This window comes from Myotis lucifugus, unplaced genomic scaffold (assembly GCF_000147115.1).
Source record: "Myotis lucifugus unplaced genomic scaffold, Myoluc2.0 scaffold_0, whole genome shotgun sequence".
Taxonomy (NCBI): Eukaryota; Metazoa; Chordata; class Mammalia; order Chiroptera; family Vespertilionidae; genus Myotis; species Myotis lucifugus.
This window is the reverse complement of record NW_005871048.1, coordinates 4657709-4729797: the sequence shown is the minus strand read 5'-3', so window position 1 is coordinate 4729797 and position 72089 is coordinate 4657709. Positions and strand designations below refer to the sequence as shown.

Genomic DNA, 72089 nt, shown 5'->3' with positions numbered 1-72089 from the left:
CCCAGTATCTCCGTACTGCACACAATACCCACCCACCAGACCCTGTCTCTGTGTCGCAGTGCTTATGTTCAAGAAACTCTTATTTCACTTGATAATGGCCTCAAAGCTCAAGAGTAGTGATGGTGACATGCCAAAGAGAAGCCATAAAATGCTTCCTTTAAGTGAAGAGGCGAGTACAGTACCAAAGTGAGAGAGAGCACATTCACATGACTTTTATTACAGTATATTGTGATAATTGTTCTATTTTACTAGTTCTTGGTCTTAATCTATTACTGAGCCAAATTTATAAATTCAACTTTACCATAGGTATGTCTATATAGGAAAAACAACAGATCCACAATTTCAGGTGTTCACTGGGGTCTTGGAAGGCATCCCCCCCCCCCAGCCCCAACCCCTGTGGGTAATAGGGGACTACTGTGTATAAACTACATTATATCTGTATGATAGAGTGGTATACAGCCATTAAAATAAAAATGGGCGATAAGCCTTTAATGTCAAGAGACAATGCTTATATTAAATGCAAATACAAACAATTGCATATGTTATATTACCTAAATATATAAAAATCCATTAAAAATGTGTAGAAGAAAATTTGCCCCAAATATAAACTTTGACTTGGTTATCTTGGGTTGGGTTATTTCGTTTTCTTCTGTTTACTTTCAAATCTTACAAAATAAACATTCTTAGAGTCATCTCAAATGATGATTGCTAAAAGCTTTCTTTGTGCTTAGAGAAGGGGTTGAGTTCCGTGCTTCTGTGTGCCCCCTGCACTTCCTCAGAGCGTGCCTCTCTCTTAGCATTGGCTGCATGGTGCTCAAGTTTTTCCGTATCTGCCAGGCGGTCCTGGCACTCACTACCCAGAGTTGGGTCAGACAGCACAGGTTGTGGGCACAGAGCTCCACAACGCTTCCCTCATTTCAGGCCCAGTTGTAAACACCAGGGTTCCCAGGCCCTGGTACTTCTGACCAACTGCCACAAATTTGGGGTTTCTCACCACCTCCTTAGGTTCTATAGCTTGCTCGTATGACTCACTGAATTCACAAAGCATATATTTAGGATAATTTTATTATTACAGATACAGATTGGGACTAGAAAAATGAAGACGCGCACAGGGTGAGGTCTGAGAGGGTCTCAAACAAAAACGTTACTATCCTCAGGTTGTATCATCTTCTTGGCATCACAAACGGGGAAGCTCACTTGAGCTTCCCATGTCCAGTTGTTGTTTTATAATGTGAATCCTCATCCAAGGATATGTTTTACTGATTTGACAGAGAGAGAGAGAGAGAGAGAGAGAGAGACCGATTGGAGACCGATTGGTTGCCTCCCATACATATCCCCACCAGGGATCAAACCCGCAACCTAGGTATGTGCCCTGACAGGGAATTGAACGGGACAATGCTCCAACCAACTGAGCCACACCGGCCAGGGCTGTCCAGAGTTTTTATTTGGGCTTCGTTACATGGGGTGGATTGATTGAATCATTGGCCATGTGATTAAACCCAGTCTCTAGCCCTGCCTCCCCTTCTCAGAGGGCTTAAAACTGGGCTTATAACTCATGGTTCAAAGCCTCAATCCTCTCATTACATTGTTGGACTTTCCAGCATGACAGCCCTCCTCCTGAAATTACCTAGGGCAGGGGTGAGCAAACTTTTTGTGAGTGCGTGCCAAAACCAGCAAAATCTCTGACTCAAAATTCTTCTGCGTGCCAACCCTAATTTTTTGAGAACATGTTACGCCTACTTGATATCTCTTAAGGTGTGTGTATGTGAAGAACCTTGAAGAAATAATAAAATTCATTTGAGCGACAAAAACACAGTATATGATGATGAAAAATACATTTATTTTTTAATGTATACGTGTACACTGATAGTCAGACAGAAAACTTTATGACTCTGTTTGATATTATCAGTGGGACTTTTGCTGCTGCATCACTGATGACAGAGATTTTACATCAGGTTTATATTTCGTGACCTTCAGAGATATGCATGAGCTACTACTTTCATCCCTCAGGCTACTCCTATTACAAGACTTAACAAAATTCATCACTGAGAACAAAGATTCACAAGTGTATGTGGATGAAACCAAAACACTGGTCGGATCTAGGAAGGCAGGGAAAGTTAAGGCAGAGGCATAGAAATTGCTCTTCCCCTCTCTCGTCAATACATGTCTATGGTCTTTAAGATAACTTATTATGTAAAATTATTTATTTATCTAAGATGCACCTACACTGAATTTATCTGAAAAATAAAAAAGTCGATATTAAGAAAAAAATTGTAAATGGAAGATTATAAGAGAGGGTTTCCCGTGCCAGCAAAAGTTATTGGCGTGCCATGTTTGACACGCGTGCCAGAGGTTGCCCACCCCTGACCTAAGGGCTCACCAGGAGTCACCTCATTGGTATAAATTCAGGCATGGGCCTATGCGCCTACCATGAGTAACAGACACTCCTTTCTCAAGGGATTAGAGGCTTCCTCCCAGGAATCAGGGACAAAAGCCAGCCACATTCTTTATTATACAATAGTATCTGTCTCACCCATTGGCAATAGCCTCTTATAAGGAGGGATGGTGCCTGGCATGCCTATGACTGGGACTGGCCCCAGCAGATATGTTTATTTCAGTAAATCCAGCAGTTTAGGACATTTGCCCAAGGTGCATTAGTGAGTTAGAGCAGCCTCTCATTGTCTGTGAATTCCAACTTGGCAATTTTTTTGTTACTTTGCCTTTCTACAGCAGTCACTCTTCCAGGAATTAATAATGCACTGACATTTTGTGGCTTTTATAATTTAATCCATCACAGAGAAGAGCAGTAACATGATAGCAACAATCATAACACAGTTGTTGTTTTTAATCATCTTTTTATAATCTTTTTTTTTGCTTTGATGATATCTATCTATAGAAACACATTTGAATTAAGTAGGAAATTAATAGAAAATTAGCTTTGTATATGGAAAGACAAATAGAGGTGCCAGGTAGGCAATTTCATGGCTGTGTTTATGAGTGACCACGACTGTCAATATTAAGTAGGTTATAGAAGTAAGTGCAGGTGTTTTTATTTTTGTTCTCAATCTGAGGATGGCCTAGGGATTGGATTTTAAAACATTGATATGGTAGTTGGTGAATCTGACAAATTAGTTGATTATATGTATGCTTACTTTTTTATTCCCAAAGCTATTTTCCTCTAGAAAATGATATAGTCAATGCTGAGGATTGAATATTTAACCTAGTTCTCCAAGTCTTGGATAATTTATTTTCCATGATATACCAGATTAAAACTAGAACTATTGCCTAAAGATTTCAAAATTAAGCCAACTATTTCTGGAGACAGAATATCTTTATGCATGTATGTATATACACCCCCATTTGAAATGTTTGATCCAAAGATTCACTGGGTTTTACTTCTGGGCACACAGAGATGTCTCCCTGGCAGTCTCAGGGCAGTTTCCCCGGGCCTCGGCCTCATTTTCTCCAGGGCCTACCCTGGTCTAAATCCCACTTTTTCTCTTCCTCGCTGTGCAGGCTTGATCCCTGGCTTGATCCCCGGCTTGCAGGACTTTTTGTAATTAGGATGAACAGAGAGCCTCCTGTGTTTATTGCATTTGCGTGGTCTCCTGTTCTTGCCTGAGGCCCAGGGTCTCCTGTGAGTCTATTCACAGTAATTCCTATGTATCATCAAATACCCAGTAAGCATTTAGAATTTCTCATTAAAAATAAGGCTTTATTTTTATTTAAAACTGGGGAGAATTCGCATGTTTGTATGTAACAGGTGATGCGGTACTGAGTGGAGACTTTTGCAGGAGTGAGGTCCTCAGCAGGGCCCCGTGCCACACTCACCTCCAAGGGGATCACCTCACGTTGGCTGTGTGAATGGTGCCCTATGAGTGTGCATCGTGTTAAGGGGAAGGGACTGAAGACATTAGCAGCCCACCAAAGAGGTCTGAAGATTATTTTAAACTGAAAACATCTGAATAGACAACAGCTATGAAAGAAATATTATCTAAACAAGCAGAACCTCCCAAAAATACAGCTGTCATTGACCCCCCACTCTGAGGGAATTTCCCGTTTGAAAGACTGACCCCTATTAGCACCAGGAAGAATGTAGCGGCCATACCCCTCCTCCTCCAGAATGGGGAAATAGCCAGGAAGGAGAAAGGCTGCCCATTTTCATTAGCAACAAAAAGTCCAACAGATGCTTCTATACCTTCCCGTTGATACCCTAACCTGATTTCTGTTATTATGTTGACCTAAACCTTTAGCTCTTCAGTGAGTTACTCATCACTAAGCAACTCCCATTACACGTGTGAAATAAACCTTGTCCTTTCTCCAGTTGCTCTATTATCACTTACTTTTCAAGCCCCTCACTATTTGGACCTAAGTTGGTAAAGGAAAACCTTTTTCTCTCAACAAGACCCTGGGTACATGTAGAGAGCTGGCCTTAGGAGCATGGACCCTTCATCCATAGTAACAGGAGGGAAGACAGAGGGATGTGTGTATATGCAGCCCCTCTCTTGTTCTCAGACTTACTGGAAGTGTCATCTACTCACAGTGATTGGTCCTTATTCCCATTCACTACTCTACCTATTCCAGTATATGCCAGGCTCCACACACTCATTCAACCACTCCTGCACTGAATGCTTCTCTAGTCCTACTACATGGTCTAGGCCCTGGGGAAATAACACTGAGCAAAATCTAAAAATTCCTGCCTCCTTGGAGCTAGCTTTCTAGTGGGGAAAACAGATATAAAACAAATAATTAACTGCACAGCACATTTAATAGTGATAAGTATGATGGACAAAAAACCAAATACACACTGAACAAGCAGGAAAAGCAGTCAGAGAGAGTTGACTACCTCACTGAAAAGGAGACATCTGAATAAAGATATGAGGGAGTAAGGAGCAAACCTTGGGAAGTCTGTTCTAGGAAGTAGAAATAGATATGTAGAGAGAGTTGACTGGTATCTTCAAGGAGCAGCTAAGAGAGGAGTAGGGAGTGAGCAAAGGGAGAATCATAGTAGAAAATAAAACCAAAGTAGGTTATATGGGGCCATACTGTGTGGGAGCTTATAATCATTGCAAGTATTTTGGTTTTAATTAGAGAGAAATGAGAACCCATTGGAGGAATCTGAGCTGTAAGTTAATCACAGAGTTATCACACGGCCTAGCAAATACACTCCTAGTATATAACCAAGAGAAATAAAAACATAACTTCAAATTAAACATGAGTGTCTATAGCATCATTGTTCATAAAATCCAGCAGAGGAAAAAATCCAAATGTTCATCAACTGATAGATAAGTGAAGAAATTGTGGTATATCTATACAGTGGAATAGTTTGTTTCTAAATATTTTTCCTTATTTTACTATGTATTCTCTCATTAAGAGATCTTATCCATACTCATAATTTCAACTATTTTCTATATATGAACTCACAAGTGAGCTTCAGATCTTTTATGTAACTACTACATACAAAGCATCTCAAATTCAACCTGTAGAACACTGAAATTATGATTCCCTCATCCCAGTCCCCCCAAACTCTCCCCAGGATATCACCAAATTCTGAGGATTTTATCCCCTAAAATGTCCTCTAATTTCTCTACTTCTATTTTAACTGGTGAACCATAAAATACATTTCCATTGGTTCTCCTAGAATTGGGTAGGTTTTTGATGTGTAAAATATAAACACAGTTTTAAGTGCTACAATATTCAGTGGACAGAGTTGATAGACGAAACTACTCTGCACTTAGCATTGATCAAGACTATCTCACTGGGCGACATAATTATGAGGATGAAATAGATGTACATAAAAGATTTTTTTTGCTTTTATTTTAAAAGGCTACCTGCATCATTTACTGTGGAGATGTCACTGTCTGAATAGGCCTATCCCAAGATTAGAAATTATGTGACATACCTCCGTGCATGGATTCTTGGGCTACATATGAATTGCTGATAGAAGACAAATGATGCTGCTTGCAGTTGTGACTTGCAAAGCAAGTAAACCATGAATCATCCTCCTGTATAAGCTTGTAATCAGAACAATGGAGAACTGATATGTGAATAGTTGTCATTTACTCCGGCTGTGCAGGTAGCTTAAATGTTGTCACATAAACACAATTCATGTTATCTGAAACAGTGGACACTTCTGTTTCTAATTTAGTTAAAAATTTTTAAACATATGTTTAGAAATAAAGAGATATCCTAAATTAGCTGAAGGACAGTAGTGTATTATGCTTCTCTGTAAAAAAAATCCCCACCGTATTAACAATGATAGGACTAAGTATGTGTAGTATTATACAATACTTTAAAATGTACAAAGTACGTTCTCCATATTTTAAAAATATTTAAAACACTTGTGTGAGCTAAATATTATCATTGTTCCTGCATTCACAAACAAGGTAATGTCCTTGATGAGATGAAAGGGTTTGCTTGTGGATGTGTCCAAGTACCATGTGGTAGGAGCCAGGGCACAAACCCAAGTCTTCGCCTTCAAACTTTAAACTCTATGTGTTGCCCTAACTGGTTTGGCTCAATGGATAGAGCATCGGCTTTCGGACTGAAGGGTCCCAGGTTTGATTCCAGTCAAGGGCACATGCCTGGGTTGTGGGCTTGATCCCCAGTAAGGGGCGTGCAGGAGGCAGCCAATCAATGATCTCTGTCATCATTGATGTTTCTATCTCTCTCTCCCTCTCCCTTCCTCTCTGAAATCAATAAAAATGTATTTTTTTAAAAAATAAATAAATAAACTCTGTGTTCACAATTCAAATGGTAAGCACGGCACAAATGAGCAACGTTGCTCTATTTAACAGTGGCGATAATGATGTAATAAAAACAATAACAATAGAAAATCTATTGATTTATTTGTCTCTATTAAAATGGAAGCTCTATGAGGAGAGATACAGGTATACCTTGTTTTATTGCATGTCACTTTATAGTGCTTCATAGATGTTGCGTTTTTTACAAGTTGAAGGCAAGACTCTCCACCAGCAAAGATTATGGGACTCTTTATTGCGGTCTAGAATCAAACCTACCATATCTCGGAGGTATGCCTGTATTTTTGTTGTTGTTGTTGTTGTTGTTCACTGCTGTGTTCCCAGTGCCTATAACAGTGCCAGGCATAAAGTAGGCCCTCAATGAAAACTTTTTTATAAATCCAAGAATAATACATCACATTTTCAAAGACATTTCACAAATATTATTTCATTGATTGTCATGGCAATTTCCAAGTTTTCTGACTCTGTCTGACTCCAATATTCTTATTACTCCTGGTTGTATATAAATAACGTTAAAAGACTACTTTAAAACAATCAGTGCTAAGAGATTAAAAATAGGATATAGTAGTTCATCCAAACCAGCCCCATAATAGGATCCCAGCCAATCTTACCTTAAGGATGACAAGAACTGACTTGAATAGATTGGCTTCTCTATGGATGGAAGGTGGTGAAAGTCATGTAGAGAAATTCGCTATTGAGAAATGCACGCGCCTGTCAAGATTGAAAAACAAAAACTTAGCGTTCTGAAAGGTGGGAAAAGTTTGGCTCCCCTTCATAAGGGTATTCAAGGTCACCTCCTGTTAGAGCTGCTAAAATGTTTTTCTTTACTATTATCCTGGTGTTTTGGAGGATCAAAAAGTGATTAATTGAGTTTAAAAATTAGCAAGCATTCTGTTTGGGGATAGAAAAGTAACAAGGCCCTAGGCTCTGAGGAGCCTCCTCTCAAAGGACCCAATGTGTAAGGAAAGAAGATGCTGAGTGAGTGGAATAGAGCACTGCTTCGGTGTCATTAACAAGGAACTGGGGGAAGAAATTCTGCTGTCAAAAGAGGTTTGAATACACTTCTATTTAAAGTGTAATGCCATCAACTTTAGATGGTCCTACTTATTTCTTACTCTCCACCCTGAAGCAATATCCAATCAAAGGTGTGCTAACAGTCTGAATGAGGTTGTCACAGGTGATGTGAAATAAAGGTATTTTTACATTTCTACCAGAACAAGAAATGGTATTGTCTGTTATTTTGAAGAGGAATATATTGAAAAAATGACAGTGCCTCTAAAAACGAAACAAACAGTCCTTAGGCTTTCAGTCACCTATTATATTAAAGTATTTTATTATTATTAATATTACTTGTGATCCCAACTCACTAGAGAAATAACTAATACAAAACCAGAGGGAATAGAATTGATCAGGTATGTGTGTGTGTGTGTGTGTGTGTGTGTGTGCGCGCACACACACACACACACACACACCTTATGACACCACCCAATATCCATAGCAAGTAAGATGTCAGCCCAGAAATACAACAGCTATTGAGAAACAAAATTAGAAAAGTGTTGTTTTGAAGAAATATTTCCTTTGGTCCTTTTCTTTTCATTTTTTTTTAAATCACCAATTTTGTGTGAAAAATGAAATCTAGTGAGGTATCCTTGAAAAACTGAGGCTTCTGTACTCTACATGTAGGAACTAAATCAGAAAACTCGAAAGAGGGTGGATGTGCTGTGACATAGTGCAATTGGGAAAGGAATTACTTTCTTCTTTGCTTTTTTTATGGAGAATTCCATGAAAGAGTGTGCTGGCAAGAACAAGTTCCTCTCAGTGACATTTCATTTCTTAGCAGCAAGATAGATTAATGCCTGCTTCTTGCAGCTCATGTATTACCAGCCCTGGTACTCCAGAAATGAAAAATCATGTACTCAATTCATTCTTTATTGCATAAATGTTATACAGAGAGAATGGCAATTTGCATTTGGGACCTTCATTCCTGTTAAAATATTGTGATCTTGATAACAGGTTAAGAAACACGGTAGTACCACTGCCCTTTCATATTTAGCCTCTACAAAATAGCCTAATGGAGTTTATATATAAGGTGAGGGGAAATGAAAGTAGGGTTATGTGAAATTGTGTAGCCTCTAAATAGAATACAAAAACGTTATCACCTCTATATGGCAGGAATAATGAGACCCATCTGTAAGTCTTAATTGCCAAAGCACAGGGAACTAGAGATGTCTTCAAATGATCAGCAACACAACTCAACCAAAAGGCAGTTGAGCTACAAAATTTTTTTAAAAAAATAAAAGGCAAAGTCTAAAGGAACACACAGTGAAGGACTGAGAGACTCTTGAACAAATTGCTTGACAGCAGGTCTGGGAGTCACATCTGATCTCCTTTCTCCTGGAGAAGAGAAAGCAATTTTCAGCCAAGCACTTCCAAGGAGCAAGCTTGACTTTTCATCTGTGGCACCCACAGTATTCTGTTTTTTAAAATGTCTCTGTCCCACCAGGTTTAGTACTTTGGTTAGACTGAAGCTTTTGTTCTTCAGATATATAGATTTTTTAAACAATGTTTTTATTGATTTTAGAGAGAGGGGAAGGGAAAGGGATAGAGAGATAGACACATCAATGGGAGAGAAACATCACTGATTGGCTGCCTCCCGAATGCCCCTACTGGGGACTGAGGCCACAACCCGAGCATGTGCCCTGACCCAGAATCGCACTGGTGACCTCTTGGTTCATGGGTTGACACTCAACCACTGAGCCACACGGGCTGAGCTATATTTTTTATCCTAATCAGAGCCCACGTGTTTGAGTCGGGCTGGGCTGTGGGGGAGGAGGACTGGGCTGGAGAGAAGGTGAGAAAAAGCTGCTGTTTCCCTCTGATGGTGGAGGTTCCTTTTGTGAGATTACCCCGCGTAATCCCCAGTGCTCTGTAGAAACACTGTTTGACAAAATTAAGTAGAATTAGAATAATTATAGCTGGTAGACTTGTATACTTATGCCAGACTATAAAATTTTTCTGTTATAAATATATTTAGAGGGTGAGATAAACTGGAAAAATGCAAATGTTCTGAACTTATTGAACCAGCGTGGTAGTCTTGAATGATGAGTCATTTCATTAGAATATTTGATCTGAGCAAGGTTTTATCCTTAGAAAAATTTTGGGGTAATAATTTTACACACGTGCCTAAAATTCCTGACCAGCCCCATGGCCAAACTTTGGAAAACAGGATCTCTTTGTCCCCAGGATCTCCCGGAGGCACCCCCAGCCCCTTCTCTCTCCACAAGGGCTGTGTCCCCACCCAGCTGAACACGGGGATTGAGGGTGGGACAGTGTTCAACATATAAAACTCCAAGTCCCAACAGCATCTTTCACGGCTGAAAGTGTGAATGTCTGTCTTTGGTAGCCTCGTGGGCTGCTTCTGGAAACTTGCTGAGTTAAACTGAATCTAACACTCAGAGGAAAGAATTGCTTACGGCCCCAAGAAAGAGAAAGGGAAACACTTGAGGGTTTGATTTAAAGTCATTATGGCCTTGGACTCCTGCCAATGGAAATTTTTCAGAAAGCCCATCTTTTGCAAGAAAGTAAACTCCCAAATAGTTTCAGGAGGAAAACCATTTTTGGGGGGAGGAAAAACACTCAAAACCAAGTAATGGTTTTAAGCAGTCCCCCCCCCCCATGGGTAAAATCTTTGTATTCTCCAGAACTTTCCTAAAACAAGACGCAGATGAATAATAAAATACAAAGAAATCAATAAAACTAAATGTAAGTCTTTTTCTTGGAAAAGTCATGGCCATTTCCATAGTTCCATGGGCCTTGGACCTGAAGAAAATCACAGCAATGCGGCAAAACCTGAGGGAAATGAAACGCAGTCTGTTTCTCTTCGGTTCAGTTTCTGTTGACTTCCCCAGGAACTCAGGTAGGCAGAGAAACCAAACCTGCTCCTCATAAATATACGTATTCATATGTTCTGAATCAGCCGGGGAGCAGTGAAACACCGTTGGGATGTGTAGAATCACTGTGTTGGTCAAAGGAGTGAGGGGAAGCTTAGAACGAATTTAGAAACTAGTTGTCTTAAATAAGCAAACGAGTGAAAGGCTCTTTTGCATGTCTGGAATATAAAGTTGCCCAAAGGCAAAATAATTTCTGATCACTCTTCCTAAATACATTAGTAGAAATAATTTTAATGTTTAGAGACCACTGGACAGACAAGGTTGACACAGTGTATTTATTATCATTGAAACTGTTACTTGTGATCCTGATGCTGTTTTTGAATGCCTTTAAGCAGGTTATGTATTTCCCAGTTGATTGGCCCCATTGTCTTATATATAATATTTGTCATCTATCTGTTCTCATAAGCCTTTAAATGAGCAATTTTAGAAGCCTGTTGTTTTTAGATAATAATAATAAAAGCCATATTTTTGATAAATGCCTACAATATGTTAGGCAGTTAGTATTTACCATTACTAATCTTTATAATAGTCACAAAAGGTAGCTATTATTTTCCCATTTTAAAAGACCGGAAGCCTAGCCCAGCTGGCATGGCTCAGTGGTTGAGTATCGACCTATGAACCAGGGTTCATGGTTCAATTCCTGGTCAGAGCACATGCCCAGGTTTCAGGCTCAGTCCCCAGTAAGGGGCATGCAGGAGGCAGCCGATCAATGGTTCTCTCTCATCATTGATGTTTATGCCTCTTTCTTCCTCTCCCTTCCTCTCTGAAATCAATAAAATTTTTTAAAAAAAAATACAAAGAAATTTAAAAATAAAATAAAAGAATAGGAGCCTAATAAGTGGTTATGCTGAAATTTGAACACAGGTGAGTCAGGCTCCTATTTTTTCTTCCTCTTTCCATTAAACCTCAACTTTGCTGTGATTCACAATGTTATGTACTAGGTTTAAGTAAACGCCCCTTCAAATAATACACAGGACAAAAGACAAGTCTACCCTGTTAAGTTCCAATATAAAAGAGTTCAAGAACCTCGGACCTCAGCTAAGATTCGTAACAGAAAGAGTGATGCATTTGTTCTGCCTAAGATCAGTCACTAGAAAGACCAGATTTTTGTCTTTTTCTTTTCGGTAATACTGCCCCAGGGCCCAATGTGGTCAACCGATGTCATAATTTATTCGGCAGTCCTGTCAAAGACAGCTCAGTCATTTCGTCTAACAAAATATTTTTTAACTGTCAGGGTGCATATTTGATTTGGATCCAGGGACAAATGGCTCTCCAAAGGCTTCCTGCCAGGTTGATGACGGGATGCATCAACTGGCTAAATCAGGACTTAATAGTACTGAACCATGGAGTACATTTAAAACGCTCACATACATTCTCAAATACTATAATATATAGCAAATTCCATTGCCTTCGACTCAAGGATATTTAGAATATGTGATACATCAGTCTTTCTGCTCTGGGATTGTGTCCTGGTCCAAGGTTGTTGTCTTCTTTTCAAATATAGGAAGCTTAACTTGAAATATAGGTGATTTATCTTGGACTCAATTGAAATGGCGCATATTCCATCATGTCGGAATACATAATAGCTTATAATTTAACCAAGGAGGAAGTTAGAGTCACACATCATTTAGCCAGGGTCACTAAGAATGAAGATGTTATGCATAAGTACATTTTCCTGAATGCTTTAAGAGTGCTTTCAAAATTATGAAACCTATACTTATTTTTATCCCTCAGACTTGATTTAAACAGGGTCATCATCACAATTTGACATCTTGTGAGTTAAAGTTTTTCTATTATTAGTTTGTGAAATAAAAAATAAAAAGAGCACTAGAGAAAGTCTCATGGATTTGTGTCTGGTCCCACATTCAGCACTGCAGAAACAGAAGGCTTGTTTTTGCTTTGCCTTCGTGCCAGTTATAATGTTTTCTTTTTCTTCTTTCTTCAACTTTCTCTCCTCCACCTTGTCCTCTCCTTCAGCCCATTTATTAATCAGGTTGTTTATTTTCTTGTTGAGTTTTAAAAGTTCTTCTTATATTTCGGATACTTCTTTTGCAAATATTTCCTCCCAATCAGTGGCTTGTCTTCTCATTCTATAGACATCTTCTTTTGCGGAGCAGAAATTTTAAATTGTTATTAGTCTTGATGTCATATAATGTCAGTCCTCCAACTTTGTTCTCCTTCAATTTGTGTTGGATATTATGGGTCTTTTGTCTCTCCATAAAACCTTACTTTTTACATTTTTATTTATTGATTTTAGAGAGAGAAAGAGAGGAAGGAAGAGAGAGAAAGAAACATGGATTCTTGTTGTTCACTTACTATGCATTCATTGGTTGATTCTTCTATGTGCCCTGACTGAGGATTGAACCTGTAATACAGAGGAAACATTCCAACCAACTGAGCTACCCTGCCAGAGCTCCCCATAAAGCTTTAGAATCACTTTGTTGATATTCATAAAATAGTTTGCTAGGATTTTGTTGGGGATTGCACTGAATCTACAGGTCAAATTAGAAATTAGATATCTTAACAATATTGAGCTTTCCCATCCATGAACATGGAAAATCTCTTCATTTATTTAGTTCCTTCATTTTGTTAATCAGAATTTTGTAGATTTCCCCATAAAGACCATATACATATTTAGTTAGATTATTACCTAATTATTTTATATTGGGGATTACAGTTATACCTAAATATTTCATTTTGCAAGGTGAGTGGTATTGCATTTTTTATGTGAAATTTTACTTTTTTATTACTAGTATACAGGAAAGTGACTGATTTTTATATATTAACCTTGTGCCTACAACTTTGCTATAATTGCTTATTTGTTGCAGGAGTGTTTTGTGAATCCTTCTGGATTTTCTACAAAGCTTATTATGTCTTCCGTGACATTGAGAATTTTATTCTATATTTTTTTACTTCATGAAAAAGTATTATTTTATTTTAAAATTCTATCCTATACAGCTGGTTATTTGTGAAACTTTTAAAAAATCATTTATTATTTTTCAATTATAGTTGACATTCAATATTATATTAGTTTCAAACATACAACCCAGAGATTAGACATTATATAAATTATTAAGTGATCAAGTTAAATCTTGTACCCATCTGATACCATACATAGTTTTTAGAATATTATGACTACATTCCATATGCTTTACTTTACGTCTCCATGACTATTCTGTTACTACCAATTTGTAATTCTTAATCCCTTCACTCTTCTCACTCAGCCACTCAATCCCACTCCCATCAAGCAGCCATCAAAATGTTCTTTGTATCTATGAGTGTTTCTATTCTGCTTGTTCACCTACTTTGGTTTTTTAGATTCAATTGTTGATAGATTTATTGCCATTTTATTGTTCATATCTTAGTTTTTTCTTTTCTTTTTCTTATAAAAGAACACCCTTTAACACTTCATGTAATACTGGTTTGGTGGTGGTGAACTTTAAAATTTTCTTATCTGGGAAGTTCTTTATATGTCCTTTGATTCTAAGGCAAACTACGGCCCGCGGGCTGGATCCGGCCCGTTTGAAATGAATAAAATGAATAAAACTAAAAAAAAAAAAAGACTGTACCCTTTTATGTAATGATGTTTACTTTGAATTTATATTAGTTCACACAAACACTCCATCCATGCTTTTGTTCCGGCCCTCCGGTCCAGTTTAAGAACCCATTGTGGCCCTCGAGTCAAAAAGTTTGCCCACCCCTGTTCTAAATGATAGTTTTGCTGAGTAGAGTAATCTTGGAAGTTGGTCCTTGCTTTTCACCACTTTGAATATTTCTTGCCAATCCCTTTTGGCAAAGTTTCTGTTGAGAAATCACCTGGCAGTCTTATGGGAGGTCCCTTGTAGGTAACTAACTGTTTTTCTCTTGCTGCTTTTAGTATTCTCTCTTTCTCTTTTATCTTTTGTATTTTAATTCTGATGTGTCTTGGTTTGGTCCTCTTTGGGTTCCTCTTGGCTTGGGACTTTCTGTGCTTTCTGGACTTATATGTCTATTTCCTTCACCAGGTTAGAAAAGTTTTCTTTCATTATTTTTTTCAAATAGGTTTTCAATTTCTTGCTCTCTTCTTCCAACACCCCCATGATGTGACTATTTGTACGCTTGATATACCAATATATATCTGAGGCCCCTTACACTATCCTCATTTTTTGGGGATTCTTTTTCTTTTTGCTGTTCCAATAGGGTTTGTTTTTTTTACTTCCTTATATTTCAAATGGCTGATTTGATTATCAGCTTCCTCTACTGTTGATTCCATGTAAATTATTCTTTATTTTATTTAGTACATCCTTTATTTCTGACTGGTTCTTTTTTATGATTTCAATGTCCTTTTTCATGATATTGAAGTGCTCTACTCTTCCCCTAAGTTTATTGAGCATCCTTATAATCAGTGTTTTGAACACTGTGTCTAGTAGATTTCTTGTCTCCATTTTAAGTTTAATTCTTTTTTTGGAATTTTGTTCTGTTCTTTCATTTTGGATATGTTTCTTTGTCTCCTCATTTTGGCCACCTCCCTGTGTTTTTTTCTATGTATTCAGTAGAGCTACTACATCTCCTGGGCTTGGTAGAGTGGCCTAATGAAGTAGGTGTCCTGAAGGGTCCAGTGGCACACACTTCCCATTCACCTGAGCTGGGCACTCCAGGTATGGTTTCCCATGTATTGGCTGTGTACACCCTCCAGTTGTAGTTGAGCCTTGATTGCTGTTGGCACATCAATGGAAGGGATTTACCCCTTGGCTGATTGGTTCAAGGACTTGCTTGGACCACTGTGGAGGATCAGCTGTGCAGGATCCCAACCCATGAAGCAGGACTTACTTCATTGTGGTTCTGTTGCCCACTGAGTTCACCACTTGAGTTTGTCATTTGTAGAGGTGGCCGCGTGGTGCTTTGACAGGTTCTGAAGCTGTCTACCAGGTGGGATGGCCCTGGAGCCTCCCTGGAGGTACATTCCAAGGCCTGTGTTCTGCCCAGGGCCACCCAGCATGAACTACAAAGTGATATGCTGATGGCTGCTACTTGTGCTGGGCTTCGAGGTGCCCAGGAGAGGCCAAACTGCAAACCAAGGCTAGTTCCCATTAGTGTTGGGTGTGGGACCACTTAGAAAGAGATACAGGGTTCACTGAGGCCATATTATGCTTATTTGAGAGATATTAGGAAAGTCTGAAGCATGAGCTAAGACTAGAATTATCATATCACCATTTGTATGGAAAAGCCACTGGAAAACAGCTTGGGTGGGCCTGAAAGTTGATGAGGCAGAGACTCAGGGAATCATAAGGGTAGGGCTAACAGCCTTAGCAAAGTTGATAGAGACTTGGCTATGGCGCTCACATGCTGGCACTATGGGAGAAACACTCAGCAAAGGAACAATAACCTCTGCTACCACTTCTGTCTGAGAGCAGGCTGCCTTTCTAGCTCTTGCTACCAATGCCAGATACTTTAGTTCCTTCCTGGATGTCCCCTGGTGCTTTTTGAACTACTTCCCCCTCCCCCATGCTGGAATGCAGAGGGAGTGAGTCTGAGTAAGTCTGTGCATGGGACTTTTAAGAGGAACTGCCTGGGACTCCAGAAGCCTTCTCTCTCACTAATAGGCACAACTATAGTTTAAGATAGATTTAATAAACATTTAAATAATTAAATTTTTATGGGCCTCATATAAATCCTGTCTGGATCATATATATAAATATTAAATATAGATATATAGATATAGATATATATAGAGATATAGATATAGATATAGATATAGATATAGATATAGATATAGATGATATAGATATAGATAGGTAGATATTGATTTCAGAGAGGAAGGAGAGGAAGAGAGAGAAACATCAACGATGAAAGAGAATCACTGGTCAGCTGCTTCCTGCATGCCCCCTACTGGGGATCGAGCACACAACCTGGGCATGTGTCCTGACTGCTAATCGAACTGTGATCTCCTAGTTCAAAGATCAATGCTCAACCACTGAACCATGCTGGCCGGGACTGTCTGGATCTCTTAAAATAATTAACATTATTTTTAGTATCTAATATTATTATTACTTTTGCAAAACAAAATATTTCTTATCTTTTAGAGAAACACTCTGATATATTTATCAACATAATGATATGAGTCTGAGATTTGTTTTACAATAATCCAGTAGTTGAGGTAGGGTTTAGATAAATCAAAATTGATAATTGTTGTAAGTAGATAATAGGTACATGGGATTCATTATATTATTCTTTCTGATTTTGTATATGTTTGAAATTCTCATAATAAAATGTTAATAACAACAAAGCAACAAAACAAAGCCCAGATACTTTAAATTACTTGCCCAACACCACCTATGTAATTAGGGACAGTTCAAACCTGAAATTGGACTCTTGACTTCCAATCAAATACTCTTTCCCTTATAATAAGCTGTTTTGCTGAGATGCCAAACTTCTTGGGTACCAAATTATCTGCCCAAAGCTTGACAAGCCAATGGGTGAACTAGGAAATACACTGTGGGGCTATCAAACACTCGTACAAGCAGCTCATCAGTAAGCAGCCAAGTGGCAAATTGAGATTGACTGGGAGTGCAGAGCAGCTGTTGACTTTTGAAGTATTGCCCAAAGCTCTTGGCTTTTCCCCATTTGGCCTTTAAGGGAGCCATTTCAAAAGCAGACTGGCCTTCAAAGTGCCCAAACAAACATAGTTGAAAGGCTGTTTAGTCTGTGCTTAGATTTTTCTTAATGGATGGCATCACACGAATTCATTTTTGCTGTGAGCTATATAATCAGACCAACATGGAGTCTTGTGACAATAGCTAAAGTTAGAGCACCTGGGCACCAAGATTTTAGAAAATGGTTAGATTGGGATGTCATTTCCACATTAATGAAGACTGCTGCTTCACTAGACACTAAAACTCAGTCATCATTGCTGTATTTCTGGCATTGTTGAGACACTGGGGCTGGGGAATAGATCCGTGGGGAGATGAAGAATTAATGAAGATCATACTGAAAACCAGAAAGGTGATAAAGTGGCAGTGACAGCAGTACAAAACCAGGAAAGGGCATATACATCCTCCACAGGAAGCACATACTGACCCAATATTTAAATGCAGCCAGCTAGGCAGACATTTCTTGCTATTATTTCTTTTTATTTTTCCCTTTTATTTTTCCTTTTCTTTTCTCTCCTCCTTCTCCTCCTCCTCCTCCTCCTCCTCCTCCTCCTCTTCCTCCTCCTCCTCCTTCTCTCCTCCTTCCTTTTCTACTATGTATTTGACCTCCAAAGAGAATCTCTTTGGAGGTCATTTATGGGGGGAAAAAGGTGGAGTGAAATTCTTGTATTGTCAATGCTAATATTCATACTCTCACCTTTCCATAGTCAATATTCAACATAGGTATATTGCAGACATTTGCTCCTAATGGACATCTGTTGCTTTTTCCTGTCCAGCATTCATTTCCATTTTTCTCACAGTACTCCGTACCTTCCTTGAAAACCTATCACTTTCTCACCATGTGTGGTCTTAGTGGAATTGTTAATCAAATGGCACCTGGCCCAAGTTTTGCTGACCTGATTCATTTTAGTTGAAATTTGGATGCTCAGGTTGTGATTTATCCCAATAGTAGCATTTTAAAGAGAGACTATTGGGTAATGCTCCCTAGAACTCTAAAACTTTGCTACTCTGCATCCTGTCCTTTCAAAGGCCAGAAACTTGTCCTCAACTCTGTGACAGTTTTCTTTTCATCTAACATATCCTTTTTGTTTAAGTCAGAATTGGTTTATATCCCCTATAACCCAACATAAATGATAAATTATTGTCCACATATGAGAGCTAGTTACTTACTAAAAGAGAACAAATCAAGGATATTGAATATTCATTTAGTATGTGGAAGGTAAGTACTTTGAGCCACATCAACTCAGTTTATTGGCATACACTAAAGTCATGCTCCTCAACTTATTGGAGAAAAATTGAGTATTTAAATTTTGATGTCTTTTTGTAAAAAATTATGCTACAAATTTTAAGCCCATCATGCAAAACACCAATACCACATTCATATTTTTATTTCTGTGTCTTCTGAATAATTAGATGCAATAGGGAAAAAAGCATGAATCTGAGATAGAGCACAACTTCTCAAAGTCAAAGAAAATTCATTGGTTCATTGATTAGAATTCATATACTGTCTCACATTTTTTTAAAAACAATGTATAAGTGATGAATACTTCTTTTGCTTAAATACCCACTAAACTATAGAGTGAATCAAGACCATTTCTTGGAAACTCAGAGGGGTAACAAGCTTTTTAATTGAGGAAAGAAGCCTTTGTTATTTACAGGTCACACACAAATCCTTGAAGATGGATGATTATCTTTAGCTGTCAGGTAGGGACAAGATAGAACTCTTTAGCTTTTCCATTTCTTAGGTTCATTCATAAGATCGATCCTGGCTCCTTGTTATGGACTACATTCTTATTCCCGAGAATTCATATGTTGAAGTCTTAACCCCCTGTGTGACTATATTTGGAGATAGGGTTCTTAAGAAGGTAATTAAGGTTAAATGAGGTCATAAGGGTGGGACTCCCCAGGAAAATTAGTCTTTATCCTAGTGTTGTGGGTTGTGCCTCCAGCCCCTAATTCATATGTTGAAGTCTGAACTCAGTACTTGACTATATTTGGAGGTAGATATTTAAAGGGATAATTAAGTTAAAGTGAAATCACAAGAGAGGGCCTTAATCCAATAAGACTGGTATCCTTGTAAGAAGTTGAAGAGACACTAGAGCTCTTGAATGCAGAAGAAAGGCCATGTGAGGACATTAAGAAGGCAGCCATCTCAAGCCAGGAAGAGACTCCTTATCAGACATCACTGATGGAACCTTGATCTTGAACTTCTGGCCTCCAGAACTGTGAGACAAAAAATTTCTGTTGTTTAAGCCTCTCAGTCTGTGGCATTTTGTTTTGGAAACCTTAGCAGACTAATACACCCTGTTTTCTAATAATACACCATATCTACACTGATAAAAATGAGACATACAAATTGGTGTCACTCCACTACGCCCACCAGCCAATCAGGATGAGCATGCAAATTAATCCAACAAAGATGGAGGTTAATTTGCATATGCAGGCACGGAGCGAAGACTGAAGACGACTGAAGACTGAAGAGGCTTGGCTTCTCCGCTGCAGCCGGAATGAAGGCCTGGGTCCCGGGTGCCGGAGGAAAACCGGTGCTGGCAGCCAGGGGAAGGAAGGCCTATTGCATGAATCTCTTCATGCAACAGGCCTCTAGTGTCCATATAAAAGACTACTTTGATTCTTAGATAATGCCAATTTAATGTTTATATCAATCCCTCCAACTTGACTAAAACTCAACACCTTCCTTTTCTTTATAGCACTAGCTGCACCCTGTTTCTATGCTCAGTGGCTGCCCTGATTGACACCTGTGGTCTTCTGGCACTGTCCCAGCATATTACCGCTGCTGTGTTCAGGCCACTTGAATGGTGGTCCTTACCTGCTTTTAACCTCCAAAACTTTAGAAACTCTAGTCTCGGTGCTTGACCCTGAATTCCCTGACATTCTTGCATACTTTTGGATCTATGGGTCTTTATTTAGTCTGCACATCTTCCACTAGTCATTTTCTTATCCCACAACCACATAACACTTCATTTTTCTCAGCACAAATAGGATATCTCTTAGGGTTAGATCAGGATGGATTTAAGTCCCCTTTCACATTGTACTTGGCCACACTGTGACCCTTTCTTTGGACTTGTTTTTTTTTCCATCTGGTCCACTATGCAGAACTTCTTTCTCATTATGATTTTTCGAAGGGATTGTTTCTTCTGCAATCTGGCCTCTATTGCTCTTACTTATACCCCATCAACATATGTCTGAACCCAGACCACAAACAGAGTTCAAAATCTTTTCCTTGAGTCTGCTGAAACCCAAGCACATTATAGCTAGACAGGTGGTGAAGGGTTGCCTAACTTTACAAGCTATCATGTCTAAGCCTCATCCAGCCAACTAGTTTGTAGAATTCCTGCGGGAGTTTTACCAGTTGAACTTTTTATGTTTCATTTCATTTTAGCATAGCTCTTAGGATAGAATCTGATATAGAGATGAGTAATATATTCAGACGAGTTAGGAAGACAGCAGTGTCACAGCCTTAAGAATCCTAGACAGGGTCTCCTCTTCCCTCTTGCTTTTTTAGTGCCTGCTATCTAGCCTATATGCCTTTTCTTGATACTACCTGAACTTCTTTAGCACCCCAGTACCACCTGAACTTCCTGCTATTGTTGTACTTTTTGACAATATCAAGTGGATATCTATAAGTGATCTCTTACTCTCATCCCCTATTCCCTCTCCTTAATTTTCAGAACATCCTTGAAAGCTGCTGGCAACAGTGACAGCCTATGTCCTTGTCTTCCTTGTTTCCCATCACCTGACCAATTAACATTGCAGAGCAGAATCTCCATCCCTCTTCAGTTTGCCCAGACACCAGATCCAGGCCAGAGGGCACTGCTTCTACTCCACCTTCTTATAAGGAACCCGCTGGCTTTCCAGAGGGAAAAATGTGTGTGCAATTGCCTGTCTTACACAGGTGTCTTGCTTTTCTTAGGTTAAACATAAAGGATATAGTTACTTAACAACCATCATTTATTATCTGACATTTCTTATCTTCTCAGAGAACAGATATAATCACTAAGAAGAGCTGACAAATAAACCAGGAGTTACCTAATGTGACTCCCCCAGTTTATGTTGGCTAAGTCTTTAGAATCAGATACAGAGGTTATCAACCAAGAAAGTGAATAGTCAATCAATAACTTGTAAAGAAGTTTAAACAAGAAAAAAGAACAGTCATAGTGTTCCCTAAATAAACAGGGGACTCCCATTTCGTTAATTTGTTACAAATTCTCTAAAGTGAGAAATTTCCATGTACAAAACAAATGTAAGTGTCTTCCCCTCAGCACCTCATTATGCCTGTCACTACAGGCAATGGCACATCTCATTGTTAATTTGTTGATGTTAAATTAGCCCTTATATGTCTTGTTCTTTGTAACTGCAACAGAAATGATTATCACACGGAATTTTAGGTCATCGTTATTTGAACTGTATGTTTAAATTCAGGAATATTTTGTCTTAAACTCTGGTCCTACAAGGTGTCCTACTCTTGCCCATGGATTTCTCCTAATTTGGTATTGCTTGGCTATTATGCTTTGACCATGTAGGAGAACTTGTATAAATTAAAACATTTGTATAATCAAAAGAGTACTTTCCAAAGTCAATTCTAGATTTTTCCATAATGATATTTATATTATTTTTGAAATTTCACTCTGCAAAGTATTAATTCATAAGAGAATCCCAGGAATTTCTTGTGAGAGATGTGCCCCATTAAAATTTATCTCCTCATCAAGTTACCCACATACCCATGACCCTACATATGTCCACAATAACATGCTGTTTAAAACCATCAGGATTATTTTTACTCCAGGTCTTCAAGATAAATTTATATTTTGTGGATATGAGGAGAGTTAATTCCCTATCTATCTGTTCCCCAATTTTAACATGCCCCCCCACTCCTAGTATATCTATGCTTCATTTTTAAGCATCATTACTACAAATGGTTAACTTTTGTGAGGAAATTGATTTTCATAGCTATGGATGGCACAAAAAATAATGCATTACCATAAAGCAGTCCTCCTTAATTCTGGTCAGGTTAACAACTGATTAGTCTTGTCAAAGAGGTTAACCCCACTTGCACCTCTCAACCTAGAAGGTGGGCCACATCAACACTGGGGGGGGGGGTAAAACGTAAGTACTGTACACATCAGCATATTTCAAAATACAAGTTTGTTTAGTATGTCTGCAAAGGATATTTCTTTCTCAGAAACTGGAGCAATAATAAAACACACACACACACACACACAAAATAGGAGTGGGTTTTCTCATTTTGATAAGGTGAACACATATTCCTCTCATAATAGTGACCATTAAGAAAAATCTTTAATAATAAAATATATTTATGAACAACAGCAACAACTTCTTGGAATGGCTGTAATTCAGTCCTCAATGCTCCCTCTACTTCCAATTCTCTTTTCTTATGATTTTTGAAAGTTGTTAGGAATAGTATTAAATATGCCTCCCTGAAAATTTGCATTTTATTTTTGTTTTTCAAATAAATAAATAGCAAACAAAATCATCCTCCAAAAGAAAAGACAACCTATGGATCAGGAGAAGATTTTGCCAGTGATATATCCAACAAGGGGTTACTATTTAAAATTTATAAAGAACTCATACAACTTAACACCAAAACACCACCAAACAGATTAAAAAATGGGCAGAGGACCTGAATAGAAACTTCTTCAAAGAGGACATACAGATGGCCAATAGACATATGAAATGATGCTCAAAGTCACTAATCATCCGAGAAATGCAAATTAAATCTACAATGAGCTATCGCCTCAAACCTGTCAGAATGGCTGTCATCAATAAATCAACAAATAACAAGTGTTGCCTAGGATGTGGAGAACAGAAAACTTCATGCATTGTTAGTGGGGATGCAGATTGGTGTAGCCACTATGGAACACAGTATGAAGGTTCCTCAAAAAATGAAAAATAGAAGTACCTTATGACCCAGCAATTTAACGTCTGGGTATTTATTTGCAGAAATCCAAAACACCAATTCTAAAAGTTATATCCATCCCTGTGTTTATTGCAGCACCATTGACAATAGTCAAGATATAAAAGCAACCCAAATGCCCATCAACAGATGGGTAATGAAGTGGTACATATATACAATGGGATATTACTCGACAATAAAAAAGAATGAAATCTTGCCATTTGCGACAACATGAATAAACCAAGGGGGTGTTAAGCTAAGTGAAATAAGTCAGACAAAGAAACACAAATACCAAATGATTTCACCTGTATGTGAAATTTAAAGAACAAAATAAATGAACAAACAAAACAGAAACAGACCCATAGAGACAGAGAATGAACTGAGAGTTGCCAGATGGGACAAGGTCTGGGAGCTGGTGAAAGGGTAAAGGGATTAAGAAGTGCAAAATATGGGGCTATAAAGTGCAGCATAGGAAATATAGTCAATATTATTATCATAACTATGTATGGTACCAGGTGGGTACCAGACTTATTTGGGGATCATTTCATAAATTATATAAATGTTTCACCACGTTGCAGTATACCTAAAACTAATATAAATAATATTGAATGTCAACTGTAATTGAAAAACGAAAACCAAGTAGGATGGGATGGAGAAAGTGATCCCAGAACCATCTCTCCTACTGTTGTGCAGGACAGGCTGGGCCAAGTGAATCAGGTGAGAGTGCAGTCCCAAAGCACAGCATCAAGGAGAGGTGGGGTGAGGAGAAAGATTGAAGGAGAACTCTCAGAGTGGCTGGAATGTTTGTTTTCAAAAGCAGCAGGGATTATCTGATAAACTGGGTACACTGCTTGTTATTTTTATAATGTAAATGCAACCAGTATTAAAGTGAAAAGCTGAAATCCTCTCACAGGACAGATAAAGCCAAATGATTATATTTAGATTCATTTACAGAAGAAAGCAAACATTTTCATTCCTAGTCTCCAACACTTACCAACACATCATAGCCTCTTGGAATGTTTATTGGGGTTGAGTGAATGGAAAGTGAAGGGAGGAGGGCCGGGGGAGGAAAGAGTGTATCAATCCCTAAGTTTTGCCTTTAGACTTCCCGTGAAGTGTACCAAGCATTTGGAATCGGCATACAATGAACATTACACAGATGTAAGAAGTGGTTGGTTTTTTCTTCCTTCTGCACCTCAAAATTATTATTCCAAAATGATTTTGCCTACCATTTACCCACAAGGACCTGACCCAAAAGATAATTATTTTTAAAATAGGCATACAAATAATTCCAAACAGAACAAGTTCTTAACAAAAAAGCCTCACAACTTACTTGAAATCCCTGGAAAGCTCCTGGTGAGAGCGGCATGTGACTGACGTGGTAAATCGGGCCTGTTGGAGAAAAATCAAGACAAAATATGGATTCATTGTTTTTTTGAAAGGCAGCCATATTTCCAAGAAAATGTGCACGCCACGTTTTATTAAGAAATTATATCTTTCCCCATGCTTTCCATCTTTCACGCGCTGGCAGTGGCAAGCAGGTTAAACAGATGTGTTGAGAGAATTAATACCAGTCTTGGGAACATGTAAACAAAATATTTCTTTAGAAACACCTACCTTGAAATTTCATTAGTTCTATCAGATACTGGAAGGACCTGGATTAGGGAAATGATTTAAACAGGGCAGGCTGTTCATACAGACTTAGAACCCTTTTGTGAGATGAAAAATGAGAAGATGAATTTAATATTTCTCCAATGAATTGGCATGGGGTTTAAAAACTTGCTTTGACTGAGATAACTGTGTTTGTTTTAGTGCTAATAAATTCGGCTTGGTAAGAATTTTTCCTTTTCTTTTTTAAGATTCATTAGTAGGGGTGGAAAAAATTCCCTTCTAGGTTTCTTGGCTGATCTAGTAATGAAACTAAGATAAGACAGACTAACAGGAGAAAACCACGTTTAATTACCTACATATGGGAGCTTCATAAAGAGATGAAGATAGAAACCGCAGCCAGGTAATTGAGGCTCATATAACTTCTTGAGCTAATGAAAGACATAGGGGTTTGAGGACCCCAGGGGAGGAAGCCATTCACAGGAAGGCAGAGGAGATATTAAGAAAAGAAAGGTTGCCCTGTTATGCAGATAAACTTCTTAGGTTCAAAGGTATCTCTGGTAATAGCTCTCTTCACGGGACAGGCTTCCTTTCCAATGTAAATGTCGGCATTTGAGGATGGAGGCAAAGAGCTTTTCCTGAGTCTGTTGGGTTTTGATTGCCATTAGCTCAAAATAATCCTCCTGCCAAAGTGACATGTTTGGGGGTGTTACATTCTGCTCTCCTTCCCATTCTCAGCGGCTATACATTTGCCTCCGTGTAGAACCAACTCTCCCCTCTGAAAAGGCAGCAATACCCGTCAGAGAACAAGTATATAGGATTAGCACATTAGGAAGAATAAAGAGAAGCTTTCAGCTCTCTGTCACGGGTGATATTTATCACATTTTTCACGACCGGCTCTAATAACAGTGCAGAGATAAAATAGGCTTGATGCATCTCTCCTGTACAGAGCATTTTACAGCAGCAACTATGAGAAATCCAGGAGATGAAACGTGTGCTCCTTGCCTCTTGTGGTTTTTATTAGTCTAAAATGGGAGGTGTGTGTGGGGGGGGAGACTACTTCTACAAAAGTGGGCTTGAATTTTCTGTCTGTTATGCTAATGTATGCATAGAAAAAGCTGGTGCTGAGGGCGGTTCTCCAATTAAGACAAATGAGGCACATTGAATTTCTCCCCCAGGGCACAGCAGGGGTGCTGGCAAAATCTACTTTATTCTTTTTCTGTCAGGGCTGAACTGGAAACAAAAGCATGAAAATTCAACACATCCACTTACAGAATAATAAAGGCTGTTGTTTAAAGCGTGAAGAGTTTTGGCACCCTTCTGGGGCCTTATGCAAATCACTCTTCCTCTCCACTGCTACCACACCATCGGTCTTGGAAATTAAAGATGTACTTGGTAGGTTAACAGTTGAAAGGAGAAGAACAGGCTGAAACTCAATTAGATTTGTATTAAGCAAATAAATCAGGACTGACTGATATTGGCTAAACTAAAATGCATTACGGGCTGACAGTAATTCTAATTTGATTGACAAATATATGTGGTATGTTATTAACCTAAATGAAAGATAAAAATCTTTTTTTTTTTAACAAAAAGGATTTCAGTCGGTAAACAATACTCTCCCCCTCTAAAGTTACACAAAACAATAAACAGAGACCACCGACACGGTGCTGTTTACAATCCTTGCTCAACAACACCGGAAATCTATTTCCTGGTACATGGTTAAGAGTTTAAGACCAAATTATTCTGCAGAAAGACATTTGTTTTCATTGATTTATTTGGTGTAATGTAGGAGCAGAACACATTATTTATTTGGTGGCATGAAGCACACCAAACACACTATATTTATTATGGTGAGTAACACAAAAGCATAGACCTGTACGTGCCTGGTTATTTATACATGGTGCTTTTTTACACTAGGGGTATATACCAAGGAGCTTTAAATGAGGTTCAAGTTATGAATGACTATTTCAATCAAATGCTGCCAAGTTTTGAGGCGAAACAAAACCCTCTTAAATAGAACAAATTTGTTGTGTGTGGTTAGAGGAACGAAAGATGTTTCTCATGTGAGAAGATTTTGGAAGTTTCTTTTTAACTCGTCTCCTTATCTTTGCTGTTTACACTTTTAGAATTTACAGAAATTTAAGCCATTATGAAGGTGAAAATGAGACATTTGGGGGGCTAGCTATCTGAATCTGTGCTAGTAACCTGCCTTCTGACATACACCCTCGCTTGCTGATAAACATACACTCTTGTTTGCCGATAAACTCCATTCTTATCAAACTTCATTCTTATCTATGATGCCTGTCCTACCCTGCAGAACCTGTTTCCCAGAATACTCCCATTTTACAGAGACCATAAACCATGAACCATATACAACCCCAGGAGGGGCTGGTGCCAGTGCTGGCAGGCCTCTGGGTGTGGTCTCACTTCCCCCATCCCAACTCAGGGGGGAAGCCTGATCCATATTTGGGGGACAAAGGAACTAAGGGGTATAAAGGGAAAGCTTCGTCCATGTTCATCACTCAGGATTTGGAGACTGACCCCCCTGAGTCACGGCACTAGTGCAATCTGCAATAAAGGCAACTTTTCTGAATTTTCTCTGAGTGCCCGCACCGCCTGGCAGCTTATCTGCAACAATTACATTTAATATGTTGCTAGATTAATCATTAAACACCAATTTAATACTTCTGCTTTTGTTATAGCCATCTTCTATTTTCCCCATCTCTTTTGTTCATCTGCATGACCACCTTTTTCTTCTGGCTACCAGATTAGACTCATTCGTATCTTTCAATGATCTTTCCTTCCATCTTTTCCTACCCAGTTGTTCTTGCCAAATCCTGTTGCGTTTTGCTCTGCATCAGTGCCAGCAATGGTCTCTTTCTCCCCTTCAAAACCTGTCCAAACCTTTGCCTCATGTGGGCTGCTTCCTGCCGCAGCTCTTGCCAGCCCCTGTTCTTACTCTACCTGTTCTCATCTCTCCTCTGCTGAGCACATTAAAGATCCTCAGCCAAAATACCTTTCTTTGGGATTCAGTCCCACATTTTCTTCCTCATCACCATCAATAATACCCTTCACTGATAGTGAGAGTGAAGTTAGAACATCAGAGAATGAGACATCGACAATCACCTTCAGGTTTCACACACATTTTCTTTCATCCCAGATTACATTCTCTATTTTTAGCTTTTCAAACCTTTCAACCTCTACTCTCTTCTTATTCCCCTGCATAGCTGGCCATCAGATGGGCTTCTTTCTGTCTCTCTTTCCCTTTTGTGTGTGACTCTTCCCTCTTTTCTGCCACCTCCTGTGAAATTTACCTGAGAAATCAGTTTTCAAAACTTCAATATATCTCAACACTCATATTCAATCTGCTAATGACAACCCCTACTACTTATTGTGGGTTTAGAAGAACTTTGAAAATATATATTTTTATTGTTGAAAGTATCATAGAGCTCCTCTTTTTTAGAACTTTGTTCCATCATATTTATTTAATGCTTTTTCAGGTTTTATACTCTTTTAATTATATTCATTATTATGTAATAATTGTTAAAAGTGAGATTAAATATAATTTTCTTGAAGGATTTTGTTTATGCCCGTTGAATTAACCATTTTGTGTTGTGTTTTTTATTTTTGGCTTCCATTTAAGAACAATAACAGCCCTAACTGGTTTGACTTGGTGGATAGAGCATTGGCCTGCGGACTGAAGGGTCCCAGGTTCGATTCTGGTCAAGGGCATGTACCTTGATTGTGGGTACATCCCTAGTAGGAGGTGTGCAGGAGGCAGCTGATAGATGTTTCTCTCTCATCGATGTTTCTAACTCTCTATCCCTCTCCCTGTAAAAAAAAATAAATCAATAATATATATATATTTTTAAAAAGAACAATAACATAAATCTTTGACATGCAGAAGGAATCCATTCTATGGACCATCATAAATCTGAAGATATTTTGTTTCTTTTTTTGTTGTGGTAATATGTATATAACATAAAATTTTCTACTTTAACCATCTTTCAGTGTGCAATTCAGTGGCATTAAATATATTAAACTTATTAGGGTAACATATTTTTATTCTTAACCCCTTTCATGTCTTCTTCCTTGCCATAATCCTCACAGCAGTTTATTTGCTTTTTTAGGTCATTTTCGGCCAAGAAATACAACTTTATATCCACTCACAAGGCAAAGTTAAGGTGACTTTGATGCTCCCTTCAAATGTGCAATGAGTCTGGAAATAGAAAAATTGTCTAACTGCCCAGTATAAACTAAGTTATATTCCACTTCAAATTAATATTCAACTTTTTTTCTGCTTCTAGTAGTACAAGGGAAGTGGTGATAGCAACACAGGAAGGCAGACTTGAGAGGAGAGATTGACACCTGAGAATCAGAAGGCTTTGTTCCCTTAAGCCCCGTTAAATATCATTGAGCCATCACTCAGTACTAAGAGAAACAGTTTCCTCTTGCATTGCTCTAAAACCAACTACTAAATAATGTCAGGATATCTTTGAGGCAATAATGAGTAATCATTCACAGTTCTTTTGAAGGGAATGCTGTTAAGATTTAAAAAAAAAAAAAGGCCCAAAGGCAGAGAGCTTTTAACTACTAGCCATTTGGCAATATTACTTTCATTCTCCCTCCTCCTCTTCTCCCCTCCTCCATAACCCTTAGTATAAATCTTCTTTCTGAATTTAGTATTGGAGAGAGAGATTCTGTAATTGCTTGAAGAAATTTTCTTCTTGTTGTTTTAAGTTTTTTCTGTTGACTTCACTATATTTTAACATGTAAGTGTTATTGAGAGCATACTAACTCTGAATTACTAGGTTGCATATTTACTTGCTGTGGAAGAGGATTTCAATCCATCAAAGAGCTCAGTTTTCCTCCACAGCAGGCAGTCTTGACTCCTAAGGCAGGTAAGGATTAGGAGAGAAGAGAAATCGAAATAGAGACAGAGATGAGAGAGAGAGAGAGAGAGAGAGAGAGAGAGAGAGAGAGAGAGAAGAAAAGAGGGAGAAAGGAGAGACAGCTATGTGATATATGGGATTTCTCTGAGGAGTAATGCTATTCATATCTCTTCTGTTTATCTTGAAAAGTTTCCAAAGGACATATGGGGAGCAGCAGTGTTGCCTCACTGAACTTGGTGAAGTATAGCCCTGATCTGAGATATATTCATAGCCAGGAAATTGATCTAAAGGTCAAGGTGTAGGTACTAAGTCTTCTTCTCAGTTGGGGTCCTGTCTGTCTCCACACAGCTTTTATGGCAGCTCTCCCAGCTTTTCTGTGCTCCAAGGCCCTTGAATTGTTCTTTCTTTGTTCTCAGCATCATTCTCCTTTATTTTACTTCCCAAGGTATGACTCAAATATAGACATTTTAAATAGCTTATGCCCTATCTGTGCATCTTTAAAGGCTGACTCAGTGAGCACCAGAGACCTGCTGAAGTAAGGACTGCTCTGTGGTGTGGGCTCCTGCACAGATGATCCTCCACAGTGGTCCCAGTCAGTCTTTGTAGTTGATTGACCTGGAGGTATATCCTTCCCATTGGCATGCCAACAGCAATCAAAGCTCAACTACAACTGGAAGGTGTACATAGGGTTGTTTGTGTGTGTGTGTGTGGGGGGGGTGCACAGCTAGAGTGCCCAGCTTAGGTACATAGGGAGGCTGTGCCACTAGATCCTACAGGGCACCTACTACATTAGACCACTCTACTGATTCCGGGAGACATAACAGCTCTGCATAATACATAGCAACAGTCACAGGGTAGCAGTCAAAATGAGGACACAAACAGGAACCAACTGAAAAAATAAGAAAAAGAAGTTAATGAAATGAAGGCAAGTAAAATAATAGATACAAAATTCAAAACAAATGTTATAGGATGCTCAAGAAACATAGTGAGAACTTCAACAGCATAAAAAAGAACATGAAAAACATAAAAAAGGACTAGTCGGAAATGAAGGAAACATTAACTGAAATGAAGAATAATTTACAGGGAATCAATATTAGAGTAGATGAAGTTGAGAATCAAATCAGCAATTTGGAATATAAAGAAGCAATAAACACCCAATCAGAGTAGCAAAAAGAAAAAAAAATTTTAAATGTGGATAGTTTAAGGGACCGTTGGGACAACGTGAAGCACAACAGCATGTGCATCATATGTATACCAGAAGAAGAAGAGAGAGAGCAAAGAATTGAGAACATGTTTGAAAATATAATGGCTGAAAACTTCCCTATTCTGTGAAATAAAATAAACATGTATATTGAGGAGGCACAGAGAGTCCCAAACAAAATGAACCCAAAGGGTCCATACCAAGACACAAATCATAATTAAATGGCAAAGCTTAAAGACAAAAAGAGAATCTTAATAGCAGCAAGAGAAAGACAGGTAATTACCTACTAGGCAGCTCCCATCAGAATGTCAGCTGATTTCTCAACAGAGACTTTGCAGGCCAGAAGGGATTGGGAAGAAATATTCAAAATGATGAAAAGCAAGGATTTACAACCAAGATTACTCTAACCAGCAAAACTATCATTTAGAATTGAGGGACATATAAAATTCTTCCCAGACAAGAAAAATTTAAAGCAGTTCACCACATGTCAGTAATACATGACATGTTAAAGGGTCTTATGAAAGCAGAAGGAGAAGAAGAAGAAGAAAAGGAGGAGGAGGAAGAGGAGGAGGAAGAGGAGGAGGAGGAGGAGGAGGAGGAGGAGGAGGAGGAGGAGAAGGAAGAAGAAGAAAAAGAAAAAGAAGAAGAAGAAGAGATAAAAAATATGAATAATAAAATTTATCAACAATTAAATCCTAAAATCAAAGTAAATGAATAAGCACTGCAGAAACAAACTCATAGATACAGAGTACATTTTGATAATTGCCAGATGGGAGAGGGGTTGAGGATATGGATGAAAAAGGTGAGGAGATTAAGAAGTACAAATTGGCAGTTACATAATAGTCACGGGGATGTAAAGTACAACATAGGGAATCTATATAATAAAAACCTAAGTGACCATTACAGCGGAATGACCAGAATGACCAGTTGCTATGATGCGCATTGACCAATAGGGGGCAGACACTCAATGCAGGAGCGTCCCCCTGGTAGTCAATGCACTCCCATAGGGGGAGCGCTGCTCAGCCAGAAGCTGGGCTCATGGCTGGCGAGTGCAGCGGCAGTGGTGGGACCCTCTCCCACCTTCATGACAGTGCTAAAAAGCAGCGAGCTGAGCGGTAAGGAGCAACGAGCAGGCGGGCAGTAAGGAGTGAGGGGTCCCAGACTGCAAGAGGGCGCAGGCCGGGCTGAGGGACCCTCCCCCCAGTGCATGAATTTCGTGCACTGGGTTTCTAGTATAGTCAATAATCTATACGAATAAAAGGGTAATATACTAATTAGACAGGACATCTTCCAGACGTCCTTCCGGACAAAGCCATGGTGGCGGGGGCCAAGGCAGAGGCAGTTAGGGGCGATCAGGCCAGCAGGGGAGAGCAGTTAGGGAGCAATAAAGCGGCAGGCAGGGGAGCAGTTAGGCGCGATGCCGGCAGGCAGAGGTGGTTAGGGGCAATCAGGCATGCAGGCAGGCAGGCAAGCGGTTAGGAGCCAGGGGTCCCAGATTGGAGAGGGTGCAGGCCGGGCTGAAGGACCCCCAACCCCCACCCCCACCCCATGCACGAATTTCATGCACCGGGCCTCTAGTATCCTAATAACTACTTATGGTGTCAGATGAATATGAGATTTAGTGGGATGATCATTTACTATTTTATGTCTAATCACTGGGGTGTTCACCTGAAAATAATATATTATTGTATGTTAACTATAATTGAAAAAAAAAACCAAAAACACCTTTCCCTCCACAATTTAGCAAGTTAACTTCTCAGTGCCTCTATAATTTTCTATAAATTAGGCATGATCACAAATACATCACAGCGTTCTCCTGAATAGAAAAGATGATAATATACAGTAATTCTAAAGTGTTTTAATCATTATCTTTCATGGTAGGTAGGGGAGGAATTGGGAGAAACCCACAAGTAAATATTAGAGGAAACTTCATTGAGGTTTTGTTGGGAAGCATGAGACTTGATGGAAAGTTTGTAAGAAGAACATTCTGAGAAAAGGGAATTGTGTGGAAGGCCACCTGCCCTGTTTATCAGAATTCCGACTTAAGGGAGACTTAGGGGAGTGTTGAAGGTGGCACTCCTAATTATTCCTTGACCTTTCCAAATAAGTCTGTGCATGAGCAGACCCCCAGGTGTTAACTGGAATCCTTATGCTTAATCCCTGGATGCTCTTGCCTAGAGGACAATGTAAACACATGTGTCCTCCCAAGATTACTCACCTACTGATTGTATCTAAAGATAAAAATTCCAATAAAAGCCTAATGAGGCAGACAATTGAGGCAGCCTGACTTCTTCAGCCAGGCCGTCCCTTAGCTTCTCTTTCACAGTGAAACTGTGTCAGAGTAATCTGTTCATCCGTCATTCAGGGGCTGCTGGTCAGCCCTGGCAAGGTTTCCACTTTAATGTCTAAAAAACAATGCATATTTTGCCTTTTTATCTATATTAGATTCATGTGCTTAAATATAAAAATATTTCACAAAATTTGACAATAACCATGTTTATCTTTTGATTTGTTATGAAGAACTTTGAGAAACTTAGGAAAATGCTTTGTAAACAGTATCACATTCAATTTTCTTATTACTAACTTTTGTTTTATTTTGCCAAACATGTGAGACATTCATTAGCATATCCACTGACTTTAATGTCTCATTTACAGCTTTCTTATGCTGATGTTGGGTTTTAAATTATCAGATAAATGATAATTTTTTTCAGATGTTTTCTACTATCTTACAATTTTACTTTTAAACTGAGTTTTAGAGATGTATCAAGATCAAAGTCATTTTAAGAGTTCATTAACCCATTAATTTATTTCTCTCTTAAACTAGAGGCCCGGTTCATGAAAATTTGTGCACTCAGGGGTCTCTCAGCCCAGCCTGCACCCTCTCACAATCCAGGACCCCTCAGGTAGGGTCCAGTTTGATCGCAGCATGGGTCTGGTTCCCCAGAGCCTGCGGGTAGGGGGAGGAACCCAGAGGCCAGTATGATGGCAGCATGGCTCTGGTTCCCCAGAGCCTTCGGGAGCGGGAAGGGACCAAAAGGCCAGTCCAATTGCAGTATGGCTCCAGTTCCTGGAGCTTGTGGGCTGGGGGTAGGGACCAAGATTCCCAGATCTCAGTCTGCTTCCCGGGAGCCTGTGGGCGGTGGCGGGGGGGGGGGGGGGGGGAGGGGGAGGAAACCCGGAGGCCGGCCCATGGGAGCATGGCTTCATTCCCACTGCTCTCTCCCACCACTGCGATGCGGGTGGCCGGAGCCCACAGCTCCCTCCCGCCCCCACGCCGCAGGCAGCTGGGATCCCGACTGACTCCCACTGTGCTGGCCGGGACCCAGACTCACTCCTGCCATGCCAGCCAGGACCCAGACTCACTCCCACTGCGCTGGCCAGGACCCTAGCCTGCTGTTCTGTCGTCCATCCAGTCATTTAGGTCATGACGGCCCCTGGCTTTTTATATATTAGGATAATGTAATAAATTAGGGAACAGTAAATGTATATAACAGCTAATGATTTCTGTGTTATATCATTAAATGCTCTCTAACATAATAAAAAATTTTAAATCTGTATCCTGTATTTAGATGAAAGTATTCTTTTAATGTCATTTCTAACTAAAAATATATTTCAACCAATGTACAATTTATTTAATCTTTATTCCTAGAACACTTCCAATGCTAACACTGAGCTAGTCTTTCTATGAGAGATGTCGAGATAAATAAGAAACAATCCTTGATTCTTGAGAAGCTCAAGAATTTTCACCCTAGCAGTTTACCGGAGAGCTGCTGGACTTCCTCCATTTACAGATAACAATCTACTTACACCAAATAATCTTTAACCACATGGCTAAAATAACTATCTTGTCATGTGTGGGGTCAGACAGAGGTTTGTGTGAATCCCTGTTCAGACACTTCATAGGTACATGATGGTGGGCCAGTTACTTAAATTTTTCTTCTTGTCAGTTTTTCAATCTGTAAAATAGGGATAATGATATTTACTATTCAGGGTTTTGTGAGGAGTGGAAATAATATATTTAAAGCATGAAAAACAGTGACCAGAACTTTGATCTTCCATCTCTGCTTCTTTCTACTTGCTTATCTACTAGCTTGAGGTTATGAGTCGGACACCCAGACTAGTGGACATGTAAAGATGGCTGCTTTGGTTCAGGCCCAGATCATGGTTCTGGGAGCTGTGATCATGAGGGCTGGGCCACAGTAAGTTGTGAATGAAAAAGTGCCTGTGGCTCTTCTTGTCAGAAAAGTACAATCAATTACCATGTCCCCCCGTTTAGGGGACCATGTACTGCCCTGACCACCAGTGAAAACTGAAAAGGGAAGAAACAGTTCATCTGTAATTGAATGGAACTCTACAGGTTAACTTCATGGTTCAGGTGGGGGCATACCATTATTTTACATTGGGAATGGAAATCCAAAGTAAGTATTTATTTTTCTCACAAAATTTTAACTTTGGATATTAGAAATGTTTCTCTATAAGAGAAACAAAAAGGGATTAAGCTGAACTCTCTTTTGCTTTTAGTTTTTAAAAACTACAAAAGTTGATGGGTAATGGATGTGTGTTTAGCTAGAACTCATGTATAACTTTTGAGGAAACAAAAGTCAACCCAAAGTACTAACACTATATTTAAAGTTAATATAAAGTTTATAATTTATGCATTAATCTATAAAGATAACATTCTTAATGGCAAGTCCTCAGAATTACATAGTCAAACCAAAGGTTCATGGATATTTCAACTATATATGTTATAATGTTGCAGAAAGATAAGAGCTCACCATATACTTTGATTGCATTCATAGTTTTTTTTAAAAAAACTCTTCAGACAGATTAGAAGCTTTAGGTGTACCTGTATGTGTTTTTGTGACACACACACACACACACACACACACACACACACACACACACACAGATGACATTCAGAACACACTACCCCAAAATATGCCATCTTGGCATATTAAATATTTTAAGCTGAAATAATGTGAGAAATAGCAGGTATAGGAAGGACTTTCTCACCTCCCCTTTCTTCCTTGAAGCAAGTCATAAGACTCTCCTGTGAGAGGGAGGTGCCCTTCCTATAGCTGGAGGAAAGGAACATCCTTATCTCTGAAGATAAAGGGACACCATGAGGAATCTAAATGAACTAAGTTTCTCCCAGCTCATTATCCCTCTCCCCCCCCCTTTTTTTTAAGTGAGGCTTTTTATTGTTGTTTTCTTCCTTTTTTTTCTTTTCTTTTTTTTTAAATTAAGGGTCCCTTACTGGTCCTACTTCCATGAGTGGCTGAGACCAGGTGGAAAAGGGGCGGGGAACCAGGCAGCATGGGGAGGGGCAATCTTCACAACATTCTATTTATACACAGAACTAAATAGACAAGCAGAGTCACTATTGTGCTTAGAAGTTGGCAGTGTGGGAAAGAGGAGGAACAGGTTGCAAGTAGGGGTGTCATTAAAAAAATACAGGCCTTCTCCAAAACTAGGGTGCCTGGGTTGGGGAGGACTTGGTCTGTTTCAACCCAAGAGGAATCAGAAGATCAAAAGCAGTTTGGGAAGGTCAGAACCATCAGGGGTGGAGGGAGAAGGAAGGTCCAGGGGGTGGGGGGCTGTTTGGCAACTGGGTGAAGGGATTGCCCTTCCCCTGCTAAGATCCCCCAGTCCATCTGGTTTGGCAGGAGGGGGGCAGCCTGCAACCCCCCCCCCCCCACAGGGAGGTCTGGGGCTGCCAGATGCTCCAGGCAGGGGGCTGGAGGGGGCTCACAAAGGCTTGCCCTCCAGGGAGATGACAGCACTGCCCCCCAGCTTCTCTGCCGGAGTGTAGCGGTCCTGACCTCGTAGCAGTTTGCTTGTAATTCATGCTTGATCCCTATAAGCTTCTTCTTGATGGCATCCTTGGAGCTGGCATTGATCATTTTGCTCTTAAGGGGTGCAGACTCAGGGGCTCAGAAGATAAACACCAGGCCTTCCTTCTTGCTCTCCTTGGTCTCATAGGTTGCATCATACAGTGCATAGTGGCATAGCCCGGCAGCATCTTGATGAAGGTGGCGTAGGGGTCGTCTACTGTCTGGCCCACATCACCTACCAGGATCTCCTTGCCCTCTTCCAGAATGATGTTCTTCTGGTCTTCACTCAGGCAGAAGAGCACCTCCTTCTTGTGCTTCTTCACTTCCTCTGGTGTCGAGGACTTAGGTACTTTCATGTCACTGAACACTTTGATGACTCCATCAGAGACAGCCACACCAGAGGCCATGCTTCTGGAAGCTAACGGAGATAGCAAGAAGAGCCTGGAAAGACAAGCACACTGCATCTGTTGCTGGGGTCCTACTGCCATACCCTTTTGTTCTAGTCACATTTTTCCATGACTTTTGACTCTTCATCGACACTTAGGCTTAACTGTTTCTTTAAGTCTTCATTTCTTTACTAGAGGCCCGATGCACAAAATTTGTGCAAGAGTAGGCCTTCCTTCCCCCGGCTGCTGGCACCATCTTCCCTCTGGCACCCGGGATCCAGGACCCAGGGCCCAGGGCCTGGGCTTCAATCGCAGGCCCGGCTTCGGCTGGAAGGTCATCCGGAAGGATGTCCAGCCTAATTAGCATATTATGCTTTTATTATTATAGATGATGACTCCCATGTCACATAAAACTTAAATAAATTTGTATGCTTAAATAAAGCCTGGTGTGCATCATTCATATATTGCTTTCAATTCATCTCTATATTTTGAAAGCATAATATGCATAATAGCAATAGATTTTGACTTAACAGCAATTCATACCAAAATCCTTTGCTAAGAGTACCCCATGTTATTATTCATAGACCTAAAAACAGACAAGTCACAAGTTACATTTTTTAGTTGGCTTCCCCAGTTGTACCCTGGCATATAAAATCCTTCCTTCTTCCTTGTCCCTCCTCTCTACTTGCCTGGCCTTAGTCTTTTTGGAGCCTTTGGACTGTTGGATGCAGACACAATTCCTGTTTTAAGATCTCTTTAATAAAATATATTGAATTGGCTATTCCATGAACCTGATTATACTATGCAGAATATAGACATGTTGTTTATTATGAAATAAATATGCACATTATGCCCCTCTCCTTTTTTTCTAACATGTTTTTCATCAAGGTCTTGATGGGCATATAATGTTATATTACCCCCATAAAAAATCAGATTTGACTTATAGAAACTTTTCTCTAAGAGCATATCGTAACAATCTACTATTATTTAAGATTTGCCTGTGTTGGCCAATGCAAAACTCACTCAATCCTCCCCAAAATAAAACACCAAAATAGCTGGTTCTCTAATCTTTCTTATGTAGGAAAACAAAAGAAACTGCATACTCACAAGAAACGCACACAAAAATGGCTTATCATAGATTTCATGATAAGAAATGACTGAATCCCAAAAACTGTTTTTCAGGTTTGGATATAGGCCCCCACAAATAAAAGTGGTCCAAGTTCTTCAAATAGAATATTTATTCTGAATTATTGATGCCTGCCTCAATTCAGTTTAAATTGCTTCCATGCCATCAGAAAATGAAGTGTTTACACAAAAATGGAAATTCCTATTTTTTTTTTAATATGGAGCTGAAATTGTTCACAGGTCACAGCTACAGAGAGGGAAATGCCCAGATTAACTACCCTTTTTTATTTTCTCAGCTGGGCATTGCGCATGTTAATGGAATGTATCTGTACAAACAGCATACTTTCACATTCAGGAAGTGATATTTCAGAACAAGCTTTTGTAAAAGAATACTCTATTTTCTATGGTTTGGGGTAAAGCCAAAGTGAAACTTAGATTTCTTCTATTTCATAAATGAACTCTATAATAAACAAAACTAAGTCTACAACGTGGAATTATAATACGGCCATTGTATGGAATTCAACATGACTGCAAAATATCCCATTTGACAAAATTAATGCTGCTGAAAATACTTGCTGCCAGCAGCTCTTATAATTACATGGAAAGGCGATTGGTAATGAATTCCTTTAACTTGGGGATTTCAAATCTCGAGACTGAATGTTGCCCATTATTGGAGTTCAAAGGCAACTATCTCTAGAATTGTTCTTTTGATGCTTGTTAGATGGTTTTAGTTGTTCTTTTCTTGTAGGCACACAATTGTTGTCTTGATCTTTATGATAAAAAGAGCATTGCTGGATCTTTGTAGTGAACCCAGTTGGCTTGGTAACATGCCTGTAGTCAGAATTCCAAAGTGGGAAAACAAAGGCTTAGAAATTATAGGCTGAGAACTGTTTGTTCAAGACTGTGGGAATCTTACCCTGGCCTGTAGAACCAATGGGCTCTCTTCATTAGATCCACATTCATCCATAAATTCCCCAATTCCTTGCCCTTTAGTCTTTTCCCAAACTAGAGCTTTAACCACAATAAAAACAAATGTGGCCACTTCTTTTGTAAATCAATTCCTACCAAAATTTCTAGCGTGTTATATTTCTTCCCCTTCATGTCATAATTCCAAAAGAATGACATTAACTTATTCAATGTTACATTTATTTTCATAATGAGGATTGTCAAGGGGCAAGCCTTTACTTAAAGGCAAAAACCAAACCAAAACAAAAATGTTTGCATGTAGGCCTATTTGAATGGGGATGAGTTAGCTTTCTCCCAGTCTAGATATGGTTCTTTTCCCCCCCAAGTTAATTAAACAAGCAAATATAGCCTAGCAGGACTATTTTAGAGTGCTTAGTTTAGAAAATTCAGTTCAAATTGAAGTATAATCCAGTGAAATTAGTTTAACTGAAGAATATCATCTAACAAAAAAAAGAAAACAAAGCAATTTTACTTTTATTTTTTACTGGGTGTAAAGGTATTCTTAAATTAAGTAACACTATGTCATCGGATTACACAATTGTGACTTGGAAATGCCAGGAATGTTCCTTTGTGTGTCTAAATAATGCAAGTTGAATTCCGCAGTGTTCATATAAATACTTTAATTATACTGAAGCTTTATCAGCGGGGAGTCATGGGAACTATGTGAAACACTGGATAAACATTTTTAAAAGCAGGAACCATTCAAGGTACACAAAAGACAGGATAGTCATAACAACAGTAGCAATCACAACCACCACAAACTAGGGAAACTGGTAGCTCTCTACTTTTTATGAACGTAGGATTGAATTGTTTTCTTTTCTTTTAAGTTCTCACCATTGTTTTGGGCAAAATACCTAAAAAATAGGAAAGAAGAAGCCTGAGAAATGAAGGAACGGAAGAATTCTTAGTCTCCTGTGAGAAAAAGTAAAAAGAATCCTGAATAATAGTGAATCAGAAAAATCACAAATCAGAGTATTTAGGCTTGGCTATTAGATCTGAAAACTGAGGATAAATATAAACACAAATTCCTTTTAAGAAAGCTATAATAAGCTGTTCAAATTTGATAGAATGCCTTACCAATGTGAAATCACATACAGCTACAGAGCACTTTGCTTTCTAAATAGACTTAGTTCCCTTCTGAATTTTCTTCTAAAATTTGTAGGCCCCTAGCATTCCGGAATGAAAGTTTAATGTGGTGCTACAGCTCACAGCCATTAATTATTGACTGAGTAATTAATGGCTTCATACAAGAAGGAAAATAAATAATGAGAAAAAAAATCATGTCACTTACCATTAGTAAAGCTTATAGTTTAGTTTTCTCTTTTTGCCCTGAATGTCACGGAATTCAGAAGCCAATCTAAACTTTGACCCTGCAAAGGTGATGAGTATTCATTGTCATATCTATCTATTCCTTTCCTTGGTCCTGCTTTCTACTTTCTTTCTTTCTTCACACTGACCATCCTTACTGGCCCTACATACACTAACCCTGTTGCTGTCTTAGAATTTTGCACTTGCTCTTCTCTCTGCCTACATAGCTCTTCCCCTAGAGATTTGTGTAACTGACCCTCATTGCCCTCAGGTTTCTGCTAAAATAACTCCCTACCAGTGAAATCTTTCCTAAACATCCTCTTTAAAATAGTATCTTCTCCATACATGCTACCTTGTTTTGCTTTATGTTCTTCATAACACTAAATACCACATGACATATAAAGGGCGGGACAAAAGTAGGTTTACAGTTGTTTATATGGACAATAATACAATAATTAATAATAATACAAGGATAAACTGTGTTGCACATACACACACTGTAAACCTATCTTTTACCCAGCCTGTATTTACAATTTGCTTGTTTACTCACTCATTTTTTACTTTTCCCCATTAGACTATAAGACAAAGGTGTTTCTGTTCTGTTAATTGCAGAATCTTTACACACAGAATGTAGTCAGGAATATAGGTGTGGTAGGTAAGAAATAATATTTATTGAATGAATGAATAATCCTAAGTATAGACAAGTCTAATCAAGAGTATTCATTCATTCATTTGTTATATCAAGGAGGAGATTCAACAAATCTGTAAAGAAAAATGTGAAACTTCAGAATAAGCAAAATAAATGACTGGATATCCTTTCCATGGAATGCTAGAGCCCCAGGGATTACTTCAGCCTTGACAGGTTATGCACATTTTTACTACTCTGTAAAGTAGAAAGTAGAAAACTGATGGTCATGCAAAAAATTCTTATCTGCAAACATGCAAATCAAGTGTGCCCCAAGGAGTTTCAACTTGGCTCCTCCATTGTAGAAGAAGGCAGTCTTGCATACATTTGCAAATCCATTTCAATATTCCTAATCTATGTGTCTATTCTTTGGATTCTCCTTTGAACCAATTATAATATTTTAGCAGTTCCCTCCTTTAATTAATGACTTAAAAATAATCTTTGATATTGTAACCACAGAACTAACTCAAAATGGCACATTGAATTGCTTATCCTGTTTAATGACACATTGAATTGCTTTTCAGATACAACAGACCAAAACTGCAAGTTCTGCAGCCAATGCAGGCACAGAGGAGAGAACTTTGACCTCTAGCTGCACTGGAAACCAAAGTTTCCCACCCCAGCAAATGGAACCAAAGGACAAGGACATAATCAGAACTTGAACACTGGAACCCTTTCAGATGCAAAGGGTCTGCTGTTCAGGAAGATCCATTTTTGATGCTCCTTTACCATAAATGGCCAAGTTCCTCCAATTAAAACCTGCCTCACCAGCACTTCCACATACTTGTTCTTCTTAACCCCTTAAAAACTATTAACTTAGATTGGATTAAAAATGGCAGCAAAGTAAGTGGATGCTGCACGGACTTGCTCCCAGGAACAAACTGGTATTACAACTAAAATACAGAAAAACTTCCTGAATAATCAACGGAAAACTTGCATGAGAGAACCCTGATACCCGAGGACCAAAAGTGGAGACCACATAGAGATTGGTAAGAGGGGCAGAGGCGCAAAAGGGCTGGCTGGGCTCCCACAGATAACAACTGAAGTCCCGGAGAGATATCTCAGCTATGGGGGGCTGCCACTGAGAATTCTGGGATCTAATCCCCAAGCTGGGCCTCCCAGCAGAGAGCACCAAAACTAAGGAGGGTACCCACATAACATCTGGTTGTGAAAAGCAGAGAGGTGCTTGAAAGGGCGAGGGCTACGCCCTCCATCTTGCCCCAGGGTAAGGGCTATGCCCTCCATCTTACCTTGGCCATGTGCTCGGCAAGGCTTCTTCCCGGAAGCCCAAGCCTCTGCTAGCCACACCCAGGATTTCTTTAAACTAACCAATGACAATCAAGGGAAGTGCACACCAGAGATGACCACATCCTGTGTAACGAGACACCGACTTGCGCCTGGCCAATCGGCAGGGCCCACAGTCCCCTCTCCTACCCTGACTCCACCCCCCTATAAAACTCCTCTTCACGCCGGGCTAGGCCTCTCTCTCTGCTTCCTGCTGCTGTGTCAGCGAGGTGGGGGAGCCGAGCTAGCTCGAATAAAGACTCTTATGCTTTTGCATCGGACCTGGCTGGCTCCCTGGTGTGGTTTCTTGGGGATCCTGAAATCTGTGCATAACAGTGCTATCTGCCAGAGAGTAACAGCTGAAAATTCAGGCACCCTCTTAAAGGGCCAATGCACAAAATTCCCTGTGGAGCCACCCACCTTGTGCTCTGGCAGAGGGAGGGTGAGTTGGACTGGAGCTGTGAGGGCAGAAGCCAAGACTGGGGACTCAGGGGATAGAGCTCAGAAGGCAGACACCCCAAGTTTCCTGGGCTGAGTCATTCCCTCAAGCAGCGGAGGACATCTTTCCCACGCAGACATTTGCCTTGCTGGGAGGAAGACAGTTGACACACTCTATTGGAAAACACCTTACCCTGAGGCCACTTAAGAGATTAAAAATAACAATTAGCCTCCAGGCAGAAGCAACTGCCCCACCCTGTTGAAAAAAACTCTCACCACATGAGGACGATTGCCTTGGGGGCAAATCAAGTCGGAATCCTATCTAATTAGTCGGAAACAGCCTTTAACACTGTCCTGCACTAGAGATTGAGAGGTGTAGAGTATCTACCTCAGCGGTTCTCAACCTCAGTGGGTCGCAACCCCTTTGGTGGTCGAACAACCCTTTCACAGGGGTCGCCTAAGACCATCCTGCATATCAGATATTTACATTACGATTCATAACAGTAGCAACATTACAGTTATGAAGTAGCAACGAAAATAATTTTATGGTTGGGTCACAACATGAGGAACTGTATTTAAAGGGCCAGAAGGTTGAGAATCACTGATCTACCTAATACACAGTCACAAACCCAATCAGAAAGCCAAAATGAGAAGACAAAGAAACAACCCCCAAATGAAACTAGAGAATTCTCCAGAAGAAGAGATAAATGAAGCAGAGATAAGAAATTTATCTGAAACAGAGTTCACAGTAATGATGATAAAGATGCTCAACAGCATGAAAAAAGATATAGTAACTATGAAAAAAGAACAGTCTATGATAAAGAATGACATAACACAAATAAAGAACACAAAACTGCCTGGTACTGGCACAAGAACAGACATTTAGACCAATGGAATAGAACAGAGAACCCAGAAGTTGACCCAAGCCATTAACTCAATTAATATTAGACAAAGGAGACAAGAGCATACAATGGAGTCAAGACAGTCTCTTCAATAAATGGTGTTGGGAAAGTTGGACAGATACATGCAAACAAATGAAACTAGACCACCAACTTACACCATACACAAAAATAAACTCAAAATGGATAAAGGACTTAAACAAAAGATGGGAAACAATAAAAATCTTAGAAGAAGCCATAGGCAGCAAAATATCAGACATATGTCATAGCAATATCTTTACCATACTGCTCCTAGGACAATAAAACAAATGGGACTACATCACAAAAAAAGCTTCTGCACAGTAAAAGAAACCATCAACAAAACAACAAGAAAGCCCACTGCATGGGAGAACATATTTGTCAATGTTATCTCTGATAAGAGTTTAATCTCCAAAATTTATAGAGAACTCATACAACTTAACAAAAGGAAGATAAAAAATCCAATAAAAAATGGGCAAAGGACCACAATAGACAATTTTTGAAAGAGGACCTACAGAAGGCTAAGAGACATATGAAAACATGCTCAAAGTCACTAATCATTCAAGAGATGCAAATCAAAATGACAATGAGGTACCATCTCACACCTGTCAGAATAGCTGTCATCAACAAATCTACAAACAATAAGTGCTGGCAAGGATGCGGAGAAATAGGAACCCCCGTGCACTGCTGGTGAGAATGCAGACTGGTGCAACCACTGTGGAAAACAGTATGGAGTCTCCTCAAAAAATTAAACATGGAGCTCCATTTGATCCAGTAATCCCACTTCTAGGAATATATCCCAAGAAAACAGAAACACCAATCAGAAAGGACATATACACCCGCATGTTTCTTAGCAGTACAATTTACCATAGCTAAGATTTGAAAACAGCCTAAGTGCCCATCAGCAGATGAGTGGATTAGAAAACTGTGGTACATCTACACAATGGAATACTACACTACTGTAAAAAAGAAGGAACTCTTACCATTCGCAACAGCATGGATGGAACCGGAGAGCATTATGCTAAGCGAAATAAGCCAGTTGGAGAAAGATAAATATCACATGATCTCACTCATTTGTGATATATAATGAACAACATAATCTGATGAACCAAATAGAGCCAGAGGGAAAGAAATTTTTTAGAATAAAATAGAAGTAATCCTGTTATTTGCAGAATTTTAATATTTCCTATAACTTTTGTGATATTACACTATGTTAGTATAGTTTTGGTAATATTCGTATAATTAAAATCCTTTTTCTTGAAATATTAATTTTTTATTGTATGTAATATTATATTTAAAATTGTTTTTCTTGAAAAAACAAACAAACAAAAAACCAGCAACCCACCTTCCCACACCCCCCCCCCCCCAGAAAAAAGACCATTAACTTAATACAGGAAGCAGGATGGATTTGAGACACCATTAGGTCTCCCATCTTCTCATTTGGTGCCTTCTTGATCAAATAACTTTTCTTATTCCAAACTGATGTTTTGAGTTTTGGCCATTTGAAGCATCAGGAACACAAACTTTGGTTACGTAATAATATGTGTTTATTTTATATTTATATGAGAGTCATGACTTTACCTCTTTTTGAAACTGGTCCTTAAAAATTTTGGAAATGAACATTACATAATTTTTTTCCTCTCAAAAGCATATCTTTGGTGTGGTTGTTTTAGAGCTGACCACTTAATGTCCCTGAATTTGTTTGCTCATCTGTGATGACTAAGTGCACTAATATCTGAGAAGTAAAAGGCATGTTGGTAAAGGAGACATGGAAGAAATAGATTGAAAGTCCAGGTAAGTAAAACATGGGAGGATACTGCATGTTAAACTGTAGAAAAGTGGGTGAAGATATTGCCTTGGAAGAGGGCATTCATTTCTTGATTAGGAACCAGTTACTTTTTAAAGACTCATTTCAGTTTTTCACAGAGCCCAGTAGGTCTAAAGCTTCATCTTGATGCTTACGGGAAATCTTTCTATTTTGGGACACTTTTTCTGATTGTAAGAGATGATTCAACTACTAGAATTAGTCAAAAAAAGATAAAATCACATCGCAAGAAAGTCAAATATAAAAGTAAAAAAAAATGGGCAAAGAAAAAATATCTTGTAGGACAGACAATTTTCGAAGTTCTTTGAGTAATAGGAAGCAGGCAGGTACTGTTTTATGTGATATGCACTAAAGCGAATAGAGGGAGATGGGGTATGCCTCTTCATATGAATAATGTGGGCATAGTCCAAGGAGGCCTCCCACTTTTTCAAAGATTTCCCTGTTTCATTCTGACCTCACACATGCCTTAATGTGGGTAGATTTTATGAGAAGACATGCTACTATTGAGAAATATTAAGAACTCAGAAAGGCAAAATCCAAATAATCGACCAAATTCTTTGATGCCGACCATAGCAGTCACTGGTGCTAAACAGCTTTAACCAGCACCAACCATAAAAGACAGATACAGCCTGTAGTCTTGATACTGTTGTAATAACCTGGTTACTAATTAGCCGAAAGCTGTTAACACTCTCCAGATCTGTTCCCTGCAGATAACTCGGGGAAGGGACTGGACAATAGATGCATGCCTAGTAAGGTCTGAGTGACATGGGAAGGTACTTGTCTATCACTCATACCTGGGAACTAATCATTGACCAAATAGGTGTGACCATTGCAAGAGTACAAAATCCAAAATACTTAACTCCTTAACAAAGAGAGTTCTCTCTCTTAGAGCTGTTGGCCCTCTGGCGCTCCTGGCTTGTGGGGCTCACATGCTCTGCACTCGCCCACGTGGCCCACAGCCATGTGGACTCCACACAATGGACTAATGGACTTTAACTAGCCTGACGCTACATCGGACTCAATGCCCACATGGAATGGAAACTCTGGACACTGGCTTTGCTTTTATCTCTTCTGGAGCCCCAGCTGCACCTTTTCCAGGACTGGTTTGAGCGTCATGGGACTTTGCAAATTGAGGAACATAACTCTACACAGATAGAAATCATTCGTTCTCCCATTTGAGTCTTAGAAAATTCTTTTTCTCAAGATATCACAAGTCCCCCCACTCCCATCAGTGATGGAGAAAGGCAATCCACCCAATTCTCTGGCAACAGATTGGTGAACCAGCCATGACAGAGTTAACCAGGAGAATAGACCTGTGGACCATATGGAAGACGTCCCTCCCTGCCAAAGCCAGCACTCAGAGCTACCAGTTCCAAGGAAACAGACAATCCCAAGGACTGGTGGCCACAGCAGGCCCTTAGACTGACAATCTATAATAATAAAAGTGTAATATGCTAATTAGACCGGAAGTCCTTCTGGACAACTTTCTGGACGAAGCTGGGGCTTCGAAGGCAGAGGCGGCTGCTGTGGTGGGCGGTGGCCGAGGCAGAGGCAGCCTCGGAGGTGGCGGTGGTGGCAGGGGCCGAGCCCCTTGCATGAATTTTGTGCATTGGGCCTCTAGTAGATCCATAATAGCCCTTTGCTATTTCATTCATTCTCCCTGTAGGTATTTTTTTTCCTCTCTGGTGAGAAGGAACTGGCTAACATGGAACTCTGGGGTGGGAACAGATTCTTTCCTTGCTGCTTTGTAAAAGTGCAGTTGGTACAGCTGTTATTTTAATAAAAAAAATTAAGGAGCCACATTAAATAATTATTTAATTGGCAACTAGATTCTTATAGCCTGAAAATAGAGACAAATCTTTGCTAGTGAAAAACTAGATCAAATTCTTTTGTAGGAACATATGTACATTGTCTCAGTATATTTCCTAATAGAGCCCTTTAGTTCTATACTTTTTTGAGGCTTAGGTTATAAATTCAATGGTTATGGAGACCCAAGCCTGGTGTTAAAAATGCTGTATTTGAATAACAAATCAGTTTCCACATTATTATCAGTTCTATTTGCTTGATGTAGGCCATACAGACTATAGGACTGGGGTCTGTGCTTTCTCCAAGGGCTTGGTGTGGAGAAGGTGAGGAGGAGAAGGGATAGATATACAGAGTTGAAATGGATCTGGGTGTCTCAGTTATAGTACAGGATTGCTCTTTATCTTGAAACCCATAAATACAGATTGCAGAATAATTCATATAGTAGTAAAGGTGTAAGTCCACATCAGTTTCGGTGTTTGGGAATTACTTACATAATATGTATACCAGTATGTGTACGTTGCATAATATATCTGTTATATAATCCTTTGGGCAGAATCTCTTAAATCATGCCAAGGCTTAGCCTTGTGTGGCCTATCAATTTCTAGGTTAGTCCTAGATTACAACTCTACATCCTCCTCTGCTAGATGTTTTATAAAATGTTAATAGGTACAAGCATGACAAAGACCATGAACCAAATATCACACTGAGAAAGATATAAAAAGCAAATAAAAATCCACCATGCTAAATGCTCTCAAGAGGGTCCACCTTTCCAAGCTAGCTACCATTACCAGAAAATACCTCCATTAAAGACACATTTGTTTATGACTCTGGCCCACTGCTTATCTGCAAAATTTATTAGTCACATAAAATATTTTGCAGTTTTGTATGACAGTGGATTTGACAGATTTGTTCACGTATCTCACATACTACGTTGACAGGCTCTGTCTATTTAAATTTAAATCTGTAAATATTATTTGCAAAGTTTCCAGGTTGGGTATACACATTGCACTGTACTGTATGTACAGAAGCTTAGACCTAACCTAAAACTAACCATTACATTTCTAGGAAATGTGTTGTTCTTCCTATATTTTCTTTGAGTAAACAGGAAAAAAATATGCATTGGTACTTATATTTAAGTACATATCCATTTTTTACTTTCAGAATTGGAGAATAAATAAATCTCTCTTTTTATATAAATGCATATATTTTCTATGCAGAAATCCCTCAGCTAATTCATGACACTGTACATTAATCACATACACAGATCAACAAAGACCTCGCTTTCATAGAGAAACTAATTTAGAATATATTTCTAAATTACTGCTTGTGATTGCCATCAATTTAATTAGCTACCTAATGACAATATCTGTTCATAATCAGAGTCGTCAAAAAGACCAAGTTTCATAATTAGATCATATAATTCCTTAAGAACTCAATTTTATAATGGAAAGTACAATGCATTTAGTCAATTTTCTTCAAAAACTCCTCTATATTCAAAATTAGGAATTCCTCAGTGTGTTCCTTTGACATTTAAAGCTGGAGATGGAGAGGTTAGGTTAGAAAGCGCAGCTCCCTCCTGGCTTCCTTGTGAAATTGCTTGTAAGTCACATTATGCTCTAAGTCCATTTCCCCTCCAACCATTCTGAGGGTATAACATTTACTCTTTGTCACTAATGTTCTTTTCTGTAAGAGACATCAATACGAATTGTAACACAATGGAACAATTTATCTTTGTTGGGCGATTTTAATGATTCTATAATTATAGAAAACTATAGAAAATCATGTTTTCCTCTTAATCAACTCAGATACTCAGTGACATTTCATTGCTAAGACAAGAGAAAAAAAAAGGAATGGGAGAATCTCTGTATTTTTGTTTTCAGGATATCATATTAAAAAAATCTAAAAACCAAACATAGACAGTGTCAGAAATGCAAATGGATACGTGTCCTAACGGGTGGCTGTGTAAAAATCCAGCCCGAAAAGCACTAAAATAGGCTAATTTCGTTTCTCCCAGCTGCCTGCCTTTCAATGCTTTATCTCAGCTATCGGGTTTGAATAAATTTCATCTCCCGCACTACAAGTAATGAGTAGGCAATGACTTATGAAGCACAGAGACAGAGTGAAGACCGAATTAGAATACAATTTTAATGAGACCGAGCTGAGAAAGTGGAAGTGCTACTCATTTGACAGACTTGGCAAAATATCCAATGTTATTTCAAATGCTCTTTCCTTTCTGCAAAGAATGTGTCAACTATTAAAAAAAAACACAAAAAAACCCCCAAAACCAAAACACAGGGCTCTGAAGAATTCATTAGTAGTAGCTTGTTAATGTGATTATAAGCTAAAAAAAAAAATAGTTCTTAGAGAAGTCATTTAAGGAGTGGAGCAAATGTGACCTAAAATGTAAACGTGTTAAATATAAACACTCCTGTGAAAACAAATAACATGTTTGGATTTCTCTGGAAAAAGAATAGCACATTAACATTCAGGCAACATGCATCTCTTTGAAATGAGGTCCAGAAATTGTTGGGAAAAGTGTAGAGTAGACAAATATTTTCTTTGTTACTGCTTACTTGGAAGTCTATGAAATAATGTCATATGGTCTTGAAATACACTGAAAACAACATGGTGTGAAAACAAGATAAACTCAAGCATGAAGTTCTTTTTCAGAGGTCGATATCCAATGTGCAGGACGGGAGAAAGAACCTCCTTGAGGTGGTGGGGGCAGCCCCCCGGGAAGTATAAAGGGAATGGTCTCTGGCTAATAGGAAAGGTTTGCCCCAAAACAAAAGCATTTACTATTCTCAAACTTAAAAAAAAAATCATAGGGTACTTGTTTTATAAAAAACCAGGATGCCACAAAATAACAAGAACACTTACAAAAGTTAAGAACGCCAACCCACCAAAAACAACGTGGAGGGATTTGCAAGCATATTTTCCCATTTAACTTATGTCAGGGGATGCCCCTTCTTTCTAAGAAGCCCTGTGCCTTCTCAGCTGGGCCGAGGTAGAATCTGGGTCAGACTGAACTGTACTGCAAAGCTACTCACAGTCTGCATTTTTAAATCCATTTTCGCCCAAACAACACTACAAAGATATAAGAAGTCTTTTTTTTTTTTTTCTCCCCTGGCTCCTACTGTTTCTGTCTTTCTTTTAGTGATTACTTCCTGTCAGTTTTTCTAGTGCATAAAACATCTGTGATTTGCTGCAGGCTCTCTGTATTTATAGAGAGCCTCACAGCAGGTGCCACTTAGAAAAATAAAGCCCCTGTGAGCATGAGCGCACCAGTGTTATCCCATGACCCCAGGGTCACGCTGCTAGTATGGCACAATGTTTAGCAAAGGAAGGCCCCTTCCATCAGCAGCTGATAGAACAGTGTTTTGTCTGGTAGGCTAAACGTTTTATGAAATCATAAGTCAGTACCTATATAGCTTTAAAAATGGACATGTGGGCCTTTGAAATTATGTGTAGATGTAGAGTCCTGATTTGCACCCTGTAGTAAACAAATGTCTATTAAAAAAAATGAGTAATTTTCTGATGCTGATGGATGGTCTCTTTGGTGCCCCCAGGCTCCCAGGCCCCAAATCCACTTCCTCGACTTTGAAGTTTGGGTTCCTCTAAAGCTGTGACATTTCCTGAATAACAAACAATGCTGGGGAGTCTTTGTTGTGAGAAAATAAATTTGTTAGCCATGGGCCCTGTAAATGCAGTTTGCTTTTAACACCCAATAATAGTGACTAAAGCTGGGTGAGCTACATTTGCCCATAAATGTCGCCATTCTTTAAACGGCAAGATACAGTTAAAGAAATTTAATGGAGCTAATTTAGTTTATGAATCTCTCCAGCTTTCTCCTTGTTATTGCTGTGTTGTTGTTGTTTTCTGAGAGTTACGCAGTGTCATGCACTGGTACCTTATGGAGTGTTCTTTAGGACATACCCTCCTTTAGTCTATCGATTGCAACTTAATGGGAACATGAGATGCAAGAAATCCAAAGAAAGTTTGAGGCAACACCAGGAGTTTAAAAACTACTTTCCCAAGTGTAGTCAACAAAGCACATTTGGAGTGTTAAAGGTGATCCTTTTGGGTGGCCTAATTAGATTGGGAGAAAAACTATGTAAAAAATAAGACATATATTATTACATATAAAGTTATAAATAAAATGATATAAAATTAGAAGATAAAATTCCAATTCATAAAAAAAGATGAGAGTGAAGCTTTGTCTACCACACTATGCATTTACTATTCATAGTAACTTGTCCGTTTATGCCCATTCAAAATTCTTAAAGAAAATTTGAATTTCACAAACGATAGAGTCTTATTCATAACCCCACTCTAACTTACCACAACCCACTCTCCACATACACACATCTGGTTCCCAATTAAGGACCATATTTAGTCCTAAGTAATAAAATATAAATTATTCTCACTCTGTCACTTGGTCAGTTGCATTTAATGATGAGGAAAAAATTAATGTTAGGTATTGCTTAACTCCCCTAAAGGAATCTTGTTGTTCACAAAATGCAGAGGTGAACTTGAGACAGAGCCTTGGGCTTGGAGAATGGAGTATACCCTTGTTATTCTTATTGCTTTTGGTTGTAGATACTATGTCCCATCCACTCCTCTCCACCAACTCCTTCTTCCATTTTGGTTTTTTAATGTTTTCCCCCTGAAACTGTGTGAATACCTCCATTGTGGTAGGCGCTTAGCACACATATTACCCATCACCATTTCTCAAAGTAGACAGTTAGCTTTTTGAGGACAGGGGCCTGATGTTGTTTATATGTCTATGGCCAAGGGTTACTATAGTCATGGTCAGCTACTGAAAGGATGGATACTGCAGATCAGTGAGGGGTGAATAGTCGCTCAAGATTCTCAGGGACCAGGGACCACAGAGAGTCACAGAGCTTGAGAATCATCAGAGTGACAGACCACAAGAGAAACTAGTTATGACTTTAACCCACAATTTCATTTTGACTTTCCAAAATGCTGTAACAGAGACAATAGGATTAGACTGAAAATCAGGCTCTGGATTGGCGTTCTGTTTCTAATGATAAATACTATGTGGGCAAAATAGAGCAAATTCCTTAACCTTTCAGACCCAATTTTTCTTTTTGGGAATATTGGGATAATAGCACCTACCTCACAAGATTGAATAAGATATTACATGTAAAGCCCCTGGTTCAAGATCAACACATCTTATTTCCCTCCCCTTTACTTTCATCCGAGGAGTTTCTTTTCCCTGTTGCATACCTGACATTTAGAAAGTTGGCTTTGTTGTCAATGTCTAAGCAATGACACTGTCAAGGGTCACTGTGTGGGAAGTGTGTTTTTCACAGGGTTCCTAGATACACTTTTCACGGTGAGAGGTTTTTCTGAGAGCTGATTTCTGGTATTCTGCACAAATCAGTTATTCAAGGAGACAAAGACATTGATCATCTCTTTGCTTCTGTTTTCTTTGGCCCCTATGGCAGCTCTACCAATATTCCCTATGGATGCTTTACATAACTTAACGTGTGTGTCAGTAGATAATGCATCCATCACACCTAGTCCATTTTCCAAGATCCAGAGGAGAATATTTCTCCTAATTATGTTTTTTAAAAATTTAAATTTTAATTGTGGTTAAAAAAAAGTAACATAAAAGTTACCACCTGACCCATTTTAAGTGTATAGTTGAATAGTGTTAAATATATTCACATTGTTGGCAATGGGTCTCCAGAACTTTTCATCTTGTGAAATTGAAAATGTACCCATTGAACAACTCACCCATTTCCCCTCATCCCACCCAGCACTTCTGATTATATTTTGAATTGTGGGTTTGGGTTCAGTTTCAGATGTGGCGATATACGAATATGTTATCTGGTAGTCAGTAGAGTGTCTTTACAAAAATAGCTATTTTTCATTGGAAAAACACCTATGTTCACAAATGCAGTATATGAAATGCTCATTTTCTGCTATGCATAACATTAATGATAAAAGTAATTACCCAAGAAATATGGATGTATAATGCTCGTCGTCACCTGTAAGATGCTGGGCAAATATGTTTGTAACCCCGGGCACCTATTTGGTTGAGAATGGAAAGTGGGGTAACAGGTAAGGATGGTCTTCTGAGAAGATTGTGATTATGTTGGAGACAACTGGATTACATGCTCTTGAGCCATGCAGAGTGTTGAAATATTTGGATAATTGAGGTTGAAGTATTTTTTTTGCATCTAATTTGCCACTTCTCTGCCTCATTTGGCATATTTAGAATCAGCCTGTATTAACATTTGAAAAAGGCTTATTTTCTTTGAATAAGTTCCAGTGTAGAACATTAATTGTTAAACAAGTACCACAATAAAATCACACAATCTGAAAAAAAGAAGTGAACCACAAAGAAAGGAGAATTTTTCTTCAAAGCCTTAGTTCTTATTATGTATATATTCTATTTCCATTTTCTGACTCCTGCTAACTTCCTATGTTGATTTTAGCTAAAGATATAAATCTTAATATAACATCTGCCTAGCATGGCCAATACTTTTTTTCCCTAAATGGTCACTTAAAGTTTTCTTTCATCTTCATTCCCCAGTTATAAATAAAACACTTTTTAAACATTAAAAATATTATCCTAAAGAAGCTCTATTATAATCTATCTCTGAAAATTATTATTATTGTTAATCCTCACCTGAGGATTTTTTTCCATTGCTTTCCAGAGAGAGTGGAAGGGAGGGAGGAGAGAGAGAGAGAGAGAGAGAGATACAGACAGACAGACATTGATGTGAGAGAGACACATCAACTGGTTGCCTCCCTCATGCACCTCAACTGTGGTCAGGGAGCAAACCTGCAACCCAGGTACCTGCCCTTGACCAGAAATCAAACCCTTGACCCCTCAGTATGGGGACTGATGTTCTAACCACTACAACACCAGACAGGGCTGAAAACTATTTAAAAACACACACAAAGAAATACCATACCATATATTAGGAAAGAATATTAACCTATTATATGAGTATATTTCTTAACCACCCCCCCCACATATATTCTTACTGACACATTCTGTCATGATACAAATAATTAAAATGCTCTTAAGTTTATTACCTGCCAGACTTTAAAACCACAGTAGAAAACAGTATTCACTGTTGCCTTTTTTTAAAGTCAAATAATTCTGACAAGCCAAGGTCACTTCCATTCAAACCTCCAAACTGTTCCCCTCCTTTAGGAGGCTGGGTTGTTGTTAATATTTTTGTCAAGAAGGACTTGTGAATGACGCAGTCTTTCTCAGCAGTGAAACGAAGGGGGTATTCCACTGTGTGCTGTGAAAGATGCTATATCCCAGAGCCGGCTGAGGATCTGCAGCCCGCTTCTTCACGGTGTGAGCTTCTGATTGAAGCACCAGCTGTGATCCAGGGTTTCAAAGAGACCTTGGAAATGGCAAAGCAAGACCCTGCATTCAGAACTGACAAAACCGAGCTGACGCGGGAAGCCATAGCTATTCTTTAGAAATGCTCATCGTGGGCAATGTCATTGACAAAATGAGGAGAGTGTGCCACAGAAACACGGATTTTCTTCTTTATCTGGCTCATGGAAGACCAATAATTGGTCAGTATAGACAAAATAAGTAGTTGGAAGAATATTTCTTTCCGAAGTTAGCCTCACCAATATAGTTGGATTTTATTTGACTCATAATATTAATTAGAAAATTCTGTGCAGCAAACCTTGGCCTGATAAGTGTGAGGATGTTCCAGAGAGCCCCAAATTACACTCAAGTTCACCCCTGTAGCTCCAAGTTGGAGTTAAAAGGCCTTTGTTAACTACCCAGGAATGAAAGGCAGTCATTTCTCCCCTTGGAGAATTACTTGTTTCTTTACTATCCTTAACTTCTAAACACTTTTAAACATATTTTTTATCTTTTTGCTAACCTCAGCCATAAAGAAAAATATGTATAAGGCAGTTTTTTTGTTTTGTTTTGCAGCAAAACTGTTGACTGTCGATATGTCCATGGATGTCCCTTGGAGACGTTTGCTGTCAGATGTGAAGGCCATCGTCATGACTGCACCATTCTGAGCTGGCCTCTCCACTGAGTCGGGTCCTCAGAAATCCAAGATGCCCTAACGGCTGGCCATGAAACAGCAGTCGGCCATGCACAGGCGCGCTGTGCCATGGCAGTAGGTCAGCGTGATGAAGAGCGTGCCATGCATGCCAAGCCATTTACAGAACAGCAGTGCTCCTTCTCTGCCACAGGACCCCACGCAGGGCAGCACATTATCCTCAGCCATTAAGCACGGTCACAAAGAGATGGCCCCCGTGGGCTCCAGGGCAAGGTGGGGAAGCCTTTACTGAAATGCAGACCCAGCTGCACTGGGAAATCTGTGTTGCTGAATTCAGTGCCCTCTGGACCTTCCTTTTAACCTCAGAATTACCTCCCGGGATGCTGAGCAGTCAGACACTATTTATTTAGTCACACAAGGCTGAGAAGATGTTTTTGCAAACACTCGGTTGTTTAAATAAAGATAAGTAGCAAACTACTATAATCAGGCACCTCTCTATAGGACAGTTTTGAATAAGGCAGGGTATTAAAAACAATCTGTGTAGATACCAGCTTACATTCTTTTTGAACACTGGTACATCTCTATGGTGAACAGATGAATTCATATTTTTGCTGACCCACATGGCAGTGCTTTTATTCGACTGGTTTCTTGTACTACAAGCCTTCTAGAAAGCCGGGATGTGATCACGTGCATTCATTCTCTGACTCTGCGCCTCTGGTGATGCCAGGCATTTTGGAAAGATAGGGCTCTGCCCTCTTGCTTCGGATTTGCTGGCGATAGACCTTCAGCGAACAGTATATCTGCTCCGCTGAAGATGGAGTGCTAATCTAGAGGGACTCGAAATGGCTCTGTCATTTTCTAGATGACAGGTCCTATTTTCCACTGGCTTCTGGCACATGTGCTGTCATCCATCTATGTCAAGAAGACACTTGCTTATCTGGGTGCTAGAAATGCTTTTGTTAAAAACACGGAACTGCAGTTCATCAATCTAGTGAGCAAGTTGTTGATTTTACTAAACTAAGTTTAAACTCTGCTGTGATTTGGTGATATGACATCTATTTTTATTAGATATTGTCATGATTATTTATAGCGTCTTAGAAGCATACTTAGGTTTACAAAAAGGCGAGTTAATCTGCCAACTGAATGGTGTAAAACAAGTTTCAGGGCTATGATATACACATATTAATATTTTTCTTCATTTTTTGGCAATTCTTAATTAAGAAATTACTTCCTAAAGGAGAGGTAGAAGTGGAACTGGGATCATAAAAATCAAAATTCAATGTAAATAATGTATTTCACAACAAATGATGGTAAGCACTAAAAAAAATGTAATTACATAAAACTAGTCATCTTATAACTCCAAATAGTATCAAATACCAAAGAATATCATCAGCAAATGTCCTTAATTAACTTGTAGAAATAACATTTTGTTTTGTTAGTCCTCACCTGAGGATATTTTTCCATTGATCTTTTTTAGAGAGCATGGAAGAGAGAGGGAAAGACAGAGAGAAACATTGATGTGAGAGAAACACATTGATTGGTTGCCTCCTGCATGGCCCCAACCAGGGCCTGGGCTGGGGAGAAGCCTGCAACCAAGGTATATGCCCTTGACTGGAACTGAACCTAAGACCCTGCTGTCTGCAGGCCAATGTTCTATCCCCTGAGCCAAACCAACTAGACTAGAAATAACATTTTTATTTCAAAGTGGAAAATATTCCTTTTGCTGATACTGATTTGGTTTTGACTAGTCTGCCCATGTCATTCTGGTTCAGTCAAGACTTGACCACTCAGAACATGTGCAAACCCTAACTGGTCCACCTGACCTTTCAGGGAGTTTCTGAAGAATTCACATCCATCACAATCAGCCAAACCTGGTTCAAATACTTTTGTCATTTATTCACTCATAGCCAATAAGGTTGCTAATGTGCCCAAGGCAAGAACATACCTACTCATAGTAGAAAATTTGGAAAATACAGAAGAGAATAAAGATGTTGCTGTCCATTATATAAACATTTTATTGTGTCTGTTTGAGTAAAAACATTATTTTATTTCCAGATTATAAGATTGAATACAGGATGAAAAGAGCTAGGAAAATTGCTGATATTTGCAGAACATTCCAAGTGTAGAGTAATATGAATTTGTGAACATATGAACACATGTCCGTGTGCTGGAGTTGGCATTGGTGGCAGTTACATCAAGTTAACAATGACAGTTTTTGTGCTGTTAATATGAAAATAGAAAGTGTGAGTATGTCCCAGGTACATGACAGCATATTATTTTTGTTCAATGGAAACAGATGTTATGAAGAAATTGAATCAGAAGTAATATTGATGGAAATATTCTCACTATGTTATACAATGTGTAAAGATGCAAATTCCTTTTCTCTTTTTAGCCATAACCCCAACTCCTCTAGGGAAATATGAATGTTACATATAGGTGTATATTAAATAAATAACCTTAATATGAAAAAGTAGATATTAAAATAAAAAGTGGGTGTCCTGGATACCTCCAGTATGAACTAGCTGTCTCATTCTAGTGAAGGTGTGTCCCCTCTCATTCTGTGTCTGGAACATAAAAACGAAGGTATAATTGGAAGCCAAGAGTCAACTAAAGTGACAGTAGAGATCTTAAGGCATAAAAGTGACTGTGTCTTTTTCTTTTTTTAATATATATCTTCTGTAAAATTTCTAGGGGAGTTACCATTTTCATCTTTCTCATTCAGAGATATTTAGACAAATGGGAGCTCTACCTGTAATATTTTCTCGTTCATCATAAAATCATTAATTTTTCAAATATTTCAGGTCTTAAACCCTCATGCTTAGGATTTCAAAGTAGTTCAAATCAACTCAATAATGTATCAGTCATGGTTTAGTCAAAGAAACAGAACCACTCTGATAAGTAGATTATATGAATTTCATTTTTTTCCTCTCCCTCCCTTTTTCTTTCTCTCTCTCTCCCTCCTCCCTTCCCTTGCTTCCTTCTTTCTTCTTCTCTTCCCTCCCTCTCTCCCTTCCTCCTTCCCTTTCTTTCTCCCTGCCTCCTTTCTTTCTTCCTTTCATCTATCATCTATTTAATGTTTTTGGTTTTATTGTTATTTAAATATTTAATTCACTTGCAGTGCATTTTGGGGTTAGAAGTAGTAAAAGTAGGGATCCAGATATAAAATATCACGCATTTCTATTCCCTCTTCCCCCTACAATAGGGGCCCACTGCATTGTAACTCAGAATCTGTGCTCTATAATACTCTGTGACAATCTCTCTCCATTGCTGCCCTATCCTTCATTTCTTTTTATATGAAAAGGTGTATTTATTCATCTTCTTTTAATGTCTTTTTTACTTTTTACCTTTTTTAGATCAGGTTTCCAGAAAAGAGTCTGAGGTGATTGCCTGACGAAGGCTTATTAGAGCGGGGCTTTAGGAGATACACTGGGCATTGAGGTCTCAGGCATTCCTGCAGGGAGCCCTGGAATTAGAACCATCCTTCAGAATTGCCCCAAATCGAGGCAAGGGGACTGGGCCTTTGTAACCTCACATCAGCTGGTCACTGTTGCTTGACAGGAGAACCTTGAGGCAGGTCCCTGTGGTGAGAGACAGTGTCTACCAAGGCTCTCAGTTGTGGTCCATCAGCACATGATATTCCCAGCAACTGGGGGCTTTATGGTTGCCCCCAAAGTGGGGCTCTGAGTGGGGTCCCAGAAAGAAAGCAATTATCTATGAATTTTATTGCCATTCTTATCCTTTGCCCTGATGTGGTTGCAAAATTTCCACTCTGGCTGGATTCTAAGATTACAATAGGTATTTATGTAACCATTTAGTTATTTTTTATTATGTTAAGGTTTTCTGTCAGTTTCAAAGATGTTTCTTAATTTCTGTTTGTCTATGTATGAAGAAAATAAATTTTTTTATTTCCTGTGTCCAATCATTTTCAGAGATGAGTATTCTCTGAAAGCAATATTCTGGAATGAAGATCAGGGGTTAAGTGTTAAAGTCAATTCCTAGAAATTTGTCAGAAATTGGCATATGATAATTTATGAGCATACTGAGTATGTTTCAGGGAGAGGTCAGGTGCTCAGTGAGGTGGTTTAAGATATAAGGCAAGGACTTCTCTGTCTCAGGAGACTGAAATTTAGAAAGTATAACTGTACTTCTTCAACTGCAATTGACAGAAAAACAAACCAAACTCACTAGTGTGATGGTTAATTTTATGTGTCAAATTGGGCCAAGGATTGCCAAATTCAGTATTATTTCTGGGTGAGATTAGAATTTGAATCAATGGACTCAATCACATAGATTGTCCTCCCAATGCAGGTGGGCACCATGCAATCCACTGAGGGCCGGAATAGAACAAAGAGGCCGAGGATTTGGACTGGGAGTTATACCAGATTGGATTCAGACCGGAATTATACCACTGGCTTTCATGGGTCTCCAATTTATAGATGGCCGATCATGGGATTTCTTAGCCTCTATAACACATAAGCCAATTCCTCAGAATAAGTCTCTCTCGATCTCTCTCTCTCTCTCTCTCTCTCTCTCTCTCTCTCTCTCTATATATATATATATACATATACATATACATATACATATATACATATATATATATAATTGGTTCTGTTCCTCCGGAGAACCCTGACTAATACTAGTACATCTAGGCAAAATGGGAATTTATTAGCTAATGTGACTGAAGAGTCTGTGGCTGGCTGAATCCAGGGAGTCAAATGATGTCACCTGGATTAGTATCTCTCCATCTTTCTGCTTGGCTTTTATCTGTGTCAGCTCTAACCTCAGACAAGCCCTCCCATGATGACTGAGGTTTCTGCCAGCAGACCCAGACTTATTTCCTCTCCCATGAAAACCCCAAGATACAGGGCTCCTTTTCACGAACAACTTCCATAAAACATGGGGCTGAATCTCATCGGCTAAAAGAGAGACTACAGTGATTAATTGGCCCAGGACTTGTATTCACCATTGAAGCACGTGATGCATCTAAATGCCCTGCGAGTCAGAAAAGTGGGATGTTAGAGTCAGAAATTGGGAGACATTGTGGTGTGATTGGAAAAAAGGAGGAAAGAATGCCAGATAACAAGAAGAACAAATGACTTATAAAAAGATCCAGGCTATCCTATATAATAAAGAGCTAACATGCTAATTAGACCAAACAGCAGAACAACCATCCAGACGACCTTCTGGACAAAGCCCGGGCTGCGAGGGCCTCTAGTATATTTATATTTTCATTTATGGATATGTATTGAATATCTGATATATCCTGGAAAGTATATAAGATGCTGGGACACAGAGAACACAATAAAGTCCCTGATCTCCAAGAGCTTGTATTCTAGTGGGGAGAAAACAGAAAATAAACAGATAAATATCTAACCTGTTGTCACAGTTACCAATTTACTGTCTCTCCATCCTTCCTTCTTTGTCCTGCTTTGTAACACTGGAGCTGGACCCTGTGACTATTTCTCTTTTTCCAGCTGGCAGAATGTTAAACGTCATCAACAGAAGTCACAGGGCAAAGTGCTGCTGGCCTGAAGGTACTTCCTTTCAAGGTTCCAGCCCTCCACTTATCCCTCAGTGAGGAAGTCTGGCAGTTCTTGCAGATGCACTCCAGCCGCACCCTCAGGTCATGCTGTCCCCACCAGCAGGGCTACTATCCATCAGTTCTGGTCTGCCCACACCCTCCAGCAAGGTCAGGCCGCACTGGCATGGCCACTCCCTCTGGCAATGACACCAGCTTCAACTGCCCAGACCTTCTGGCATGAGCAGAGCAGATGGCTTCTAAAGGCCAGTGGAAGCCCATGCCCTTTGGCAAGTGTCTTTGCTACAGCCACACTGCATGCTCCCGTGGTAGCCAGGCCCTTTCTGAGAAAGTCTGAATCTCAGCCTTCAGGGAAGGGAACACTCTTAGTCCTTAGCTCCGTTACTGTGCATCTTCAGCTTAGAGGTAGTAGTTACCTTGTTGAATATGCTACATCTAAACCCCTTAGGGTCCGCTCCTACCCCTTTTAGTAGCTAATTACCTCCTACTAGTTAGCAATTCTTTATATGAAATCTTCTCTATTTAAATACATGGTGTGGTTCTGAAGGAGACGGAGAAATTATGTGAATAGGGTCATCGGGGAAGGATGCTGAGGCCTGAATAGTGTTTGGGTGTGCAACTCTGTTCTAGATGGAACAACCAACACAGGCAAAGACCCTGAAGTAGAAATGAGTTTGGCATGCCTAATGAAGAGCAGAAGCCTGGTGTGACTAGGGATGAGTGAGTGTGGAGAGAAATAGTAGGAAATAAGGTCAGAAAGGCAGTCAAGAGCCAGGTCCTGGAAGACCTATCATGTCATGGTGAAAAGTTTCTATTTGGCAAGCAATGTGAAGCCAATGGAGAGTTTTGAGCACAAGTGGAACATGACTTGTAAAGTATCCTCTCTGGCAAAGGACTCAATTGTGGCAGGTAATGAGGCTATTAAAGTAATTCATGCCAAGTAATGGAGGTCTGAACTAGGTAGAGAAGTAGAGGTGGTGGAAGTGCTCAGTTTCTGGATATATTTAAAGGCAGAGCTGGCAGGCTTTCCTGATAGACTGAGGAATGAAGTCGCCATTGACTGGGATGGGGAACGTGAGAAGGAACATGTGTGAGGTTTCCGTGGGTCAATTACTTAATTTGGAGAATTTTTAAAAAAATATATTTTATTGATTTTTTACAGAGAGGAAGGGAGAGGGATAGAGAGTTAGAAACATCGATGAGAGAGAAACATCCATCAGCTGCCTCCTGCACACTCCCTACTGAGTATGTGCCCGCTACCAAGGTACATGCCCTTGACCGGAATCGAACCTGGGACCTTTGAGTCCACAGGCCGACGCTCTATCCACTGAGCTAAACCGGTCAGGGCAATTTTGGAGAATTTTTAACGTACATTAAATTTGAGAAGCCTATTGACATTCTAAATGAAGATATGGAGTGGGAAATTTGGCATAGGAGCTGGGAATTCAAAGGAAAGTTAGAGACTGGACATGTATATTTGGTTGTCATTAGCATGTAGATAGTAATTTTACTAGATGAGATTTCTAATGCAGGGCGTATAGATAGGTAAGGTAAATCTGAGGATGGAACCCTGGGCCACTGGCAATGTAATGTAATGTAATGTAATGTAATGTAATGTAATGTAATGTAATGTAATGTAATGTAATGTAATGTAAGAAAGAACCATCAAAGAAATGAATAGGAGTGCCCAATAAGCTAGGAGAATTAAAAGAAAGTGTGGTTCTGAAAATAAATAAAATAAATAAAAATAGAGTGTATAAATTGTGTTGGCCAGAGTAAGACAGAACTTGAGGTTGGATCATAGACTCTAGCAACGTGGAGATCAATGGTGACATTGACAGGAGCTGTTTTGGTGGAGAGGTAAGGACAAAAATCTGATTGGATTGGGGTCAAAATAGGGGCGAGGAAAGGAAGTGCAGACAGCTACTTCACAGGCACATTGCTGGAAAGGGAAAGGGAGAAGTGAGGCAATTGTTAGGTATGTTTAGATTATGCGAGTATGCTCTCATGTTAATGGTCAACTCAGAGGGAAAAGTGAAGATACAAGAAAGAGAGAGAATAAATGCTGGGTAGACCAGTATCTTTGCATTGATGAGAGAGGTAAATCTAGTGCAAGATTGGTGGGTCTGACCTTGGACAGGAGCACAGAAATGTACAGAAATAGCAGATTATATTCAAGAAGAAGAGCACATTTAGTAGCGGGAGCATGGAGATGCTCTCTTTTTATAACTTCTACGTCCTTAGAAAAAGAAGAGCAATGCTTAGTGGAAGTTTGAGGAGTGGGGAGAAGTTGTTTGAGGTATGTGGAAAGGATATTAAAAATATTGTCTAGGAAAATGGGAGGCTGCACTGACCTGAGAAATATATAGAAGGCAGGGCAATAAAGGTATACAAATAAAACATCACATTCTTGTAAGTGAAATTAAATCCCAGTAAAGCCAGAAATGTTCTCTCCCCTGTGCTGCCTCTCCCACACTTAAAATATCCACTTCACAACAAAAGACCCAAACCATCGCCACCTATCATCTATGTATGGTCAGAGAGACCTGGGTCTGAGGCAGAGAGCTGACATGGGCACACCTATTTTTTCAGCATTTGAGGTTTAGGTTCCTTGGGCAAATAGAATCATAGGTAACTGAAATTCAAATGGCTTATGTTTCCAGGTTCAGAAGAATCTTTGTATGAGTCTGGCTTTTCAGACTTAGCAATTTGTAAACTTATCCTTTTCAAATAATCTTAAGTCTTCCAAGTGGATGGGACCCAATTAATACAAGCCTCTTCTATGCCCCTGCAGGTTCAAGTGTTTGAAGTGGCAAAAGAAAGTAGTATTTGTTGAAAAAAATGTTTTTCTTGTGTTGGACTAGGCTTTTCCACAAATATTAACTCATTTAATCTTTAAATCAAACTAACCAGCTATGTATTTGTGATAGAAGTGTTTTGTCTTCTCATAATTTTTTCACTGGGAGCTGCCCAACACCCATCATGTTTTATATGGAATGCTGCCTCCTGGCATGGACATGTGATCCAGGTGATTTTTCAGCATTACTTTTCCTCCTTGAATGGGCCAATAGTCTTCCCTAGGAGTTGATATGTGGGTACTGGGAGAGAAAAATTCTGTATTTATTTATTAACTAACTCATTCATTAACTATGAATGAGTATTTACTATGTTCCAGCCACTCTTCTAGATTTGGGGGATAAAAAAAAGTGGGCAAATCAATATCTCTATTTCCAGGGAAATTTTCTTCCCCTGAGATTGAGAACTATAAGGATTATGTTATTTAGGAGATTCTACTTGTTATATCTACTTCCTGCCCAATCTACCTGAGAATAAAACTATCAAAAAGGAAAACTGAACCAAGAAACTGGGAAATATACCAACACTGATGTGTCCATCTTGGGTGTTTAGTTTCAACCATTCCTTAAATTTAATGGATTCCTTAATCTTTAGGTTACATTTATTTTTCTATTTCTCATTAATCCAGTTTAGGTTGGATTTTTGATTTATACTCTAAAAATTTTTTAATGAGTGCCTGTGAGTAGACTAAAATTCGACTAGGTATGGGGGATGTAAAGAAGAAAAGAAATAAATGGCTTTATGGAGTCTTATAATGGGGAAGGCAGATAATAAATAAATGATTAATAAAATTTCAGATAGTCATATGCTTTGAAAAAATGTAGAAAGGTTAATGAAGTAGAAAATATATGTGTGCATGTGGACGTGTGTGGAAACAACTTTATTTAAAATGTCAAAGACAGTGTCTCTAAGGCACTGACATTTGAGTTAAGATCTGGGTTGTCAGGGAGCCAGCCATGTGAGAATCTGGGGCATGAGTTTCCCAGTAGGGGAAAGTACAAGTTCAGTGTTTGACATCCAAGTGCACTTGCTGTACTCAAGTCTCATAAAGAAGGTCACAATAAGCAAGGCTGGTGAGTGAGGATGATCAGTTTGTGTAGGGTCTCTTACAACTTGCTCAGGAGTTTGGATTTTATTATAACTGCATTGGGAAACCATTGGTAGCTTTATAGTAGAAAAATAAACGTATTTGTGTTATGTTCTAAAACAATCACTTTTACTGTTACATGAAGAACAGACTACAGTGCAACAAGAGAAAAGGCAGTACAGAAACCAGTTTAAAGTCTTAACCCAAGTGAGAAATGTTGCTGGCTTGTGGTGAAGATAGGGGAAGTGGTTGGAATCAGGATATATTTTTAGACAGAGTAAACAGAACCTCCCGACGGACTGCATATGTGAGTGGGGGTTACAAGTGCTGAAGAGTAGGAGAGGAAGGTCAAAAAAACCAACAAGGATGTTTCCTAGGTTTTTGACATAAGCAGCTGGATGAATAGTGGTAGCACTAAAGGGGATGGAGAAGATCTAGAGAAGAAAAGGTGGGCAAGATTAAAGAGTGGGTAGATGTCACATTTTAATATTGGATGTGTTAAGCTTAAAAGGCATTCTTACCTATAAAAGAGTGTATGTTGAGTAGGCTTGGATTTTCCAGGATGGAGCTCAGGAAAGTCATCTGGGCTAGATGATTTTATAATCTATATTCTGTTTGAAGCCATGGGATACGAGATGTCCCAAGGGGGTGGGGATAGATATAGAAGGGGGACAGGGACAGAGCCCTCATATATTTTTAGAATTCAGGCCAAAAATAAAAATACTTTTAGAATTCCTCAGAGGACATTGGAAAACATAGTTGACCCTTGAACAACCTGTGCTTGAACTACGCGGTCCACTTATATGTGTATTTTTTTCAATAATGATACAGTCGGCCTTTTGTATCTCTGAGTTTCCCATCTGCAGATTCAACCAACTGCAGATCAAAAACAAAACAGTATTTTGGATCTGCAGTTGGAGATCCACAGATAAGGAGGGCCAATTTAAATCATACGTGGCTTTTTGTCTGTGCGTGTAAAAAATTAGGTGCCCCTAACCCCTGTGTTATTCAAGAGTCAACTATAATCACTATTGAGGTCATAGAAAATCCATGTGATTGTAAGATTAAGGATAAGAGAATGAACTGTTTCAGGAGGAAAGAATGTGCTCAGTCATGTCCACAGAAGACCAGCCTCTGAGTGTCTGGTTAAGGTGAGGACTGAGTTGAATATGGTTTCCTAAGTTAACCTTGAAAAGAGAGGTTTCTGTGGCATGATGTCAGAGACAGGAGCTTATTGGAGGTGGGCTGAGGAGGGATGGGGAAAGCAGAACCTAGGGACAGAGAGAGTATGGGCAGTTCTTTCAGAAGAGCAGAGAAACGAGGTAGGTGCTAGAAGGGACTATGGAATCTAGGAAAGGTCACTTGTAACAGGAGTCCTGACCAATACTGTATCATTATCCTCATTATACAGATGAGGGAAATGGTGCTTAGCAATTGTATATATACTGCTCAATGACACATAGCTAATATGTGGTAGTTTGTTTAAAGTCAGGGTATTTTTGCTGAAGTCCACACTCTTTCATACCACATGGTAGGCTTTGCTATTTATACCTATATACAGTCTCAAGCATTAACGGGCATCATTATAGTAAAAAGCATTTGCAATACACAGTGTACCATTTTATTATTATTCTGATTTCCAAGTGTCTAGAACACTTTTACCACAGTACTCATTATATTTGCCATCCACACAAAGTAGAAAAATGATAGCAAGTGATCCTTGTCTTCCTAGACTGCAATCTGGAACACAGTGAAGTTATTGATGTAGCTGATTAAAGAAAGTTTAACAACTTAGAATTCTTCATTTTATTATCCATTCAAGGCACATGTAAAAAAGAATCACTAGGTCCCAGGTATAAAACAAGTTAACTTTCCCCCCCTAAGTGTGTTAAAACCTATGTGTTTACCTACTCTCTAGAATTGTATCCTAATTGTTGACATTATTTGATGGTACAGGTACACATTCAAGTAAGAATTCATGGAACAGTCCTCTTATAATTCATTGTGTAGTCCCTTGTCATTTGCATTTATATTTTGAATTTCTTCATTAATGCCTGACCTTTCAATTCAATGTCCTATATGTCTGTTTTCTGAGATACATTTTCTTCCTGTTATACCATTAATTTGAATACTTATGGCTATTTCTTTGTACTGCTCCTTCACATTATTTGATTGTATGTAGGTGACCTTGACTTAGTCAGATAGCCTTAACTCTTGTACAGAGTTTTGACTGAATTACTATGGTCTGCCCATGTGTTGGCCTAAGCATAGCAATGAGCACTAGTAAAGTGAAATCTAATTGCTGCCCTGCTGCCCATTCCCTTTGTGATTCTGGAAAGATCACTAGCCTGCCCAGCTTCCCTCCTACTCTCACAGCTGAGCTGGTAATCAACAATCTTCTCTTCCCAGACTAGATTCGAGGCTTTTTGTGAGGTCAAATATTTCAGTGTTTTGTCCTGTTTTTATTTCAGGGGAGGAGTAGTGCTTACTAATCTTACAAGAGTGTTGTGAAATTAATTAGTTAATGTTCACAAAGTTCTTTGAAGATTAAAAGTCCAGCATACATGCTCATTATTGTTTTATGTACACCAAGGGCCTCGCTGGGCAGGCGAATGTGTTTCCCAGAGATGAAAGGATTACGCAACATAGAAAATTGTGGTTTAGTACTGCGAGGTTGGCAAACAGGTTACTCAGATGGTGGGACTCATTCTCACCAGAACTCAAATGTTCCACCAAGGCCTGGAAGAATGTCATTTGTTAGAGCTGGTGTTGACTTGCAAAGTATCGCAGCCAAGACGAATATTGTTTCATGATACTGAGTAATAATAACACTCAGGTTAAGATGAAAGAAAGGAGGAAGGGAGCTCCGGGGCTCTGAGGTGCTAATGCTACCGCAGAGCTCTCCCAATCCTATGTGATGATAGGGGCTTTGCCGAGTGACTGGAATCACATGGTCAAGCTCACCATGCTCAGCAGGGCTCCAGCTGAGGTCAGAGACATGAAACAGAAACTGCAGGTCTGCAAAGGCCTACCTTAACCTTGAACACTGCTGGAGGGGTTTGAATTGGTACAGTTTTACTGGAGGAGGAGTTGATAATAATTATTCAAAGCGTTAAAACTGTTAAGTCATCAATTCCCCTCCTAAGAATTCATCTTCAGGAATATTTACCCATTTCCTTCACTGATATTAATAATTGCAAAAATTTAAACAATGCCAATACCCAGTAATAGGGAAGTAATGATGCGAATTATAGTTCCGACATAAAGTGAAACATTATAAAATCTTTAAAATGAGATTCTAGACAGTTATTTGTTAACAAGATACTCAAAATATTAAGTTAAGAAAAAAGCCAGCTATATAATATGCATCATGCTAAAAATATTTTGAAGTATTTTTATTTTCTTATTTGCTTATCCCTATATTCGAATTTCCCTACACTTAGCAATTATTACTTTTATAATTTAAACAACTTATAGAAAAAAAACATACACCCATCAGCATTCATGGGGAAAGAGAGAAACAAAATAATAAGATCATAAGATGGTATAAAACCTTTGGAAAAGACCCAAAGGGGAGAAATGAATGCTAGGATAGCTTAGTTTATCTCATTGTTTATCAGGCACAGTTTTCTCTGAAGCTTTCAGCCACATGGTTTGCCCCTACTGGCCTCCAACTCTTCCTGGGCTCATGGTCACAACCCAACAGGGCTCTCCCCAGGTCCATACCCAGCATTCCTTGCCTCACACCCAAGCTGAAGCTTGAAATACCTGGGATTCACTCTGTACCCACTGGAAGCACAAACTAGCAGTATCAGCGAGGGAGTTAGTGCTCTCTGGGCTGAACATTTGACCAAGGGAAGACAGGAGCCGGTGGCTATAGCATTCTCTCTTCTTTTCCTGAATGCATGGCCTTAAGATGCAGTAGCTCATATGCCAAGGGGTCCCAGATTGGAGAGGGTGCAGTCTGGGCTGAGGGACACCCAGAGGCTCATATGCCTCTCTGAAGACTCGAAAGCAAGAATGAGCAATCAGTAGTGCTCCATACACAGAGCACTCTTTCACTTGGCTCTTCCCTCCTTCTCTGTTTCCCCTTTCCCTCACTTCTGCTTCCCTGGTTTACACTCCCTAATAAAGTGGTAGCACCCAAACTTTAAACTGTAAATGAAGTAAACCCAAAGGCCCCTCTTCTCTAGCAGTAGACAACAATGCCTACCTTGCTGTTATCCAAAAACACTTTGAGGTATATTTCTGGTAGTCCTTAAAATCCCTCCTTACAGAGGCAAATTTTTGAAAATATATTTTTATTGATTTCAGAAAGGAAGAGAGAAGGAAAGAGAGAAACATCAATGATGAGAGAATCATTGATCGGCTGCCTCCTACATGCCCCCTACTGGGGACTGAGCCCACAACCCAGGCATGTGTCCTGACCAGGAATCCAACTGTGACCTCCTGGTTCATAGGTCGCCATTCAACCATTGAGCCACACAGCCGGGCTATTATCTCCCATTTTCACTTGAAGAAACAAACGGTGAGAGAGATTCAGTAACTTGTCCAAGCACAGTAGCTAGGAGGTGAAAATAGTCAGAATTCAAACTTTGATCTGCTTGACTTCTTGGTCGGAGTCCTCTCCCTCCTGACTCTTCCGGGAGTTAGCTTCCAAAGCCATTCCCCAGGGGAAGGTTTGGGCTACCTGAGACACAAGAGTGACACTTGTTCTTCATGAGCACCCATGTCATCTAATTAAAAATTAAGAACTTTTCAGTTTATGAGGATCTTAGAAGCCTTTGCATCTATCTAGTTGGCTGACAAATTCCCCAGTTAATTGATTTGGCATTTGAGGGAATTTAAAATTCAGCACAATTTCCCATCATTCATAGATGAGAGCAAAATGAAATAATGAAATTTGCCAACATATTTATGCTGACATACCTGTTCACAATGTGAATTAATTAAAGTCCCCATAGAAAAATATCTAGGAATTTAAGAAAGCCTATCAGTTTTCCCCAACAGTTGGGCTAACAAAAAGAGTGAAAGCCAAACAAATAGACCTTAGAGACATACATTGTTTTCACAGTCGGGGCAATCAAGACCTCCAGTGAGCACATGTCATTTCAGTAGAGTAGAGTCTGCACTCAGTAAGCTGGGTGGCAGCTTTCCTAATGGAATTTGAGGGGTTCTGGGGGGAGATTTCTCAATTTGATAGAACTGTACATTCATAATTACAGGTGCTTGCAATTTCAGCAATTAGGTGTTCCTTTCTATCTTCAAATAAAAGCTCTGGGGCTTCACAAGTTACTTATTAAAATGCAAATACCCCTGGGAGGCATAACACCTTGGATTCCTTTTAGATAATATGTTGAAAAAGACTCAATTTAATTCGGTTCATGTCAGTTCACCTGATTTCGGTTTGATTCATTTGAGCGCCTACTAAGTGCAAAGCCCTTTGCTGGACCATCGTTGTGGGAGGGAACGACGAATCAGGCAAGTTCCAGACTTCTGCAAACTTCATTAAGGGACAGATAGAGAGTAAATATTTTGGACTGTGTTTGCTACATGGTCTCTGTCATAATACTCAACTCTGCCACTATAGCCAGAAAGCAACATGTAAATCAATGGGGCTGTGTTCCAATAAAACTTTATTTACCAAACAGGCTGTGGGCTGGACGCTGACCTCTGTTCTAGATGCTCATAACAGGGCAGGAGATTTACTTAAGTTTATCTTCTGATAAAATAAAACCCCAAGAGGCGTTTGTAAGACATTGGACTTAACAGGAAGAATCACTGGAAAACTTTAAAAAATATGGAAGTCTGGGCCCCCTGCCAAGGTGTGGGTATGGAGGTAGAACTGATCTGGAGGTACAATCTGGGCACTGGGAGTTTTCAAAGATGAACAAAGTTTGAGAAGCCCTGTTGTAGGACAATTCTTGGCAATGTTGTAGATGCAGGAAGGCTCCAGCCTATAGTAGAGGGTGGGGGAATGGAGATTTGCAATGGCTGGCTAGGTGCCTTAGTTCTTTGGGAAAAAGACATTTAACATGGAGACTTTCCTACCACACTGAAGAATTAAAAAGAAATTTAAGAAACTTTACTAGTACTTATAGAACAGGTAATATGCTGTTTTATAAAACCAGAATAGCCTGTATCTACCTGAACCTGGGAACTATTGCAGCCCCCATCCCTTCTGGTGGCCCAGATCTGTAACATCTGTGTTCAGATGCTAGCTGTACTAATTTCCAAGGGCCGCTGCAACAAATTGCCACAGACCATGTGGTTTCAAACAACAGAAATGTGTTCTGCCACAGTTCTGGAGGCCAGGAGTCTGAGGTCCAGGTGTTGGCAGAGCCATGCTTTCTCTAAAAGCTCTAGGGGAGGATCTGTGGTACACCTTTCTCCTAGCTTCTGGTGGATACCACAACCTTTGACATTTTCTGGCTTGTAGGGTACCATTCTGATCTCTGCCCATCATCACATAGCATTCTCCTCTCTGTGCATAGCTCCGTGTTTCTTCTTAGAAGGACATCTGTCATATGAAGGCTCACTCTAGTCCAGTATGACCTCATTTGAACTTACATCTTAATTATGCCCGCAAATATCCTATTTCCAAGTAAGGTTGCATTCACTGGTACCAGGTATTGGGACTCCCACATGAGCATTGACCTCACCCCGTGTCTGAAGGGCAGAGGTAGTGTGGAATAGTGCAGGGAACATTGGACTTGAGCCTTAAGGCACAGTTTGTGGCTTCATCTGTAAAATGGGACTAAGAATCAGGAGGTAATTAGGAGACATGAAGGAATTTTTCAAATGGAAAAATCCCTATAATAGGATTTAAAGTAGGAAATGTCTGAGGAAATGAAATGAATTAAAAGGTAATATGTATATTCTTAGGTTACTAGGCAGCTGAGATTTAATAAAGAGGCAAGTTCAAGACTACATTTGTGGCCCCTGCAGTAGCAATGAAATCCCCATTTTGCAGGCCAAGTTTCTCACTGTGTTACCCTGTCTATTTAATCCCAGATCTCCAGAGCCCTGGGTGTAT

General features: G+C 39.3%; 1 pseudogene; it reads right to left on the bottom strand.

Moving 5' to 3' along the window:
• Window positions 1-36671: 36671 nt before the first annotated feature.
• LOC102416804 lies at window positions 36672-37214 on the bottom strand (annotated as a pseudogene).
• Window positions 37215-72089: the final 34875 nt, after the last annotated feature.